General features: G+C 38.0%; 3 protein-coding genes across 3 annotated transcripts; 1 reads left to right on the forward strand and 2 right to left on the reverse strand.

The window, feature by feature from the left end:
- Positions 1 to 1,507: 1,507 nt before the first annotated feature.
- LOC139473292 (arylsulfatase B-like) lies at positions 1,508 to 10,732 on the reverse strand. Its single transcript, XM_071255825.1, has 14 exons — positions 10,606 to 10,732; positions 10,339 to 10,450; positions 9,183 to 9,234; positions 5,794 to 5,897; positions 5,534 to 5,640; positions 5,338 to 5,402; positions 5,064 to 5,165; positions 4,716 to 4,779; positions 4,224 to 4,321; positions 3,609 to 3,745; positions 2,937 to 2,995; positions 2,627 to 2,750; positions 2,128 to 2,270; positions 1,508 to 1,726 (listed from the first exon to the last, which is right to left on the reverse strand). Exons 1-14 carry the CDS (start codon positions 10,700 to 10,702, stop codon positions 1,554 to 1,556), a joined length of 1,437 nt encoding a protein of 478 aa, XP_071111926.1. The 5' UTR covers positions 10,703 to 10,732; the 3' UTR covers positions 1,508 to 1,553.
- Positions 10,733 to 14,776: 4,044 nt separating this feature from the next.
- LOC139473293 (arylsulfatase B-like) lies at positions 14,777 to 23,645 on the reverse strand. Its single transcript, XM_071255826.1, has 14 exons — positions 23,519 to 23,645; positions 23,252 to 23,363; positions 22,211 to 22,262; positions 18,841 to 18,944; positions 18,581 to 18,687; positions 18,385 to 18,449; positions 18,111 to 18,212; positions 17,816 to 17,879; positions 17,324 to 17,421; positions 16,713 to 16,849; positions 16,035 to 16,093; positions 15,725 to 15,848; positions 15,261 to 15,403; positions 14,777 to 14,995 (listed from the first exon to the last, which is right to left on the reverse strand). The coding sequence occupies exons 1-14, from the start codon at positions 23,613 to 23,615 to the stop codon at positions 14,823 to 14,825; spliced, it is 1,437 nt and encodes a 478-aa protein (XP_071111927.1). The 5' UTR covers positions 23,616 to 23,645; the 3' UTR covers positions 14,777 to 14,822.
- Positions 23,646 to 25,795: 2,150 nt separating this feature from the next.
- LOC139473215 (arylsulfatase B-like) lies at positions 25,796 to 32,274 on the forward strand. The gene is made up of 11 exons (XM_071255737.1): positions 25,796 to 25,846; positions 27,407 to 27,510; positions 27,759 to 27,954; positions 28,130 to 28,231; positions 28,575 to 28,638; positions 28,961 to 29,058; positions 30,461 to 30,597; positions 30,973 to 31,031; positions 31,220 to 31,343; positions 31,573 to 31,715; positions 32,102 to 32,274. The coding sequence occupies exons 1-11, from the start codon at positions 25,811 to 25,813 to the stop codon at positions 32,272 to 32,274; spliced, it is 1,236 nt and encodes a 411-aa protein (XP_071111838.1). The 5' UTR covers positions 25,796 to 25,810.
- Positions 32,275 to 72,089: the final 39,815 nt, after the last annotated feature.

Consider the following 72,089-nt stretch of genomic DNA (forward strand, 5'->3'; position numbering starts at 1 on the left):
CAAAGCCTTGTTGTATCTGATGTGACAACATGTCCATGACCTATACACTGCAGGCGAAAGGCAGGTGCAATGATGCGATCAGATGTGAAACTTAATGAAGCGACGATATGCGAAACATAATTAGAGACAAGTTGAAAAAATGAAATATTTCATGTCCGTGAGATTAGCTTAAACCTGGACTTTCTCTGAACTATCAGAATAATTGGAATTAGACTGTCACATATTATCGTTAATATTGTCAACAAGGTCTGGCATCTAAGGTTTGGGGGGCACAGGTGGCCCAGTCGTCGAAGGCGCCGCGATTCGCTGTGCAAAGTTGCGTCCCTTGGGCACGCCAGAAACCTATGATTGTGGGTTCGAATCCCGGTTCGCCCCGATTGTGTTTCTAGGTTTGTCAGCACCATATCCGTGCTCGTGGGTTTCACCGAAGTGGTAAACGTCTGAGACCTGCATCACTTTGGGCTTTATTCCCACATTAAGCTGACACGCCGTGATGTAACTGGAATACTGTTGAAAGGGGTGTTAAACCCAACTCACTCACTCACTCCAAGGTTTGAATAGTAGTCTCCCTTAACGTCTTAACGTCAACATACGGTTGTAAGTGTCAAGTTTATATGGATACCAGGGAGTGTAAACTTTTCGGCATAATAAATTCGTTATGATATCTCTTGTTGCCGTATACGGGATTATATTAAGTCAGCAGAAAAAGCCTCGCCCAATATTTTTCTGCTAACGTAATATAACACCGTCAACGGCAACTAAAGACACCATAACTAATAATATCCGCTGAAACAGATTCCTTTTGGAGGCAAAATAGCTGTTAAAATTATTTAAATGCACCACTAAAAATCAGTAATTCCAATTCCATTAACATAATAAAATGAGTGAGTGAGTGAGTTGGGTTTAACGTCGCTTTTAACAGTATTCCAGTTACATCACGGCGTTACCATAATCAAAAGAATCTACCAAATGCAGAGTCCACTCTACGACCATATCACGAGCATATGCCCAGGAATCGCTCTCAAATAGTGATGGAGCCAGGTGTTCGCGAAAGGGTGAGAGTAGACGTCACATCCAGTGGTACCCGTCACAAATAGAAGCAGAGGCAAGTCAACTGCTCACCACAAAACAACACGTGAACACAATTTAAGTCCGTGTCATCGTTATACATGAATATATGCGAAACTTTGTGTTGGGATCTTTGTGCCATTAAATTAAAACATATTGGATGCATAATATTTTCCAAATATACAATTTAATAGAATTTATACCAATGTGTGATTCGGCTCGATTTTATAGTCTTGGCCGACATGATAGAGTTGGAGCTATACTGCTCATGTAAAGGCTTTAATCAGTCATTGCTTAACTACTCACGCACATCGATGTCTCAATGAGTTATTGATTTGTTAAACACACTTTACGCAGATATGCATTGCTAAATCACTTTGTCATGCAGTACAAAGGACTCCTGGTTTTCATTTTGTATGTACATACAATAAAACACACATTATGGAATGGTCAGCATGTAGATGTATTGACACAAGTACATATGATTAGCACCACCCGGGGCTCCAAACGTCTCCATACTTTCTGGGGTTAGATGCAGGATCCGTTTTGGGGAAATTGGCTGGCACCATCGTCTTCTTGTAGTCCTCAAACCGGGATCGCAACTTCGCCACCATGTCCGGCATCTGCTGTGCAAGGTCGTTGTGCTCAGTAGGATCCTCTAGATGGGTATCAGAATATTTGTAAATAAGCTTTTACCTTAACAAACGATATGTGTTCATCTTGATGCAGCACTTGTTTTGCAAACATTGAGTGCTATTGGGCTGGGATTGATTATCAACAGTATTCAGTGTGCGGATGATGATGTTGCTGCAGTCATGTAGCAGTGGTCAGTTTTTGTCGTTTGTTGAATACCTGATGTGACCCAGGTCTTTGAAAACCACAGGCATAGGTAGGTACTGCTAACTATTGTAATCACGAGATATATTGGCAGTTATACCCACAGCTGACCATTGAAGCAGTAGATATCCGTGCTTAAAGGTATTGTGTTCTGTACATTGAGATTTGGGAAGGTCATGAACGCTAATTCAAGTTCAGACAAACATGTGTGACAATGTGTACCTCGAATGTTGAAGAGGTGGATTGGTTCATCTCCTTTGGTGTAAACTGTCTGTTCATACTTGTCATCCTGGGTTCTGTTCATGGGTTGGTGCCAGCCATCAGGACCTCCAGGGTACCCCAGGATCAGCTTGTAGTCGCCTACTCTGAATATAGATACTGCAAATGGGTATTTCGTTGCTTTTCAGATCATGAATGTATTAATGCAGAGGTATGTGATATTGCGTCTGAAATAGGTCATTGATGTAAATATGCAAATCGCAAATTACAAAATATAGACAAGAATGCAAACACAGTTGTTATTGTGTAATCAGTGATATTCCAAATAGGGCATGTGAATTACATCTGAGGTAGGTCGTTATATGAATATGCAAATCGCCTTACGATAGCAACTCAAACGTAAATTCACTCACCATATGCTGCTCAAGAAAACTCACTGGCAATGTCCTTTTAAGTTTCCTAGTACATGCAATCTGATTTGTTGACGATATGTTAATAGTACCTTATTCCAGCATGCCCTTCGACTGGAACTTCAAAGTCGTCAATGTTGTAAATGAACTCTGTCCTTTTAGACGGAAGACCGTTTCGAATAGAATCCCAGTGACTCATTCCATCTATGGTAGTTTCTACGACCAACATACAATAATAGATGGTAAAAAATTCCTATGTACCTTGCCGATGATGTTTCGAAGCAGTTTATTAATATAATTAAACATTCGAACTGACTGATTCTGTCGATCAGTTGCAAATAAATCTTTCTTGATTATAATATAGACCAACACCAGGGAAAATATAAATGAGAATCCCCTTGCCTGGCATTCCACCAGCAGCAGAGACTAAAGTTGGTTTCCAGTCGACAGCGTGGATCATCCTGTTCAGGGATTCACATATATAGGTTTAAATCCATCAAATATTGAATTCAGCATTTAAAATGGTTTGAGTATTTGGTTTTATGTACTTAAAAATCAATGACGGGAAGAAAAAGTAGGTCATAAAGGTCAATTTGTATAAACTATTATGCCAACACATTACTATAGTGATATAAAGGTTTCGTAACAACTTGAACATTGTTCTGGAAAGAACGAACGCTGATATACTGCATATGATATTTTCCTGTATTAAATGTTTTGATTTGTTTTGGAGTTGTTTAACTCAAGAACAATATTCCAGCTATATAAATACGATCTGTAAATATTCGTGTCTGAAAATCCAGCGATGACATGCATCAACCAAGACAGCGAGTCTGAACACCCGATCCTGTAAGCCGCCTCTTACGACAAGCATGGCTTGCTGAAGACCTATTCTCATCCAGATCTTCAAGGGTATCCTGAATTCAAGTTCTGATACGGACTTTCACAGAGCCCTTAATCATTTATTGACTAACCATCTGTCTAAAATCTTACTTTATTGTGAGACATCATCACTGGAACACTTTTCTCAAATAGGTTCATTGTGTTTAATCTGATCATGTTCCAATGAGTCACCCATCGTATGTCGTCCTTGTCTTCTGGAGCCCAACACCATACATGAAGGATGTCCCCCTCGTACCCCCTTCCCAGATCGTGTGCTTCCCACCTCTGAGGGGCCAGTTGTTGGCAAAAACTTCGATAGGGCCTCCATTCTGAATGAAGAAACTTTCATGTTTTTTATTACAAGGGAGAATGGCATGACAACACTGTGCTTGCACGAATTCTAACAATCAAAATATACATGAACACACTGTATGGAAAATGTTTGGTCGTTGCCCTGTATATATATTTGAAACAATCATGCACATAGGTAACGGATATTGTTCTTACACATTTTTCATGGGAAAAGTATAATGTGCCTAACATATTGAAGTGTATCTTTGTACAACAATTTGACAAAAAGATATTCCACAGTCAAAAGCATGTTGTTACTTTGAGCGATATTTTTGAATTAAATGCGACACATTTAAAACAAGACCATGGGTTATGGAAAGCTATATTGAATGTTCAATTCCTTAAGAGTCATAATGTAAGTATACACTACGTTAAAATAAACCTTAAGCATATTTCCACCGATTGCGTGAAGTGGAGAATTGTTTTAAGATTCTCCCCACTGTTGCAACTACTTACATCTGCGGTAAAAAGAATCAGAGTATTTTCAAACAAGCCCCGATCCTTCAGGGCCTTGGTAACATTTCCAACTGCCTCATCCAAGGCGGACACCATTCCTGTTGGTAATGATAGTATCAGTGCTCTGACAAGGATTTAACCTTAATAAATGCACGACAAAAGTTCACATTGATACTGTCAGTAGATGCTTCAGTGAAACTCACATATATGAGCATCGTGCAGACAAACAAAGGATCATAATCAGAATGAACCAGGGACTAGAATCCTGATCAAAGGAAAATGGACACATCTCTTCACAGAGATTTCTGGTGCCTTAGACACCTGCGTGACCAATGTCCCCGGGTTAGAAAAGTAAATTGATATCAAACTCCTTGTATCATAAGAATGATTATTAAATTATTCAAACAGTGCTTTCGGAAACACAAAATATACGGGAAACGATAAACGAATTAATTAAAGCAAGAGATAAATAATACAGTCATAAGTGCTTACCACTGTACTTTCTTCGCCCTTCGTTGATCACATTCGGATACATATCCTCATACTTTTTGGGCACCTGTGATGTCAAATATTGATATACATACATTACCAAATGGATCATCATACTAATATTATGTATCTAGGATTTGAAACTAATAAATATCCTCAACAATCCTCTAAATAATAAATCCTTGAAATAAATCCCTCATTGTCAAAAGTATCAATCACACGTTCTTATATGTATCGCCCTTGTTCCCATGATATTGTTATGTGACGTCATTGTTCTGTGATGTGATGACGTTGAAATAGGTAGGTGAAATTTAACTGGTTCACGTTCTCAATACTATTGTTTTAATGTACCTCAATAGGACCATGCACATTCTGATACGGGAGGTACATGAACAGAGGCTGTGATACATCATGACGATTGATGATGTCAACGGCTCTCTGGGCGAATGTGAACTGAAATGATAACATGAATGCATGCAATATTCAAACCAATAAACGACTCGTCTAGGATTTACATATATCTAAAAAAGTATACATTTTGTCAAACGATCGTGATTTATATGAAAATTATCAACTGATATTTGTGACAAATCATTTTCAATGTCAGTCGACATGGCACACTTACAGCAGAATATTCTCCAGAATAGTTTCTTGCAGGAAGCTGATTGTCCCTGTAGTCCAAATATTGTCCTGGTGAAATATGAAATATTTAGACTATTATACATCTTCTTTCGTGTACATGATTGCAACTGAAACGTTAATACACGAAAGCAAATCTAAAACGAGCCTCATTACAACCCGACTGGCAGAATAATGCGCACCAACATTGTGATGGAAGTAGTCTTCAGCCGCGTTATAATAACCAAAGAAAGTATCGAAGCCTCGGTACGTCGGTGTGCACTCCCACTTGCAGAAACCCAGGTGCCATCTGAAATGACAGTGGACAAAATGAATGTCCGTACCGTTGTGTATCATCTACAATAACAGATGTAGATATACGTTTTGCTCTACATTCTTAAATACATTTACAGTTGTTCTAAGTATATCTTATCAATTTTCTTCATTGAAACATTATACCTACTTTCCGATCATGTGCGTAGCATAGCCGAGGCTCTTTAGTTCCTGGGGCAGGAAGGTATAGTTGAGGGGTACACACACTGCTTGGCCAGGGCCCAGTACCAGATGCTGAGTATTCATACGTTTTAGTAAGATAACGTTATATAGTCAAGAAATAAGAAAGAACCTCCCCATTTACGTGCATTCATTTTATCCACACAAAAATACTCTATGGCAATAATGACATTGAACAGAGAAAGGCCTACCTTAGTTGCGATTCAACGTCAAATAGAACTGAGATAAGGCCCACATGCCGCACTCAGCAATACTCCAGCTTTCTGAAGGCAATCCGTATATAATCAAGTATGGACTTTTCAATCTGCATGTGCGTAGCTTATGAAAAAAACTTGACTATGCTGACTTTACTGATCTTATTAAGTAGTATGGCATTATTGGTTTACAACCAGGACTGACATCTGTGATGGTCTAAGATTAGATGGATATGAATTTCAGGTCTGGGTCGTTAAGAAAATAGGGTGGTATTGCCACCAGAAATACTTTGTCTATTGGATTGAGATAACAAAGTCAGTGTTTCACATTGATCAGGATATGTATATTGGTATTGTATATCTCCCACCTTGAGGTTCTAAGTATGAGAACAGTAATGCATTTAATGAGATTGAACAATACGTATTACACTATCTGTCAGTCAGTGATCATGGGGGATGTTAATACTGTGTGATTACCTTTTACTCGATAAACATATTGTTGCCGAATTTGAGATTGATCTACCAGAAATGGAAAATGATATTAACTCTTTGCATGTGTTAGATCAAATTAGTATCAAAGGTACACACAAGTTGAAGCTAGGGCTAACAATTTTGGGTTTCAATTAATAGAACTGTGTAAAGATTTAAATCTATTTCAATCTATTTGAATCTGTAATGGTAGTCTTGACTCAGACAACACAATAGGCAAAGCAACAAATGTCAACAAAGCAAATGTCTTTATGTTGATTTTGAAATAATTGATAACTCGCCACTGCTGTTTTCAATTTTTATCAATTATATTGAGCCCTTTCTACTGAAACGAGGAATTAAAGGTGTTAATTTAGATTACCAAAGCAAAACCGATTTAATACTTTGCCTGATTATTGTTTTGTTATATGAAGACCCTGTAGACCTACAACAATCACCTGACAACTTCCGTAGATCTTGTTTCTGAATGGAAATTAAATGCTAACTTGTCCAAAACCAGAATCATACTTTTTGGAAGCGGTGCTAAGAACAGCAATATGAAAAGCTCATTCGCTTTAGGCAATCAAACTAAAGAAAATGTTGACTAAAGTAGCACAGAAACGGGAGATTTGTAGAAGCCATCACAATTTGAACAGAAAATGCAACAAAAGCCATGTTTTCAGTACTAAAAAAAGGCATGTAATATTAATTTGCCCTTGGATTGTTTTATATCCGCATTTACACTTTGATATGCTTTAAAGTGCAACTCCACAACTGCGTGTATATGATTTATGATAAACTCGGAAGGGAACCCCTCTATATCAAAATGTACCAAACGTTTATTCTATTCTGGCATAAAATGAAAATTTGTAATGAAACTCCAAAATTAACAAATATTATTAATAAATGTATCACTCATAACTATGCTAGCATCTCTGAAAAAGCTTCCATGGAGAACATTCGTTTAGGAAATATTTAACAACCGAGGAAACAACTGGGTGAAATATTTGACAACACGTCAATGTGTTCTTCATAATGCCTCGCATTAAATATTGAAGAAATATTGAAAGACCAGATTGAAGGAAATTATCCAGACTTACAGGAAAAGCTATGAAAAACTTGTCTAAATTCATCACAATACCATCTTTAGAAATGTTGAAGCTGTTACAAAACGTGTTTGAGATTCGTGTTACTTTAATTTTGTCATATTTCATTGAAACTTTCCATCTCAAAATGTATTAGCAGAAAACCCCAATAATTGATTTTATTATTATATATGAATGATCATCATACTTTGTTTCGCATGTACCACTGTAGGTGTTTTTTTCTCTGAGAATAAACTGAACTGAACTGAACCAAACAATCCAGTAATAGACATCATGAGCGTCGACCAACACAATGGATACGATGCCATCCAAATACGCCAGGTCACGGGTCCATTTAGGAACCTCTTACGACAGGGATATGTTGCAGCGGACCTCTATTCTTTACAAGAATCCCAGTGCGCTAATAAAACACTGATAATGAAAACTGTGTCTCCTCCCATGGAGAACAAAGGCTCACACTATACCAACAACCACATCGTTGATAAATTACATTCTGTGATTGTCTGACCAAAACATTTGTTAATTACGTTATTTCAGAAGGACATGAGAATGTATCAAAATAATTTGATAGAAATCAGTTTCATCAGAAATGTGAATTGTGAAAGGACAGAAATAAATGTATCTTTTAGTATAGACAGTATAAATATGGGTTATTTCAAGAGGTATACTTGAAAATTGTATTTTGCAGTAAATAAACCATGCTATAACGAAACAGAATAAAGTTAAGAATAAGAAGAGAATCTCAAAATAATGATTCTTAGATAACCTCTCCATAAGAATAGCCATGGCAACAGCACAGAATATCTTCTGGGAAATATTCAAACCTCACAAACCGTTGAGTGTAGTGAGATAGTGTGTCAACAACAAATACCGAATGGAACGTGTGGGGATGAAAATTCCTAGAGTAAGCGCCAATACCAATTTCAACGACTTCCTACTCAAGATCAATAGTTTGAATATATTGTTCATGGCTTATTTGGCATGTCATGATGCATATGAACACTCCTTTAAATTCAGTAATATGTTCACAAACTTTCACGTATGTTCTCCCATCTATCCTTGAATATAACAGAAGCATGTTTCACACGATCTCACGTGATTCTACGGCGTCTTATGTTATCTTAATGTATCTCAATACGATCATGAAAATAATTCAAAGTGAGCTACATTAACAGACAAATTCGACATGCCGACAGTTTAACTGATTAGTTGATGAAACATTTGCAAGATCATGCCACTTATATAGTAGCAGATGAATGCTAAACATCTTTATTCATTACCACAATATGTACCCTTCAGGTAGAAGAGGTCCCTATAAGTTGATGTTTAATAAGACGGTCTTTGCATTGTGATCGCACAATAGTTTTAATTACAAATCTGCTACTTCTAATTTTTCGGTCTATCGTTCACAGTAATCAATTACATTTTCCAGTCGCAATATGGCTGAAACATTGCCTAGCTGACTTAATATTTAACTCACACACTTGAACACTTGAACTCATTTGGAATTTAACCATGCAGTTCATGGATGACTTGCATTAACCATGTTTGCTAAACAAGGACATAATTACCTGCATGCCTACATGGAATGGAAACATTCCACTCATAAAGGCTGTACGGGATCTGAAACAATGAGTGTACTGATGATTTTGTAATATTGTAATGAATAGTCTGTTTTCAACACCCCAAAGACATCGCTGCAGCCATGGCCAAAAGAAAGGACGAAGACCAGTTTATACCATTGATGTAAGCAGTCTAACTAACATTGGGAGTTCAGCAATTTACCACTTTACCCAATGTATACTTGTTATCTTTTCCCCAGCTGTGCTTTTTAATAATAGCGACAGAACCATTTACATATTCATATGAAATCTCTGTCAAAAGCAGAGTCGATTGTACGATTCCGATTATATCATGTATATTATGAATCACTATTTAATAGTGATGATACCAGTTGTTCGCGAAATGGTGAGTGTATCCTCCCCCATATGTGGAACAGGTCAGGGAAAGTTGACTATTGGAAAGTTGAAGGCATCTTTCTTGTCATACATTCTTGTGGAGAGAGTTTTGTCACTCTGAGTGAGTGAGTGAGTGAGTGAGTGAGTATGGTTTTACACCGCTTTTAGCAATATTCCAGCAAAATCACGGCGGGGGACACCAGAAATGGGCTTGACACATTGTACCCATGTCGGGAATCGAACCCGGGTCTTCGGCATGACGAGTGAACGCTTTAACCACTAGGCTACCCGACTGCCCCTTTGTCACCCTGAATCTTTATGCTTCATAGATCTAAATAGATCTATAGATCTAAATATGAAACAGACGAGGTGGTCTCACTGGTCTCCCTTATTTCTAGTTCAGGTGGGTTGATCAGTGGTGTGATTATGGTTTTAGCCACATTCCATCAATATCATGACACCAGGAATGGGCTTCCCACATTATACCCATGTCGGGAATCGAGCCCGGGTCTTTAGCGTGTTAATCAGTGGCTACTTGATGGTTATTGAACGATATCAGATCACTGATATACCTGATGATTTGATTTGATTATTTGATTTGATTGTCAATTAGAAATTGCAAAATATATATTACAGTTTACATGCACAATGTGGTTATGTCTTCTCTAAGTGATCAAAGTTTTGTTTGTGTCATATTTAGTTTCATTTCAATCGATGTTTTGTCATGGGTTTTCGTTAAATTGAGGACGAACAAATATGGCATATTTACGGGCTGCACAGAGGCTGGACATATGCATTTTCGAAGATGATCCCCTCTGTGGCCAGTTTGTCGATATTTGGGGTTATCATGTCAGGATTCCGGAAACCAACATCATTCCAACCTGTAAAAAGACATAGTCTCCCCTGAATACACGCCTATGCAGACAATATACCACTGGAAATATCTCTACTTGAAGGCATAGTTGGAGTGACATATTGCTTCAGTAGGTATTTCATATTGACTCACTTGGTAGCTGCCTGCAATAAATGCACTCACCTAAGTCATCTGCCACAATAAAGACGATGTTTGGGCGCTGAGCTGAAGACAATGATAAGAAAAACAGGAACAGACCAAGTAGCTGTTGAACCTCCATTGCGTTTGCTTGTTTAGCAGCAATGTTTTCTACTTTCTGCCTATATATAGACATTCCATGTCGTGATAAAGACAGCTATCTATATGTTGACCTACACGTTCAGGTACACGTGTTCTGATATAAGCACATATGTTAAAACTTATCTAATATAGTAGGAACATTTAAACGAATTTAATGAGATTGATGGAATATCGAATAGCTTCATGTCAATATACATGTATAATGACAACGCCTGCAAGACACTACTTAGAACAGTTTAAGACATGAGCTTTCTGACTCTAAATCATAGAATGGTAACAACGACCTTGGAATACATTCAGGTCAGATTACAGTGTTATTGTAGACATTTGCACTCTTTCACAATGGTAGAATATGACATGTGTTTATCCTTCCTTTATTCTCATATTATATAATTCACCTAACAATATGCACTATGAACTCTACGGTTGGAGTTGTGAGTTGTGAAGATACATGCCATTCTGGATTAAGGTTAGCCTCAAGAAACGAAACGAGTATAGTGTAATTATGTGCCCTAATTAAAGTAGCGGATGTTCACCTACAACTGTAATGCAAGATGCTTGTATATACTACTTTGTAACAGGTATTCACTTTCAATTCTCGAAACTTCTTCCTTGGCATGAAAGGCATTGGTCTACAAACAGAGAAAGCCCACCGCATCGACTCGAAAGTATAGTAACTGTTCCTGATATGCTTTGAACCGAATGGCAGAACCAGACTCCACTCAATCAGAAAGTCTGAATTTGAAATTTACAAACAAGGGAACTAATTCTCAAATTAGATCATGCAACTTTCAAAACATATTCATGGAGACATCTCGATTTGCAATTTGCACGTGCATGTTAATGAAAGGAGCACACTTTGGATCTCTGCATACGCATTGTACCCATGCACGCCACTTGCAAATATTATAAACTCATATACATATACAAAGAGGAATAGGACCAATTACCAAGTGGAACCATTTTCACTGATTGGTTTAAGGTTCCCGTTTGATGTGTCACTTTAGTTGGATCTTAAACACTGTCTATATCTGTGAATATACGTCTGATTATAACTAATTGCTTGGTCATAATACATTGTATGGGTTATGTTTCTGTGAACTAACCCACTCTCCTATTTATGTATTACGAACATGTATGTAATTCACGAATGTCTTAAAACGTTTGCTACAGCTGCATACAATAATTTGATAACAAATGGAGAACAGATGTAATATATAGGCAGATTTTGTGGATATCGGTGTTTGTTGATATATTTCGAGGTGCCTATTTAGACTACCGAGATGACAAACGTCCCGCTTGGGATTACAAGGGAAAGTATTCAGCTGTGAGTAACTTGCAAAAAGTGACTAAATCATATTGATATTGGACGATAGCTTTGATAAGGATTGAAAACTGTTTCACACCCTAGTAATGCACTGCGTATCTGTGTTAACTGGATACATATTCAGTGTCCAACGTTTTGTTTTTTTAACACCATTGCTCAAAATCGGGAACGACTGTTCGACCAATTACACAAACGCTGTTTCATTAGCTGTATTATTAGTTAAGTAAGCTTGTCCACAATTGCATGGCATGTGGTACACTGCTCCTGATGGTTCTCGCTTGTGGCTGGATGGTGGTTTCCCTGTGGCTTTAATTTGTGTTCTGAATAGTATGACTTCTTTTGAAGACTACATCAGTGTTGGCCTGTTTCTTTAAGAGTCTCTGGATTTTGTGGCTAACTATTCCAAAGTAGGGGAGGCTGATCACAAAGGGTGCAGACTGTTGACGAGGGGATTTCTGAGATTTCTGAGCCTCCAACTATCCACCTCAAGTCAAGAAAGGAATTGTGTCAACCCTCACAACATCTGTTCCACGAAGCAACATCTAACTTCTGAACTAAGCCACCTCAAACAAGTATTTACACAGCATAACCACTATCCTGAGCAACTAGTACAACAGGCGATAAAGAACATCACCATGTAATAAAGAAGTTGTTCATCCATAAATTCTTATCCTTACTTAGTACTCCAACTTCTAAATGCCTATCAAAGAAGTTGTTTTATTAGTCTTGAAAACGCACAGTAGAGAATCTACCGGTGTGGCTCATCTGGTCCCGTAATAAGATGCGGTATCTCGCTTCGGTTACCGTCTTCTCATTCTGCAACTAAATCTCGTACATTGGGAAGCCGAGATTCTCTGATACATCTCCACAATCCACATATCACACCCCTTCCTCCCCCGCAACTTTTCACTTGGTCACCAACTTTCGGAGATTGAAACATCGTCACTACGGTAATGTTTTGACAGCTGAGGATTTCCTGTACCTCGGGAATCCCCGATCCGAAAATAGCACCGTCAATTATTTTTAGCCAGCCAATCCAAACGGGATGACACAGCTCTCCACTCTCGGCCAATCAATCAGATTGCGGGCGATTGGAGATCAAGCCCTGTAATGGGAGAGAGTGAGATGTATCTTCTACTATTACGTATAACAATGGGTTAGAAAGATATCCAACGCTACATTCACGTCTTCAGTTGTGACTAATTGGATTAGGAGGTCCGACTTTGGTGAATGCTTGTCATTGAATTCTGAAGATGTTGTCATCTTAACCAATAACTTCCCTGTCAAAGATCCCAATCTTTACAAGTGGTCATGTTTAATTATTGCCATTGTCCTACGGCATCGTAGTTCATTGCTCGAAAAACCGTCACATTTGTGTATGGTCCAGACTAGACTATTTACAGAGCTCTGGCATATAGCATTGTTTGAAGGCTCACTGGAGACCTTGGCCAGGGTGGCATTCTGAACTATGTATTATATTAAGAGCTTTATAATGTTCTACACTTGACAAAGTTTGCAAATATTTCACATGAAAAGTCTGGTACCGAAATTCGTTATTTGTGTTTTACTCTCATTAATTGTGATGTGCAAGGACATTAATCTGTGTTTTAGATCAAAGATTATCGTTGTCAGCACCATACCCGTGCTCGTTTGTTTCACCGAAGTGGTAAACGTCTGAGACCTGCTTCACTCCGGGCTTTCCTCCCACATTAAGCTGACACGCCGTGATGTTACTGGAATACTGTTAAAAGCGGCGTTAAACCCAACTCACTCACTCACTCCAAGGTTTGAATAGTAGTGTCCCTTTGACTCTTAACGTCAACGAACGGTTGTAAGTGTCAATTTTATATGGATACCAGAGAGTGTAAACTTTTCGGCATGATAAATTCGTTATGTTGTCTCTAGTTGCCGTATTCGGTCAGCAGAAAAAGCCTCGCCCAATATTTTTCTGCTAACCTAACATAACACCGTATACGGCAACTAAAGACACCATAACTAATAATATCCGCTGAAACAGATTCAATTTGGAGGCAAAATAGCTGTTAAAATTATTTAAATACACCACTAAAAATCAGTAGTGACACCAATTCCATTAACATAATCAAATGAGTGAGTAAGTGAGTTGGTTTTAACGTCGCAGTATTCCAGTTACATCACGGCGTTAACATAATCAAAAGAAATATCTACCAAATGCAGAGTCCACTCAACAGTTACGACCATATCACGAGCATATGCCCATGAATCACTCTCAAATAGTGATGGAACCAGGCGTTCGCGAAAGGGTGAGAGTCCAGTCATACCCATCACAAATAGACGCAGAGGCAAGTCATCTGTTCACCACAAAACAACACGTTAACACAATTTAAGTCCTCGTCATCGGTATACATGAATATATACGAACTTTTATGTTGAGGATCTTTGCGCCATTAAATAAAAACATATTTGAGGCATAATAGTTTCCAAATATACAATTTAATAGAATTTATACCAATGCGTGATTGGGCGTTTTTTATAGTCATGGCCGACATGATAGAGTTGGAGCTATATTGGATGCTCATGTAAAGGCTTTTATCAGTCATTGCTTAATTACTCAAGCACATCGATGTCTCAATGAGTTATTGATTTGTTAAACGCACTTTACGCAGATATACATTGCCAAATCACTCTGTCATGCAGTACAAAGGACTGCTGGTTTTCATTTTGTATGTACATACAACAAAACACACATTATGGAATGGTCAGCATGTAGATGTATTGACACAAGTACATATGATTAGCACCACCCGGGGCTCCAAGCGTCTCCAAACTTTCTGGGGTTAGATGCAGGATCCTGGTTGGGGAAATTGGCTGGCACCATCGTCTTCTTGTAGTCCTCAAACCGGGATCGCAACTTCGCCACCATGTCCGGCATCTGCTGTGCAAGGTCGTTGTGCTCAGTCGGATCCTCTAGATGGGTATCAGAATATTTGTAAATAAGCTTTCATCTTAACAAACAATATGTGTTCATCTTGATGCAGCAATTGTTTTTCAAACATTGAGTGCTATTGGGGTATTATTCATAATCAACAGTATTCAGTGTGTGGATGATGATTTGCTGCAGTCATGTAGCAGTGGTCAGTTTTTGTCGTTGGTATTGTGTACTGTACATTGAAATTTGGGAAGGTCATGAACGCTAATTCAAGTTCAGACAAACATGTGTGACAATGTGTACCTCGAATGTTGAAGAGGTGGATTGGTTCATCTCCTTTGGTGTAAACTGTCTGTTCATACTTGTCATCTTGGGTTCTGTTCATGGGTTGGTGCCAGCCATCAGGACCTCCAGGGTACCCCAGGATCAGCTTGTAGTCTCCTACTCTGAATGTAGATACTGCAAATGGGCATTTCTTGGCTTTTCAGATCATGAACGTATATGTCCAGATGTATGGGATATTGTGATGATAGACAAGTATAGACAAGAATGCAGACACAGTTGTTATTGTGTGATCAGTGTTATTCCAAATAGGGCATGTGAATTACATCTGAGGTAGGTCGTTATATGAATATGCAAATCGCCTTAGGATAGCAAATCAAACGCAAATTCACTTACTATATGCAGCTCAAGAAAACTATTTGGCAATGTCCTTTTAAGTTTCCTAGTACATGCAATCTGATTGGTTGGCGATATGTTAATAGTACTTTATTCCAGCATGCCCTTCGACTGGAACTTCAAAGTCGTCAATGTTGTAAATGAACTCTGTCCTTTTAGACGGTAGGCCGTTTCGAATAGAATCCCAGTGACTCATTCCATCAATGGAAGTTTCTACGACCAAAATACAATAATAGATGGTAAAAAAATCCTATGTACCTTGCCGATGATGTTTCGAAGCAGGTTATTAATATAATTACACATTCAAACTGACTGATTCTGTCAATCAGTTGCAAATAAATCTTTCTTGATTATAATTCAGACCAACACCAGGGAAAATATAAATGAGAATCCCCTTGCCTGGCGTTCCACCAGCAGCAGAGACTAAAGTTGGTTTCCAGTCGACAGCGTGGATCATCCTGTTCAGGGATTCACATTTATAGGATTAAATCCAACAAATATTGAATTCAGCATTTAAAATGGTTTGAGTATTTGGTTTTATGTACATAAAAATCAATGAGGGGAAGAAAAGGAAGGTCATTAAGGTCACTTTGTATAAACTATTATGCCAACACATTACTATAGTGATATAAAAGTTTCGTAACAACTTGAACATTGTTCTGGAAACACGAACGCTGATATACATGTACTGCATATGATATTTTCCTGTATTAAATGTTTTGATTTGTTTTGGAGTTGTTTAACTCCAGAACAATATTCCAGCTATATGACGACGGTCTGTAAATATTCGAGTCTGAAAATCCAGCGATGACATGCATCAACCAAGACAGCGAGTCTGAACACCCGATCCTGTAAGCCGCCTCTTACGACAAGCATGGCTTGCTGAAGACTTATTCTCATCCAGATCTTCAAGGGTATCCTGAATTCAAGTTCTGATACGGACTTTCACGGAGCCCTAAATCATTTATTGACTAACCATCTGTCTAAAATCATACTTTATTGTGAGAGATCATCACAAGGAACACTTTTCACAAATAGGTTCATTGTGTTTAATCTGATTATGTTCTAATGAGTCACCCATCGTATGTCGTCCTTGTCTTCTGGAGCCCAACACCATACATGAAGGATGTCCCCCTCGTACCCCCTTCCCAGATCGTGTGCTTCCCACCTCTGAGGGGCCAGTTGTTGGCAAAAACTTCGATAGGGCCTCCATTCTGAATGAAGAAACTTTCATGTTTTTATTACAAGGGAGAATGGCATGACAACACTGCGCTTGCACGAATTCTAACAATCAAAATATACATGAACACACTGTATGGAAAATGTTTGGTCGTTGCCCTGTATATATATTTGAAACAATCATGCACATAGGTAACGGATATTGTTCTTACACATTTTTCATGGGAAAAGTATAATGTGCCTAACATTGAAGTGTATCTTTGTATAACGATTTGACAAAAAGATATTTCACAGTCAAAAGCATGTTGTTACTTTGAGCGATATTTTTGAATTAAATGCGACACATTTAAAACAAGACCATGGGATACGGAAAGCTATATTGAATGTTCAATTGCTTATGAGTTATAATGTAAGTATACACTACGTTAAAATATACTTTAAACATATTTCCACCGATTGCGTGAAGTGGAAAACTGTTTTAAGATTCACCCACTGTTGCAACTACTTACATCTGCGGTAAAAAGAATCAGAGTATTTTCAAACAAGCCCCGATCCTTCAGGGCCTTGGTAACATTTCCCACTGCCTCATCCAAGGCGGACACCATTCCTGTTGGTAATGATAGTATCAGTGCTCTGACAAGGATTTAACCTTAATAAATGCACGACAAAAGTTCACATTGATACTGTCAGTAGATGCTTCAGTGAAACTCACATATATGAGCATTGTGCAGACAAACAAAGGATCATAATCAGTATGAACCAGGGACTAGAATCCTGATCAAAGGAAAATGGACACAACTCTTCACAGAGATTTCCGGTGCCTTAGACACCTGCGTGACCTATGTCCTCGGGTTAGAAAAGTAAATTGATATCATACTCCCTGGAACATAAGAATGGTTATTGAATTATTAAAACAGTGCTTTCGGAAACACAAAATATACGGGAAACGATAAACAAATTAATTTAAGCAAGAAATAAATAATACAGTCATAAGTGCTTACCACTGTACTTTCTTCGCCCTTCGTTGATCACATTCGGATACATATCCTCATACTTCTTGGGCACCTGTGATGTCAAATATTGATATACATACATTACCAAATGGATCATCATACTAATAAATTATGTATCTTGGATTTAAAACTAATAAATATCCTCAACATTCCTCTAAATAATGAATCCTTGAAATAAATCCCTCATTGTTATTTTACGTCATTGTTGTGTGATGTGATGACGTTAAAATAGGTAGGTGAAATTTAACTGGTTCACGTTCTCAATACTATTGTTTTAATGTACCTCAATAGGACCATGCACATTCTGATACGGGAGGTACATGAACAGTGGCTGTGAAACATCATGACGATTGATGATATCAACGGCTCTCTGGGCGAATGTGAACTGAAATGATAACAGGAATGCATGCAATATTCAAACCAATAAACGACTCGTCTAGGATTTACATATATCTAAAAACGTATACATTTTGTCAAACGATCGTGATTTGTATGAAAATTATCAACTGATATTGGTGACAAATCATTTTCAACGTCAGTCGATATGGCATACTTACAGCAGAATATTCTCCAGAATAGTTTCTTGCAGGAAGCTGATTGTCCCTGTAGTCCAAATATTGTGCTGGTGAAATATGAAATATTTAGACTATTATACATCTTCTTTCGTGTACATGATTGCAACTGAAACGTAAATACACGAAAGCAAATCTAAAACGAGCCTCATTACAACCCGACTGGCAGAATAATGCGCACCAACATTGTGATGGAAGTAGTCTTCAGCCCCGTTATAATAACCAAAGAAAGTATCGAAGCCTCGGTACGTCGGTGTGCACTCCCACTTGCAGAAACCCAGGTGCCATCTGAAATGTCAGTGGAAAAAATGAATGTCCGTACCGTTGTGTATCATCTACAATAACAGATGTAGTTCTACTTTTTGCTCTACATTCTTAAATACATTTACAGTTGTTCTAAGTATATCTTATCAATTTTCTTCATTGAAACATTATACCTACTTTCCGATCATGTGCGTAGCATAGCCGAGGTTCTTTAGTTCCTGGGGCAGGAAGGTATAGTTGAGGGGTACACACACTGCTTGGCCAGGGAGCAGTACCAGATGCTGAGCATTGATTCGTTTTAGTAAGATAACGTTATATAGTCAAGAAATAAGAAAGAACCTCCCCATTTACGTGCATTCATTTAATCCACACAAAAATACTCTATGGCAATAATGACATTAAACAGAGAATGGCCTACCTTAGTTGCGATTCAACGTCAAATAGAACTGAGATTAGGCCCACATGCCGCACTCAGCAATACTCCAGCTTTCTGAAGGCAATCCGTATATAATCGAGTATGGACTTTTCAATCTGCATGTGCGTAGCTTAAGAAAAAAACTTTTCTATGCTGACTTTACTGATCTTATTAAGTAGTATGGCATTATTGGTTTGCAACCAGGACTGACATCTGTGATGGTCTATGATTAGATGGATATGAATTTCAGGTCTGGGTCGTTAAGAAAATAGGGTGGTATTGCCACCAGAAATACTTTGTCTATTGGATTGAGATATCAAAGTCAGTGTTTCACATTGATCAGGATATGTATATTGGTATTGTATATCTCCCACCTTGAGGTTCTAAGTATGAGAACAGTAATGCATTTAATGAGGTTGAACAATACGTATTACACTATCTGTCAGTCAGTGATCATGGGGGATGTTAATACTGTGTGATTACCTTTTACTCGATAAGGATATTGTTGCCGAATTTGAGATGGATCTACCAGAATTGGAAAATGATATTAACTCTTTGCATGTGTTAGATCAAATTAGTATCAAAGGTGCACACAAGTTGAAGCTAGGGCGAACAATTTTGGGTTTCAATTAATAGAACTGTGTAAAGATTTAAATCTATTTCAATCTATTTGAATCTGTAATGGTAGTCTTGACTCAGACAACACAATAGGCAAAGCAACAAATGTCAACAAAGCTAATGTCTTTATGTTGATTTTGAAATAATTGATAACTCGCCACTGCTGTTTTCAATTTTTATCAATTATATTGAGCCCTTTCTACTGAAACGAGGAATTAAAGGTGTTAATTTAGATTACCAAAGCAAAACCGATTTAATACTTTGCCTGCAGATTATTGTTTTGTTATATGAAGACCCTGTAGGCCTACAACAATCACCTGACAATTTTCGTAGATCTTGGAAATTAAATGCAAACTTGTCCAAAACCAGAATCATAGTTTTTGGAAGCGTCGCTAAGAACAGCAATATGAAAAGCTCATTCGCTTTAGGAATCAAACTAAAGAAAATGTTGACTAAAGTAGCACAGAAACGGGAGATTTGTAGAAGCCATCACAATTTGAACAGAAAATGCAACAAAAGCCATGTTTTCACTACTAAAAAAAGGCATGTAATATTAATTTGCCCTTGGATTGTTTTATATCCGCATTTACACTTTGATGTGCTTCACAGTGCATTTCCACAACTGCATGTATATGATTTATGAAGAACTCGGAAGGGAACCCCTCTATATCAAAATGTACCAAACGTTTATTCTATTCTGGCATAAAATGAAAATTTGTAATGAAACTCCAAAATTAACAAATATTATTAATAAATGTATCACTCATAACTACGCTAGCATCTCTGAAAAAGCTTCCATGGAGAACATTCGTTTAGGAAATATTTAACAACTGAGGAAACAACTGGGTGAAATATTTGACAACCCGTTAATGTGTTCTTCATAATGCCTCGCATTAAATATTGAAGAAATATTGAAAGACCAGATTGAAGGAAATTATCCACACTTACAGGAAAAGCTATGAAAAACTTGTCTAAATTCATCACAATACCATCTTTAGAAATGTTGAAGCTGTTACAAAACGTGTTTGAGATTCGTGTTACTTTAATTTTGTCATATTTCATTGAAACTTTCCATCTCAAAATGTATTAGCACAAAACCCCAATAATTGATTTTATTATTATATATGAATGATCATCATACTTTGTTTCGCATGTACCACTGTAGGTGTTTTTTTCTCTGAGAATAAACTGAACTGAACTGAACCAAACAATCCAGTAATAGACGAAATGAGCGTCGACCAACACAATGGATATAATGCCATCCAAATACACCAAGTCAAGGGTCCATTTAGGAACCTCCTACGACAGGGATATGTTGCAGCGGACCTCTATTCTTTACAAGAATCCCAGTGCGCTAATAAAACACTGATAATGAAAACTGTGTCTCCTCCCATGGAGAACAAAGGCTCACAACTATACCAACAACCACATCGCTGATAAATTACATTCTGTGATTGTCTGACCAAAGCATTTGTTAATTACGTTATTTCAGAAGGACATGGAAATGTATCAAAATAATTTGATAGAAATCAGTTTCATCAGAAATGTGAATTGTGAAAGGACAGAAATAAATGTATCTTTTAGTATAGACAGTATAAATATGGGTTATTTCAAGAGGTATATTTGAAAATTGTATTTTGCAGTAAATAAACCATGCTATAACGAAACAGAATAAAGTTAAGAATAAGAAGAGAATCTCAAAATAATGATTCTTAGATAACCTCTCCATAAGAATAGCCATGGCAACAGCACAGAATATCTTCTGGGAAATATTCAAACCTCACAAACCGTTGAGTGTAGTGAGATAGTGTGTCAACAACAAATACCGAATGGAACGTGTGGGGATGAAAATTCCTAGAGTAAGCGCCAATACCAATTTCAACGACTTCCTACTCAAGATCAATAGTTTGAATATATTGTTCATGGCTTATTTGGCATGTCATGATGCATATGAACACTCCTTTAAATTCAGTAATATGTTCACAAACTTTCACGTATGTTCTCCCATCTATCCTTGAATATAACAGAAGCATGTTTCACACGATCTCACGTGATTCTACGGCGTCTATGTTTTCTTAATGTATCTCAATACGATCATGAAAATAATTTAGAGTGAGCTACATAAACAGACAAATTCGACATGCCGACAGTTTAACTGATTGGTTGATTAATCATTTGCAATATCATGCCACTTATATAGTAGCAGATACATGCTAAACATCTTTATTCATTACCACAACTTGTACCTTTCAGGCAGAAGAGGTCCCTATAAGTTGATGTTTAATAAGACGGTCTTTGCATTGTGATCGCACAATAGTTTTAATTACTTCTAATTTTTCTGTCTATCCTTCACAGTAATCAATTACATTTTCCAGTCGCAATTTGGCTGAAACATTGCCTAGCTGACTTAATATTTAACTCACACACTTGAACACTTGAACTCATTTGGAATTTAACCATGCAGTTCATGGATGACCTGCATTAACCACGTTTGCTAAACGAGGACATAATTACCTGCATGCCTACATGGAATGGAAACATTCCACTCATAAAGGCTGTACGGGATCTGAAACAATGAGTGTACTGATGATTTTGTAATATTGTAATGAATAGTCTGTTTTCAACACCCCAAAGACATCGCTGCAGCCATGGCCAAAAGAAAGGACGAAGACCAGTTTATACCATTGACGTAAGCAGTCCAACTAACATAGGGAGTTCAGCAATTTACCACTTTACCCAATGTATTCTTGTTATCTTTTCCGCAGCTGTGCAGCTGTCTTGTGGAGAGTGTTTTGTCACTCTGAGTTAGTGAGTGAGTGAATATGGTTTTACGCCGCTTTTAGCAATATTCCAGCAACATCACGGCGGGGGACACCAGAAATGGGCTTGACACATTGTACCCATGTCGGGAATCGAACCCGGGTCTTCGGCATGACGAGCGAACGCTTTAACCACTAAGCTACCCCACCGCCCCTTTGTCACCCTGAATCTTTATGCTTAATAGATCTAAATAGATCTATAGATCTAAATATGAAACAGACGAGGTGGTCTCACTGGTCTCCCTTATTTCTAGTTCAGGTGGGTTGTTTGTGATTGTGGGAGTGATTATGGTTTTACGCCGCTTTAAGCCACCTTCCATCAAAATCATGACACCAGAAATGGGCTTCACACATTATACCCATGTCGGGAATCGAGCCCGGGTCTTTAGCTTGTTAATCAGTGGCTACTTGATGGTTATTGAACGATATCAGATCACTGATATACCTGATGATTTGATTTCATTATTTGATTTGATTGTCAATTAGAAATTTTTGAAATAAATATTACAGTTTATAAGCACAATGTTTACATTCACAACGTATTTCAAATTCTGTAACACAATAACAAGAAGTATTGTGCAAACGTATATACGGTCAACTTTCTAAATCATTGTTATGTGGTTATGTCTTCTCTAAGTGATCAAAGTTTTGTTTTTGTCATATTTACTTTCATTTCAATCGATGTTTTGTCATGGGTTTTCGTTAAATTGAGGACGAACAAATATGGCATATTTACGGGCTGCACAGAGGCTGGACATATGCATTTTCGAAGATGATTCCCTCTGTGGCCAGTTTGTCGATATTTGGGGTTATCATGTCAGGATTCCGGAAACCAACATCATTCCAACCTGTAAAAAGACATAGTCTCCCCTGAATACACGCCTATGCAGACAATATACCACTGGAAATATCTATACTTTGAAGCATAGTTGGAGTGACATATTGCTTCAGTAGGTATTTCATATTGACTCACTTGGTAGCTGCCTGCAATAAATGCACTCACCTAAGTCATCTGCCACAATAAAGACGATGTTTGGGCGCTGAGCTGAAGACAATGATAAGAAAAACAGGAACAGACCAAGTAGCTGTTGAACCTCCATTGCGTTTGCTTGTTTAGCAGCAATGTTTTCTACTTTCTGCCTATATATAGACATTCCATGTCGTGATAAAGACAGCTATCTATATGTTGACCTACACGTTCAGGTACACGTGTTCTGATATAAGCACATATGTTAAAACTTATCTAATATAGTAGGAACATTTAAACGAATTTAATGAGATTGATGGAATATCGAATAGCTTCATGTCAATATACATGTATAATGACAACGCCTGCAAGACACTACTTAGAACAGTTTAAGACATGAGCTTTCTGACTCTAAATCATAGAATGGTAACAACGACCTTGGAATACATTCAGGTCAGATTACAGTGTTATTGTAGACATTTGCACTCTTTCACAATGGTAGAATATGACATGTGTTTATCCTTCCTTTATTCTCATATTATATAATTCACCTAACAATATGCACTATGAACTCTACGGTTGGAGTTGTGAGTTGTGAAGATACATGCCATTCTGGATTAAGGTTAGCCTCAAGAAACGAAACGAGTATAGTGTAATTATGTGCCCTAATTAAAGTAGCGGATGTTCACCTACAACTGTAATGCAAGATGCTTGTATATACTACTTTGTAACAGGTATTCACTTTCAATTCTCGAAACTTCTTCCTTGGCATGAAAGGCATTGGTCTACAAACAGAGAAAGCCCACCGCATCGACTCGAAAGTATAGTAACTGTTCATGATATGCTTTGAACCGAATGGCAGAACCAGACTCCACTCAATCAGAAAGTCTGAATTTGAAATTTACAAACAAGGGAACCAATACTTTAAACTTAATTATCAGTCAAAAATCAGTTTCCCTTTCCGACCTAATGGTCATATAAAGCACTAAGGAAACAGAGTAACTATGGTTCATTATAAAATGAAATAAAAATATATTTATTCTAAAATTAGATCATGCAACTTTCAAAACATATTCATGGAGACATCTCGATTCGCAATTTGCACGTGCATGTTAATGAAAGGAGCACACTTTTGATCTCTGCATACGCATTGTACCCACGCACGCCACTTGCAAATATTATAAACTCATATACATATACAAACAGGAATAGGACCAATTACCAAGTGGAACCATTTTCACTGATTGGTTTAAGGTTCCCGTTTGATGTGTCACTTTAGTTGGATCTTAAACACTGTCTATAACTGTGAATATACGTCTGATTATAACTAATTGCTTGGTCATAATACATTGTATGGGTTATGTTTCTGTGAACTAACCCACTCTCCTATTTATGTATTACGAACATGTATGTGATTCACGAATGTCTTAAAACGTTTGCTACAGCTGCATGCAATAATTTGATAACAAATGGAGAACAGATGTAATATATAGGCAGATTTTGTGGATATCGGTGTTTGTTGATATATTTCGAGGTGCCTATTAGGCTACCGAGATAACAAACGTCCCGCTTGGGATTACAAGGGAAAGTATTCAGCTGTGACTAAATCATATCGATATTTCACACCCTAGTAATACACTGCATATCTGTGTTAATTGGATACATTTTCAGTGTCCAACGTTGTGTTTTTTAACACCTTTTCTAAAAATTCAAAATCGGAAACGACTGTTCGACCAAATACACAAACGCTGTTTCAGCAGCTGTTTTATTAGTCCTGAAAATGCTCAGGAGAGAATCTACCGGAGTTGCTCACCTGGTCCCGTCATACGATGCGGTATCTCGCTTCTGTTACCATCTTCTCATTCTGCAACTGAATCTCGCAACTGAGAGAGAGAGAGAGAGAGAGAGAGAGAGAGAGAGAGAGAGAGAGAGAGTAGTCTTCTACTATTACGTATACAATGGGTTATAAAAATCACCAACGCTACATTCACGTCTTCAGTTGTGGATAATTGGATTAGGAGGTCCGACTTTAATTTGGTGATTCCTTGTCATTGAATTCTAATGACGCGGTCATCTTAACCACTAACTGCCCTGCCAAAGATCCCTGCGACAATCGCGGATAATATTGGAGAGTGAACTGGGTAATGTGGTGAATTGCCTTAATGCCTAAGTTAGAAAGATCAACCGCGTCAAAGGTATCATTTGGTTGTCATCTTTTCTTTGACCATGTCCACAGTGACATCCTTAAAATGCCGGAAACAGACAATGCATTTAAATTGTACACAAGTATCACATTACACACATTGTTTCAGATCCCGTACCGCCTTTATGAGTGGAATGTATCCATTCCACGCAGGCATGCAGGTAAGTATGTCGTGGTTTTAACAAAAAAGCCAGTGCACAGTATTCTATGAATTGCCTAGTTAAATTCCAAATTAAACGTTTTGCTTAAGTGAGAGAGAATGTTTTGATACATTGGCAATAATTCAGCCATATTGTGACTAAGAAAGATAATTCCTATATATGTTCAAAGACCTGTCAACAGTTAGCTGTGAAATAACTAAAAGCACATAGCTGATTTTTATTTAACACGAATGTGAAATCACAATTCTGAGATGTCCAGGTCACTGAACAATAACGTAATGTGAATATTCCTAGTCACCATGGGGACCATGATATCTCTTCTACATGCAAGGTACCCATAGTGTTAAGGAATATACAAACATTCACATGCTGTGGTATATGTTAAAATAACCTTGCAAATGCTTGGCAAACCGATCAGGTAATCTCTTGGCAAGACGAATGTATGTACTTCAATCTTTGTACATGTTCGTAGTAAGTTATATAAAGATAATCCCGATGCCGTTGACCATCGAGAGATCGTGTGCAATAAATTTTACAAAAAGAATCCATAAATATTAGGATGTACAAAAAGGCAGAGAGCAATATATTCAATGGATAGATCATGATTCCAGTAGGACATCGCTGCAAGTTGTATTGACGTATAAACCTTCAATGTTCACCTCCACACGCAGCATTTGACTGGCTGTTTACACAAACTACGACAATACACTCTATGGTTTGTCAGATTGTAATGTTTCCAAGAAGTATTCTACTCTGTTCGCATGATTATTCTAATTAGAGGTTATTCAGGGATACTTAAATTAAACTTTTCTACATATACTTATCTTATTTTCCGTTTCGTTATAACATGTTCCTGTTATGGTAAAATAATTTTTTCAAGTGTGATAATGTTCCTCATGAAAATGCCCATCTTTGCACTTTGAAAGGTAGTAAGTGAATGTCTCTGTTTGGTTGCACTAACCAACAAAGACACTCACTTATTACCTTTCAAAATTCTCTTTCCTGATTAAAACGGTTTTCTATAAAATCTCTTTTTATATCTTCTCATTATAGTGATATCCTTCTGACATTTATGAAACAAACGTCAGTAACGAGTACTTGTTCGGACAAACACAGAATGTAATATATCCACGCATGTAGTTGTTTTTGTTTTAGTTGTTGGGTTTTTTTTCCTCATGAGAAAGAGATATCTTGATATGGATGAGCACCAAAACATGCTTGTCGTAAGAGGCGACCAAACGATCTTGTTTATTTTGATGTCATCGTGATCCAGTTGCATTGATCGGAGCTCATAATTTCAATCACTGGATTGTCTGGTCCAGAATCAATTATTAACGCCGTCATATAGTTGAAATATTGCTGAGTGCCGCATATGAGCGCTTAACCAGTGAGTGAGTAATGTGAATAAGGGGAGGACGTTCCCTATTTTGTGTACTTATTGTAATAACGTATGTTTGTATGACATTAAAGGTATGCACATTTTACAGGAAGTAGATGGGAGTGTTCTTTTGTTCACGCTGCGTAGCTGCGTGTATCTCACAATGAGGCATTATTATTCAGCATAGGACAGTGTTCCCTCAGCAGGCGGTGTGTGTGCCCCTCAACTATACATTCCTCCCCCAGGAATTAAAGAATCTCGGCTATGCTACGCACATGATCGGAAAGTGGGTATTATGTTACACTAAAGAAACCAGACAAATATATACACGTAATGAATATTATATATACTGCAATAATAAAGCAATATTTGAACTTGTAGACCAACCGTTGTCATTCTTCGATACATCAATGTATATAACATTCATCATATTGTTTATTCAGTTGTCATTGTTATATAGAGCAAAGTGCATATGTGATTATGATTAAGTTGCTTTCAGAAACTGTACACCCGTTATGTGCGCTATCGTTTCAGGTGGCACCTGGGTTTCTGCAAGTGGGAATGCACACCAACGTACCGAGGTTTCGATACTTACTTTGGTTTTTATAATGCGCATGAAGACTACTTCAATCACACTGCTAGTTCGTATGGGGGGCTTACATCTGGGACGTACTTAGACTACAGGGACAATAAGCTTCCTGCAAGAAACTATTCTGGAGAATATTCTGCTGTAAGTATGTAAAGCCGATTGACATGGAAAATATATGGTCCTTAACTTCAGGTGTTAATTTTCAGACCATTCTTGATTAATTCACAAAATGCACACTTTCTGTGATATACTAGCATCTAAATCCTCGGGAAGCTTTGAGCTGTCTCCATTGTGTACATTCATATTATCTTTCCAGTTCACATTCGCCAAGAGAGCCGTTGACATCATCAATCGTCATGATGTTTCACAGCCGTTGTTTATGTACCTCCCGTATCAGAATGTACATGCTCCTATTGAGGTACATTAAAACAACAGTGAAGAGAACGTGAACATGTTAAATTCCACCCACCTCTATCAGAGGCTGACTAAGAGGTCAATCAAGAGATAGGGAAATATAACCTATTTCCAACGAACCTAATCAGGATATATATTTAAAGCATTCCCGTGCATAACATAACAGAACAATGACGTCACGTAACAATGTCAAGGGAACAAGGGAACTAACCATTGAAATGACTGATTTATGACGATGATATATTATTCAGAGGATTACAACGTATATTTATTTGCTCACAATCCAAGATGCAGATTAGTATGATGATCCTTTGTTAATGTGTGTACATCAATATTTGACATTGCAGGTGCCCAAGAAGTATGAGGATATGTATCCGAATGTGATCAACGAAGGACGAAGAAAGTTCAGTGGTATGCAATTGTATGTGTGCATTTGTTTTTCTTGATTTATTTTTTTCTGGTGTTGACGTTTTACATCATATTTAAACAACTGTCTCGGAAACCCTCATGTTCTGCTCCTCAGAAAACATGTTTATCATTAATTCAATCAATTGTGTTTTGGGTTGTGAGTCGTATTAGAGAGTTGTGCCCCTTATGCGGGTTAGGATCCTCTGATCGGGCGTCCGAGTCCCAAATTCATACTGATGAAACGCCTGTTCTCTGTAGACTCGTTGACGCGCATAAAGGTCACACACAATGACACATCTCAAAGCACTACTTTCATTCCCAACAGGAATGGTGTCTGCCCTGGATGAGGCAGTGGGTAATGTTACTCAGGCCCTGAAGGATCGGGGCTTGTTTGAAAATACTCTGATTCTTTTCACTGCTGATGTAAGTACTTGTTATATCAACATCGAGCAGAAATTTCAATAAACTTTGTGGAGAATAATATTCGTATCTTGCACTCGGAAGGCATATTTGTGTATTAAGATTAATCAGCTGGGAGTTCTCGCGATTTTTAACATTAAATATAGCTTAGCCTAAAATCAATGACAATAATTCTTAATGTCATTTTGCAGTGGGTGGCGGGACGATATCTTTAGTTTCTTGTAAATATATATCCATTCATGAATGAAATTGCAATTGGCATGGCGAAAAATTGAAACATTCACAAGCCACTAATCAGTTCAGTTCGTTTTCCCTTAAATGTCAGAATTTAGAAACTTTGGCAGACACCTTATTCATCTGTAAAATATCCATGAATAACATAGGATCCATGGCTTAGACCTGTGTCTTCCTCAAATTCAGTAATGGTAATACATCTATCTGACAGTATAGGTTTTTCTATCTCCTTAATTTAATCTTCATTGATGGAAGTTGAGGGACGTCCAGACCTAGGGTCATCATCAAGGCTTGTTCTCCCAGCCTTAAACACAGCTGCCTAACGTTTAACAGTGGAATAACTATGGCACTTACCCCCATACACTTGTGACATGCGGTCATAAATTTCGCGGGGAGTTCTCTAAATTAACAATAGTGCTCTGAAAGCACAACATCCCCCGCATGAATTTTTTTTAACGAGTCAAATGAAGCACCGTAATACAGGCGCAGTTACTCTGTCAAAATTAGTCGAAAGGAAACAGGACTGCGATATGCGTATCATTAACATGTCAACATCTTGTGTGTAGAGTGTCAGGGACATTCTTTGGAAACTGTAGGAGGAATTGATTTCACAAGCTTAGTTCCCTCTCTCACAATTGGGCAAATGAAGCTCCGTAAAACAGGGGCAGTAACTCTGTCAAAATTAGTCGAAACGTAACGGGACTGCGATATGCGTATCATCAACATGTCGACATCTTGTGTGTAGAGTTTCAGGGATATTCTCTGGAAACTGTAGGAGAAGTTGATTTCACAAGCTTAGTACCCTCTGTGGGACGGACAGACGGACGGACGGACGGACTGCGCCACGACATAATCCCCCTTCGGCCATTCTGGCCCGGCGGGGGATAAAAAGCTTGATGACTGCTCGGTACTCGTTCTTTTCGATTTCTGTGTCCATTTGGACCTCTATCACGCTCAACTGGCTGTGACTGATATACAAACAGCATCAACAGACCAAATATACTTGCAATGAACTACTTAAACAATGGACTACATTGACAAGTTGAAAGTTATATATAACTTATAACTTTTAGACCAGCCCTCGTCCATATTCTTCTTTATCTGGACACTTACGTATTATCACACTGATAATCATGTCATTCTCCCTTGAAATAAAACATTGAACATTTAGAACGGAGGGCCCATTGAATGGTATGCCAATAACTGGCCCCTGAGAGGAGGGAAGCACACGATCTGGGAGGGTGGCACGAGGGGGACATCCTTCATGTATGGTGCTGGGCTCCAGAAAACAAGGACGACATACGATGGGTAACACCTGAGAATAGAATTTGAGCAAACTCAATAATACAATTTTAGAAACGTGTTCCTGTGACGATGTTTAAAAGAAAAATAACTTATGGTAGTTAGTATTTTGACAGACAGGTGTTTCGCCAGTAAAACGCTGAGGTTCTATATAATTCCGAAACGGAACACGAAGGCAGAAAAACCTATTGTTACACAACTGTTATCTGACCATAGTAATTCCATCACGTAATCGTGTATGAATAATTCTCCCTCAATGAAATACTCATTATCAATTATTTAGTACATAAATTTAAGCTAATTGAAATGGTGTTGGCAATGTTTGCCGGCTTTAAACATGTGACTTGTTTGTAAGTGTGAATCGCTTCTACCTCTAAATAGGATGATCCACGCTGTCGACTGGAAACCCACGTTAGTTTCTGCTGCTGGTGGAACTCCAGGTAGGGAGATTATCTTTCATATTTCCCTGATCATTGTCACACTTGCAATCATGAAAGATTATTTTGTAACTAAAAACAATCAGTCAGATGAATTTGAACGTGTCGTCAGTTTCATAAACTGTTTCGGGAAGTCAATGGCAAGGTACTACAAAACCTGTTCACTGCCTCATATTTTATTTGGGGTACAGAAACTACCATAGATGGAATGAGTCACTGGGATTCTATTTCAAACGGTCTCCCGTCTAAAAGGACAGAGTTCATTTACAACATTGATGACTTTGAAGTTCCAGACGAAGGACATGCTGGAATAAGGTATTTGAAACATGTTGTCGACGGATTAGGAAAGTTAAAAGGACATGGTTCATGAGCTTTCATGAACATGTTATCTGAATAGACGTTTGGTTTGCTATCAAAGGGCTATGTACGTATTCCTACTTCAGTTGCGATGCCACATGCCAAGTTTATGATAGCACTGATTTAGTCGTGATCATTAAAACAAAAACATACCACTTGTAACTGTGTGTCTATTCTTGTTTACCAGAGTAGGCGACTACAAGCTGATCCTGGGGTTCCCTGGAGGTCCTGATGGCTGGCACAGACCCATGAATAGAACCCAGGATGACATATATGAAGAGACAGTTTACACCACAGGAGATGAACCAGTGCATCTCTTCAACATTCGAGGTACACACTGACATACAAGTATGTCTGCACTTGAAGAAGCGTTCATTATCTTCCTAAATCACCTTAGTGTACAATACACAGTATCTTTAAGCACGAATATACAGCTGCAGTGGCCAGCTGTGAGTTTAACCAATATTCCTTGTGATTATAATAGTGCGTAGTACGTGCCATAATGGACCACTTTAGGTCTTCAACCCACAATAAGACCTGACCAATGTTACATGACTCCAGCAACATCATCACCCATAGAATACTGTTAATAATTAATTCAAACCCAGCGCACTCAGTGTTTGCAAAATTAACACAGCATCAAGATTAACGTGTAATGTTTGAAAAGCAACAAAACTCTCTCCGAAATACTTACAAATATTCTGATACACATTCAGAGGATCCCACTGAGCACAACGACCTTGCACTACAGATGCCGGACATGGTGGCGTCTTTGCGTGTCCGGTTTGAGGACTACAAAAAGACGATGGTGCCAGCTAATTTCCCCAACCCGGATCCTGCATCTGATCCGAGAAAGTTTGGAAACGCTTGGAGTCCCGGATGGTGCTAGTCAGATGTAGTTCTGGCAATATATCTACATGTTGTTCAGGCCATAATATGTGCTATATTCCGTACCTACATGAAACATAAAAAATCAGCTTTCCTTTTGCATTTGTTTAAATAATTTTACATAGATGATATTGCCCATCGAACATTTTTGCGTTTCTTTTGGAGTTGAGCATATCTACAAATTGATTATTGATTATGTGTTTTATTCTATACGTACATACAAAATCAGCATTGGTTTTACTCCATAATTGTTTAGGTAAAGTATATCTACGGATTGCGCTTTTAACTAATCTAAAACTGATTGAGACATTTATCTGCGCCCCCTCGAGCGCTATTCAGTCCATCACGTCGCTTGAGGAGTTTAATGGAAATAAATTAATAATGAAAAGACAAAGGAATACTCTAATGGACAGTCTCACGTGCTCGAATTCTCACGATCTCCAATTAGGAAACAAGTTACATATGCAAAAAGTACGAGAATGCGGAATCGCAAGATTTGGGCGTAATCGCGATCTCGCATTTCTTATAAACAATACTTTTTTGTCAAGAATGCGATGTTTGGACATGATGTAAAAATCTCACGTTCTCGCACTCTCACGTTTTTTATGACGCTGCGTAATAACATGAGACCAAGTGCATGCGCTCTTTATAAGACCCATGGACATGCTTGATGATGACGCGGAAGTCACCAAGAGAACATGAACTGAAAGAAATCGTTGGAATCAATGCCGCAAACTGCATTGAACTGATTGCTCAAGTCATCGTCTGTCCTGTGTAGAATCTAGTTTAGATGTATTAGACCATAAACATTACATTATCGTGACCCTGCTTCAGACAATATAATTATTCGTTAAAACTAGTTTAGGTCCAATACGTAAAGTAGCTCAGATGAAAGAGGGTGAGATTTACACTACTGGCATAATGAAATTATTCAATGTTAAGTCATGTCAAGTAATTTCTAAATATGTTTTCATGTTATTAATTTACAAATATATATTGTATTATTGAAATAGAAGCGATAAACATTTTTCATTATCAACAGAACTATCGGCTCAAAGCAAGGCTCGTTGTAATATTCCGACTTTATCATAAGCCTGTGTTTATATATCACTATCAGTATTATCACCACTATTACTGTTCGTGATTAACTGTACTGCCTTTTGTCTGGGTACATACAGTGTGTGACCGACCCGTGAAGATTCCGGGGTAGAATAGGTCTTCTGCAACCCATGCTTGCCGTAAAAGGCGACTGTGCTTGTCGTAAGAGGCGACTAACGGGATCGGGTGGTCAGACTCGCTGACTTGGTTGATGCATGTCATCGATCCCAATTGCTTGGATCGATGATCATAGTGTCAATCACTGGATTGTCTGGTCCAGACACGATTATTTACAGATCGCCGTCATATAGCTAGAGTGCAGCGTTAAACAACAAACAAACAAACAACATACAGTCAGTGTGTATGTCATAACCATGTCACATCAGAGATAACAAGGTGTCTAGAGTAAGGTTGAGGTAACACCGCATATTAGACTCCTATCTGAGGTGATGAAATGAGTACTGTGTACAGTGTAAATACGCATCAGTTAAAATTGTGAAGTTGAAGTTCAGTTATAAAATTCCAAGATACGGGTCTTTATAACCTTTTTACTCTTCATCTCATAACAAAGCCCCGGTTTCAGAACCAAAGAGCAGTAACTGGAGGTGCACAGAAATCAACTTAGCAGCAAGTTTCTGAATACTCAAATCAAAAAGGATCTTGCCATGTGCCAAATTGAAACAACAAAATACTTTCCATATTCATAAGAAATTTCGTCGGTTATATGCTGAGTATGTGTTTATGAATCAAATAGGGATGATACCAGGTGTTCGCGAAAAGGCGAGCGCATGCTGCCCCACCCTGGCATCCGTCACAATCACAATCTTTAACATCATTCGTTGAATTATAGGTATCAGTTTGAAATGATATGGCATTTCTACGCATTAAACCTGGAGCGCTGAATCTGGGATAGTCGAAAAGGCAACAAAGAAAGAAAACACGAAAATCCTTTGACTGAATGCAATAAAATTTAGAACGATGACAGTCATAGTGAAGCCTTGACTATGATAATATTAATGCTTTATAAATCAATAACACTAAGGATTTATCACACACACTTCGTTTTGACAATGCACCTCAATAAATTTATAACCTTAATACATTTCTCAACAACATGAGATAAACGAGAACCCAAAAAGCCAATAAATTCGTGTTCTTTTTATAAAGGTTTAGTTCTATACTTGTTAATATATTTTCAGCCTTTTTATCATCAGGGGGCACGGGTGGCCCAGTCGTCTAAGGCGCCGCGATTCGCTGTGCAGAGTTGCGTCCCTTGGACACGACAGAAACCTATGATTGTGGGTTCGAATCCCGGTTCGCGCGATTATGTTTCTAGGTTTGAAATTTCCAAACATCAACAAAATGGTTCATCAGCAGCAAACTGCGCTGTCTGCTTTTAATCGTAAATCTGTTAAAAAGTCATTTTCATGATAAAGCCTTGCACAGAGCTTTTAACACTACCTTGTGGGGTGCCAGTGTCGTACAAATGCATACCAGAAAGTCCTGTTGGATGTGAATAGAACCGTCAAATAGAAACAAGCGAATTTATCTGAACATGCTATCTTGTCTTCACAGATTGTGTAATTTGAAAATAAGTCTTTGTTTCTACATGCATTCCCAATATCAAGGAAGATATATAACACGTACGCTTGATTTACTTTTGCACCGCGATAGCACGTAGCCAAACTGTTGACAGTTGTGACACGTAATTCCTGGTGGTATATAAGGCCGAAATGAAGTGATTGAACATAAATATTTATTCAAGGGCACGGGTGTCCCTGTCGTCTAAAGCGAAGCGATTCGCTGTGCAGAGTTGCGTCCCCTGGGCAGGTCACAAACCTATATTTGTGGGTTCGAATCCCAGTTCGTCCCGATTATGTTTCTAGGTTGGTCAGCACCATACCCGTGCTCGTGGGTTTCACCGAAGTGGTAAATGTCTGAGACCTGCATCATGCCGGATCACTTCGGGCTTTCCTCCCACATTAAGCTGTCACGCCGCGATATAGCTGGAATACTGTTAAAAGCGGCGTTAAACCCAACTCAATCACATATTTATGCACTCAGGAAGATTAGGAGTGTCAACTGTCTACAAAATAGAAATAGTGATTTCTTGTTCTTTCCCCTTCAAAAAACGCATAGCATGTATGATGTTTTTACTTTATATCGATCAACTATTTCATATATATCCATATCACAGTCAACGTTATAAATCACCCCTTTGCTTTGAACATAAGCCCTGAAATACGTCCAGAGCCAATTTCAATTGATCAAAGGGGCGGTTGGGTAGCCTAGTGGTTAAAGCGTTCGCTTGTCACGCCGAAGACCCGGGTACAATGTGTGAAGCCAATTTTTGGTGTTCACCGCCGAGATATTGCTGGAATATTGCTAAAAGCGGCTTATAACCATACTCACTCACTCACTCAATTGATCAAAGGGGCGGTCGGGTAGCCTTTTTCGTTAAAGCGTTCGCTCGTCAAGCCGAAAACCCGGGTTCTGTTTCCGACACGGGTACAATGTGTGAAGCACATTTCTGGTGTCCCCCGCCGTGATAGTGCTGGAATATTTCTCAAAGCGGCGTAAAACCATACTCACTCACTCATTTCACCAAGCTAAGTGACGTTTTGCTTCATAACTTACTTCTACACTATAGTCATGGCAACTTGATATAGAATCACTAAATATCGCAATTATTTATCAACGAAGACAGCTACATGTGTGCGAATATTTATAAAGTAAAAAACCAACCTTTCCGGCTATAAGGAATATTACTCTCGGTAATGACAATCATTTGCAAAGGGTGTTTTTATTAAATATCCATTTTGCTGTCGTGGTTACAAACCGGATGACTGCATGCGGTAATATTTAGCAGTGCGTGCATCTCGAACTAGGTCAATGGCGCTTTAAGGTCATCTGCACATTTTTTCTTTATGATCACTTGCTGTTAAATATAGTCGGATCCTGAAGGAAAGTATGTTATGTATGACCTGAAGAGACGCGTTGAAGCTTTAAGCGCTCGTCTATAAATGGATTCATTCATTCTTATGTTATTTAAAATATCTGTATACTGTCTAAGAGCTGAAATTTAAAAAGCTTTGTGTGTACAGCTAAATGCGGAAGGTTATACTTTCTCCACTACTCGGAACATTCTGACCAGCAAAATACACCTCTATATCTACTGACCACGTTCTTCACAGAGAAAGTCCAGCATAGCATGGCTTTCTCAGAATGGAGCCCACATGACCACGGACAGTTGCAATGTGTAACCCATGTCCAGGCACCTAGGTCGTCTGGGTATAACCTACAGTTTTAGAAGGACGTGTTTACATTCAGTCAAAGTCACCGTTACTACAGAAACTATATCGAGTTAAAGTAGCGCCGAGTTTAAACCATAATATTGAAAACATGATTCTGTCAGGAATATTTAATCTGCTTCGTCAAAGTGACGCGTCTCAAACTGGATCTAAATCATAAAAAAACCTCATTATAGTAGGAAGTTGCCCGTCTCAACTGGAACTCAAATATTAAATGACCAACAAATGATAATAATAATAGGACTTTGCGCATCTCAACTGGATCTGAAACATTAGAGAGCATCCGATAAACTAGGAGGTGGTGCATCTCAACTGGAACTAAAATATTAGAGAACAATGCATTGCGGCTGGAGACATCTAAACTGGAGCTAAACATGAGAGAACATCACATAATAACAGACGTCACAAATGGAGCTGAAAAATTAGAGAACAACTCATAATATGAAGTTGCCTGTCACAACAGGAGCTGAAACATTAGAGACCAACTCACTATATGAAGTGGCGCATCACAACTGGAGCTGAAACATGAGAGACCAACTGATTATATGAAGTGGTGCGTCACAACTGGAGCTGAAACATTAGAGACCAACTTGTTATATGAAGTGGTGCGTCACAACGGGATCTGAAACATTAAGACTAATTCCTCATACTAAGTGGCGCATCTCAATGGGATCTGAAACATTAAGACTAACTCCTCATAGAAGTGACGAGTCTCACTGGGATCTGAAACATTAAAGACCATCTCTTATATTAGTAGCGCCTCTCACCCAGAAGCTTAGAGTTTTAATAACTCTCAGTGTAAATGCAATAGGGATCAGACTTCCAGACGACCTCAGCTGACACTACAACTGCCTTTCTACGGTAACTGGGGTATCATTGGGTGTGGACAGCACCCGCAACTCATTCTTACACTTCACTATGAATGCGGAAGGTTATACTTTCTCCACTACTCGGAACATTCTGACCAGCAAAATACACCCCTATATCTACTGACCACGTTCTTCACAGAGAAAGTCCAGCATAGCATGGCTTTCTCAGAATGGAGCCCACATGACCACGGACAGTTGCAATGTGTAACCCATGTCCAGGCACCTAGGTCGTCTGGGTATAACCTACAGTTTTAGAAGGACGTGTTTACATTCAGTCAAAGTCACCGTTACTACAGAAACTATATCGAGTTAAAGTAGCGCCGAGTTTAAACCATTATATTGAAAACATGATTCTGTCAGGAATATTTAATCTGCTTCGTCAAAGTGACGTGTCTCAAACTGGATCTGAATCATGAAAAAAACCTCATTATAGTAGGAAGTTGCACGTCTCAACTGGAACTCAATATTAAATGACCAACAAATGATAATAATAATAGGACTTTGCGCATCTCAACTGGATCTGAAACATTAGAGAGCATCCGATAAACTAGGAGGTGGTGCATCTCAACTGGAACTAAAATATTAGAGAACAATGCATTGCGGCTGGAGACATCTAAACTGGAGCTAAACATGAGAGAACATCACATAATAACAGACGTCACAAATGGAGCTGAAAAATTAGAGAACAACTCATAATATGAAGTTGCCTGTCACAACAGGAGCTGAAACATTAGAGACCAACTCACTATATGAAGTGGTGCGTAACAACAGGAGCTGAAACATTAGAGACCAACTGATAATATGAAGTGGTGCGTCACAACTGGAGCTTAAACATTAGAAACCAACTTGTTATATGAAGTGGTGCGTCACAACTGGAGCTGAAAAACGAGAGACAAACTCACTATATGAAATGGCGCATCACAACAGGAGCTGAAACATGAGAGACCAACTGATTATATGAAGTGGTGCGTCACAACTGGAGCTAAAACATGAGAGACCAACTGATTATATGAAGTGGTGCGTCACAACTGGAGCTGAAACATTAGAGACCAACTTGTTATATGAAGTGGTGCGTCACAACTGGTGCTGAAACACGAGAGACAAACTCACTATATGAAATGGCGCATCACAACAGGAGCTGAAACATGAGAGACCAACTGATTATATGAAGTGGTGCATCACAACTGGAGCTAAAACATGAGAGACCAACTGATTATATGAAGTGGTGCGTCACAACTGGAGCTGAAACATTAGAGACCAACTTGTTATATGAAGTGGTGCGTCACAACGGGATCTGAAACATTAAGACTAATTCCTCATAGAAGTGGGGCATCTCAATGGGATCTGAAACATTAAGACTAACTCCTCATAGAAGTGACGAGTCTCACTGGGATCTGAAACATTAAAGACCACCTCCTTATATTAGTAGCGCCTCTCACCCAGAAGCTTAGAGTTTTAATAACTTTCAGTGTAAATGCAATAGGGATCAGACTTCCAGACGACCTCAGCTGACACTACAACTGCCTTTCTACGGTAACTGGGGTATCATTGGGTGTGGACAGCACCCGCAACTCATTCTTACACTTCACTATGAATGCGGAAGGTTATACTTTCTCCACTACTCGGAACATTCTGACCAGCAAAATACACCCCTATATCTACTGACCACGTTCTTCACAGAGAAAGTCCAGCATAGCATGGCTTTCTCAGAATGGAGCCCACATGACCACGGACAGTTGCAATGTGTAACCCATGTCCAGGCACCTAGGTCGTCTGGGTATAACCTACAGTTTTAGAAGGACGTGTTTACATTCAGTCAAAGTCACCGTTACAACAGAAACTATATCGAGTTAAAGTAGCGCCGAGTTTAAACCATTATATTGAAAACATGATTCTGTCAGGAATATTTAATCTGCTTCGTCAAAGTGACGCGTCTCAAACTGGATCTAAATCATAAAAAAACCTCATTATAGTAGGAAGTTGCCCGTCTCAACTGGAACTCAAATATTAAATGACCAACAAATGATAATAATAATAGGACTTTGCGCATCTCAACTGGATCTGAAACATTAGAGAGCATCCGATAAACTAGGAGGTGGTGCATCTCAACTGGAACTAAAATATTAGAGAACAATGCATTGCGGCTGGAGACATCTAAACTGGAGCTAAACATGAGAGAACATCACATAATAACAGACGTCACAAATGGAGCTGAAAAATTAGAGAACAACTCATAATATGAAGTTGCCTGTCACAACAGGAGCTGAAACATTAGAGATCAACTCACTATATGAAGTGGCGCATCACAACAGGAGCTGAAACATGAGAGACCAACTGATTATATGAAGTGGTGCGTCACAACTGGAGCTGAAACATTAGAGACCAACTTGTTATATGAAGTGGTGCGTCACAACGGGATCTGAAACATTAAGACTAATTCCTCATACTAAGTGGCGCATCTCAATGGGATCTGAAACATTAAGACTAACTCCTCATAGAAGTGACGAGTCTCACTGGGATCTGAAACATTAAAGACCATCTCTTATATTAGTAGCGCCTCTCACCCAGAAGCTTAGAGTTTTAATAACTCTCAGTGTAAATGCAATAGGGATCAGACTTCCAGACGACCTCAGCTGACACTACAACTGCCTTTCTACGGTAACTGGGGTATCATTGGGTGTGGACAGCACCCGCAACTCATTCTTACACTTCACTATGAATGCGGAAGGTTATACTTTCTCCACTACTCGGAACATTCTGACCAGCAAAATACACCCCTATATCTACTGACCACGTTCTTCACAGAGAAAGTCCAGCATAGCATGGCTTTCTCAGAATGGAGCCCACATGACCACGGACAGTTGCAATGTGTAACCCATGTCCAGGCACCTAGGTCGTCTGGGTATAACCTACAGTTTTAGAAGGACGTGTTTACATTCAGTCAAAGTCACCGTTACTACAGAAACTATATCGAGTTAAAGTAGCGCCGAGTTTAAACCATTATATTGAAAACATGATTCTGTCAGGAATATTTAATCTGCTTCGTCAAAGTGACGTGTCTCAAACTGGATCTGAATCATAAAAAAAACCTCATTATAGTAGGAAGTTGCACGTCTCAACTGGAACTCAATATTAAATGACCAACAAATGATAATAATAATAGGACTTGGCGCATCTCAACTGGATCTGAAACATTAGAGAGCATCACATTAAACTAGGAGGTGATGCATCTCAACTGGAGTTAAAATATTAGAGAACAATGCATTGCAGATGGAGATATCTAAACTGGAGCTAAACATAAGAGAACATCACATAATAACAGACGTCACAAATGGAGCTGAAAAATTAGAGAACAACTCACTAAATGAAGTGGCGCATGACAACCGGATCTGAAACATTAGAGACCAACTCACTACATGAAGTGAAGTGTTACAACTGCAGCTGACACATTAGAGAGCAACTGATTAGATGAAGTGTCGCGTCTCAATGGGATCTGAAACATTAAAGACTAACTCCTTATAGAAGTTGCGCATCTAAACGGGATCTAAAACATTTAAAGACTAACTCCTTATAGAATTGGCGCGTCTCAAAAGGGGCTAAAACATTAGAGACCAAGTCACTGTATGAAGTGGTGCGTCACAACTGGAGCTGAAACATTACAGACCAACTGATTAGATGAAGTGTCGCGTCTCAATGGGATCTGAAACATTAAAGACTAACTCCTTATAGAAGTTGCGCATCTAAACGGGATCTAAAACATTTAAAGACTAACTCCTTATAGAATTGGCGCGTCTCAAAAGGGGCTGAAACATTAGAGACCAAGTCACTGTATGAAGTGGTGCGTCACAACTGGAGCTGAAACATTAAAGACCTACTCATCATATAAAGTAGAGCATCACAACTGATGTCGAAACATCAGAGACCAACTCAGCATATTAAGTGAAGAGTCACAACTGGAGCTGAAACATTTTAGACCAACTCTTTATTATAGAAAGTATTGCGTCTTAGCTGGAACTACAAAAATAAAGATAGAAAAAGAATAAGAAATGGGGCGCCTCAAGGGGTACCGACACATTTAAAGACCAACTCAGGTTGGTATATAACGTATCCTGCAGGCAGGTAGATATTATTTGGTTCTCGTCCTGCGATGTCTTAACTTGCCCTTATATTTGTTTTGAAAGTTTCATGTTCTCGATTATTATTAATTTTCTGCAATTAACCTTTATAAAGTACAAATTCACAAAAATATTCAGCTGTTTTACATAATATTGTGCTGACTGAAGTTAATTCATAACTTTTTCATTATCACAGCATTGAACATATTCCTACTTTTCCCTTGAAAGTTTAATTTTGAATTTCTGAACTTATTGTTCAACCCAATCACCAGTCAAGAATTTGGATCTGATAGTTGAGGATATTTACGAGGGGTGTTCATTAAAGATTTCCCCTTAACCACTCAGGGTTATCATATTTTCACATGTGTAATGATACATGTATCTATGGGTTATGTCTGAATTTGCAGCACCGAACTATTAATCTAACCACTTTTACAGGTGTTATGATCGAGTAGGGTGTGACAATGGAGCCAGTAGAATACCGAGCAGTGATTAGGTTTTTATATTTGAAAGGTCGCACACACAAAAGAAATTTTCGATGAAATGAAAGAACTTATGGGGAAGATGCCCCATCATATGACGTTGTTAAACACTGGCATCGCCAGTTCAAGTGTGGTCGGACATCTGTCGAAACAGCTACCATTCCTGGTCACCCCCATTCAGATGTCAAGATCAGTGTAGGGTCTGTGGAAAAAATCATCCATGACAATTTGAACATGAATAAGGTGTCTGGATTCCCAGGTTGCTCACACCTTTCCAAAAGCAGGTACGAGTCAATTGCTCAAAGGATGAAACATGGGTCCATGCAATGGAAGCATGTGGAGTCACCACCCCCGAAGAAGGCACGTGTCCAACCCTGTGCAGGCAAGGTCATGCTCACGGTGTTTTGGGACCAGCACGGAGTAGTGATGATTAATTTCTTGGCAAAGAGTACCACAATTACAGGAGCTTATTATGCTTCACTGCTGCTATCAAGCTTAAGAGGCGTGGCATGCTGACCAAGGGTGTCCGTCTCCTGCAAAGACAATGCTCCAGTACACAACTCTCATGTTGCCCAGACAGAAGCGCGGTCCTGTGGCTATGAAATCCTTCCACACCCCCCTTACTCTCCTTACCTTACTCTCCTTACCTTGCATCTGACTTCCACCTCTTTCCAACCATGATGTCATTTTTGAAGGGGAAAACGTTTCACAGATGATGAAACACTGATTTCTGAAGTCAAGTACTGGTTTGAGACGCAAAATGAGGGCTTTTACGAGCGAGGTCCCAGTTGCATAAAACGATGTGAGAAGTGTGTAACTCTTGGTGGTTCCTATGTGGAGAAAGACCAATACCTATGCCAAGTTTCATTCCACTAGGTCAATCGGAAGTGGGTCAGGGGAAATCTTTAATGAACACCCCTCGTAAGACAGACAGTACAAGATAATGCATAGTCCCCGCCATCCAGTCACCTTCGGCAATTCGCTTACAACAGAAATAATGAATATAATTAAATGCCTTTAAAAGATCTGTTTATTTCTTTAACAGGCAGTTGCCAAGTGTGCCGTCTATTAATGATACGAGTGACGTGTTCATCGTTATTATTTCTAAGAACGCGCGAGAGATAAAATATATTTTAGGTTAGAAATTCTCTTGCATACATTGTTTCTAGTCTGCACACTTTTTAAAAAAACCCACACAGCTGTCTAGAGAGTGGTGCGCAATATGAAATACACGCCACATATTTTGTGATGTGTTTTTCCCCAATGCCAAAACATTACGATGATCACGTAACACTGGAAATACCATGTCAAGAAATTCGTACTGAAGTACGCAAATTAATTATGTAATTACAATGTCTGGTAATAAAATTGTTCATTGTATATCTGGATTTAATTAATTGTAGGGGGCAGTCATCTAACGCGCCGCGATTCGCTGTGTAGAGTTGCGTCCCTTGGGTATGCCAGAAACCTATGATTGTGGGTTCGAATCCCCGTTCGCCCCGATTATGGTTTCTAGGTTTGTCAGCACCTTACCTGTGCTCGTGGGTTTCACCGAAGTGGTAAATGTCTGAGAATTACATCACTTCGGGCTTTCCTCCCACATTAAGCTGACACGCCGTGATATAACTGGAATACTGTTAAAAGCGGCGTTTAACCCAACTCACTCATTAATTGTATTCAAAATTTAATTCACTTTTGTTTACATTAATTGACTATTATATGTCAACATAAAGTTTTCTCGATCAGAAGGGCGGGAGCCTCGACGGTGACTTGTCAAATTATTCCACACGTAAAGATATGCGGCAATAGCGATCAACTTATCAGCCTGGTTCCCTGGGTGTGCTGTGCTGGCCCTACACTGACCAAGGCAATGACTGCACAATGGCCGCCTCTCACTTGACCAACAAACATAGCGGACACGCCATGTATGTACTGGAGAAAAACTCTAGAACGGGTGGTTAAATTTTTTCTTAGCATTTTCATGAATGCTCTTGCAATGTTTATGTCACGAGAATAACGTCCATTATTACTTTTAGTGAAGGAAAACATTTAAGCTGTTTCGAGACTCTAAAGTGGTCATTACATCGGGGAAATGTAAACAATGACACATACCCCATTTTCAACAGTGATAAGTGTGTTAATATTTCGTGTCAGCTCACTATTGACACGAAATCGAAAACATAATACATGGAATTAAACGACCACGTCAATGAAATACCGTTGACATCTTTATTTTAGCAAATTTGATGAAGCAAATGTCGCCGATCTTGCCCCGTTTTCTCCCATTGTAAAGTGGTGGGTTTAGCGGAGTTCGCGCCCAGTATAATAAACTAGAAAAAACAAACACTTTTGATCCGTAATAATGGTATTTAATTACAGGGTCTGTCATTGGTTCTGATATTTGGCCTCTGAATTGTATTCACATGAAAAACCATTTATTTGGCATTTGTTTTCTTATTACACAATGAAATTAATCATAAATAGATCTAATAATTTTAGAAAAATAATTGATTAATTCCAATCTAGTGTTTCTTAACTATGTGTGTGCTTGTAACAATGTCGGGTGTGAATGGCATAATAATAAAGAATATGTTCATTATTTTGAATTAATTTGGTACAGTGGCGTAAACATCCATGTGTATTCTCTTTTTGACAGGATGCAAAAAAATAGAATATAACAGTTGTCATGGTGTGGCAATTAATCAACTGAAGACACTTAAACATGAGGTTATAAACAACTTTATTATAAATTACACTATTGGCAGGTTTTCTAGTTGATATGGAAAATCACAATGCCATGAAATTCTACAAGATACCAATGCCATGTTTGAGATCCAGACACCCACACAGTTTGTCCTGAAAGAGGCCACTAATTTTGTCAAGAAAACCACAGGAAACTATGTGTGAAACAGGCACTTTCAAGAGCTGTAGTTTTTCAAAGACTTATTTGGTAAAAAGCTAAGCAGTTGTTAAAATTTAATAATGTTCCCATCTGTCTATTGTCATTGGGGTGGAGAGTGGGGGTTGTCACCAAGTTATGATGATACATATTATTTATTATCAAAATTCAAATAATGCATTCTAAGGAACACACATGCAAGTAACAAATAACCATAACTTTCAAGCAAATTAAAAATGATTGTAATTTAACATGTATCTACTAACCAATCTCCAAAGTTTTCAACAATCATACATCTGAGAAAATTCCATCTTGTTATTTTTTACTACAAATTGAACAACCTAAAAACATGCAAAGCTGATAAACATGATGTCTTAGATAAATGCAAAAACAAAAATTAACATAATCTGTTTTGGAACTTGTTTGTATGTAATTTACAATGCAAAATTGGTCAACAAGTTCAGTATAAATTCTCCTGAATTCAAAGCAAAATCACTGATTGTGTGTTGATCCAGGTATGGCAGCAGTACTGTTAAAGCATAAGAGTGTGAAGCAATGAATCATTTTATCCACTGGCTGAATAAATGACGACATCATATCATATGTATGTGATTAATTACTTCTGTCAGATCTACATGATTATAATGCTCTGAATGATGTCAGTATATGCTTTGAAACTGGCTTCAAGCCCCCAAAACTATGGTAATCTTAGTCAATACATGTTCTATTGGTACCAGTAATCATTACCCCCAGTTTAACAGTTCACAAATTTATAGTGGAAAGTACACGTCTCCAGCTTTCATCCACAAATATTACAATTTCTGTGTACTTTTATTGTTATGTATTACCATCATGATCATACTGTTGTTTTTTCCTTTCCTTTGCTTGAACAATCATGTAACTTTACTGCTTTTATTGAGTAGTTTATTTGTAGATAATTTTGTACTCAGATATTTCATCTAACATATATATTATAATCATAACTATTTTTCAATAATAATGGTATGCACACTTCTTTATGTTGTTCTGTACAGGATTCCCCAGTGTCTATATTGCAGCATTAATAATACTCATGGATGCGTATGCCACTGTACCAAATTAATTATGATCATATTCTTATTATTATTATCCCATTCAGACCCGACATTTTAACAAGCACACACAAAGATCTAGTTCAGAAACACAAGATTGAAATTAATCCAAGGTTTTCAAAATTACAAGTTATATTTATGATTAGTTTCATTGTGTAAGAAGAAAACAAATGCAAAATAAATGGCTCAGAGTTTTTCGACTTTTTCAACTCGTGTTGATATATTTGATATCAAAAGACACTCGGGTGAGATTCTCTATTTAAATTTTGTCTGTTGGATAATTGTTTTCTTTAAAAACAGGTGATTAATGGCATAGCTGTATTCCATTAAATGTATCAATGTATTGAAATTTTGACTGTAAAAGTTAAGCACAGATTTTCGTATCGTATTTCCAAATATGGCCATTTGAAAAATCAAATTAAAATAATGGTGCCCATGCTCGTTTCGGTTTAAAATGTCCAAAGGTAGCATATTCTGAACATTGTCCAAAATTCACTTTCCAATATATTTTCGCAGGAAACGTTTACTGAATGAAATGTACTGATCAATATAAAATAGACATTTCATCATCACAATCTTTGAATTTTGCATTCAATGGACCAATTTTAAAAAAACCAATTGAGGTTGGTATTTTTTTACATTTAAGTATACATTTACCCGTTTCATATTTAAAAAATTAAGATACTGGAGACCATTCAGACAATAAATCATTCTAAAGGATAGGGTCACCGGACAAGTGCTAGCAAAACAAGCCAAACGTTATCGAACTAGGTTCGGGAATATTTGATTGTTTGTTGTGTGCGTCAATGAGGCGTCTTAAAAGGGCACGAACAATCGGAATTGCTCTACATACAAAGCATGTTTCCCACCATGGAATGCAAGTAGTGTAATGTTGTTTTCTTCTTTGAAGGTGATAAAAGAACATCTATTTCCTGAGTAAGGGACACAACCTTCCTTGTCCATCGGTATGCTAATTTGCGGTTTAAGTGTGTCGATTTTGATACCCAGGAAAGTCATGTTTGTTGTAGGTAGCACCGTTTTGTTTCTTTTGTAATAACTCCAGGGATCACTCAAGAGTTTGTTGACGCTTATTGGGGCTTGTGCTGCCAATGCAAACAATCCAAATAATGTATGTTTTCATTTTTGGTGTATTTCCGGAGTACCCACTGCAAAAATGTGCTATTTTTTCAAATGTTGCACATGATATGGAATAACCAAATGGAAGACATTTGTCAAAGTAGAAATTATGTTTGAATTGTGTGCAGAGAAATTTAAAGTCATCTGGTATGAGGCGAAACGCTGACTTTATGTCAAATTTTGCCACGTATGCACCCTTGCCTATTCCTTGTATCATGGTTAGCTGCACCTGGTCAAAGCTAATGTAATTGACTATTGTCACGTCGTGTGATATGTAGTCGTTTACAGACTCTCCCTCAGGGTACGAGTAAGTGAGTGAGTGAGTGAGTATGGTTTTACGCCGCTTTTAGCAATATTCCAGCAATATCACGGCGAGCGAGCAAACGAATGCTTTAACCACTAGGCTACCCGACCGCCCCCCTCAGGGTACGACAGATGGTGAATAATTCTGAACTTTTGCTGAACTTGTTTTGATTTATTGACTTCTTCGGAACGAAACCGATGGGGAAACTATCATATCGTAAAATGGTGGTGCTGTAAAAGGACCTGCAATTCTAGGACCCGGTGGGCCCGTATGCTGGGAAACCTTGAGAAAAACCTTCCCATTAAAAAAACATAGCTTCTGCTGCGTGGTAAGGAGTGTAGCTACTGAGCCAATGTGACAATACAAGCATACTAATGCATGATGTTGCTGGGCCTTGAGTCGGCATTGTTTGCGTTGAGTTTTGTTTGAGTAGGGGGGTTGGAACGAAACCATGTTGACGAAACCATGTGTGTGCGCCGTGTGCTTAGTTTGGTTTCTGAGTTGTTTAACGCGGCACTCAGCAATATTTTCAGCTATATGACAGCGGTCTGTAAATATTCAAGTTTGGACCAGACAATCCAGTGATTGATATCATGAGCATCTATCCACGCATCAACTAAATCAGCGAGCCTGACCTGACCCCCCGATTCCATTAGTCACCTTTTACGACAAGCAAGGCCACCTTTTACGGCAAGCATGGGTTGCTTAAGACCTTTTCTACCCGGATCTTCACGGGGCCGCGGCCATACAACTAAAATTCTGATGATATTGATATACAGAAAGATGATACCTAACGACTCACCAGGTCCCCATTATACATACATACAAACGATTTACGAACAATTCCTCTCGTTTTGTATTTTAAAATCAATGGGTTCACCCTCTTATAAATTTTGTGATCACGGGATTTTGAACTGTTTACTTTATTTCTCCAAGAAATAAAAGTATAAATCGAAGTTTAAAAAATATTAACCGTGTCATGTACCCCGTTAGTCGAGCCTTCTAGTTCTACGACTATCCTGATAATTACATACCAAAGGAACTTTCTTCGCATCTTTAATTGTCAGATTCTGAGGCGAGTTGAAGTAAAAAAAAATCACATAAAAATGCAAAAATATATATGTCCAATATTGAACATATTTTTTGTTGTTTTGAAATATTCTTTTGGGTATTTGATTACGTAAAATTGATACAAAACAGGTGCATGTCTTGTCCAATATTAAGATACACGGTAAACTTTCTTATTGTTTATATATTCAAGGCATAATTTCGATTGTAAAAGCAGTCATCTTATGGTGTGTCGAAAAAGCGTCAAATTCTGTTTTACACATCGAGATTTTCCACAACATGACCAAATTTGGGGAGATATATATTAATCAAAATACCAGTGTCCTCCTTCGCCGACTTTTTCAATGCCATATATAAATGCCATGACCTCAATTAGAATGGTGTCATTTTTTAAAATAATTCTTGACATTTGATGAAAAGGCTAGTGCTCCATTAATAATGGTGCAACATTAGTCAAATTACACTTACACGACAGCTCGAATTTCCAACTTTCTGCCATGGATATTAGATCTAATTAATATTAGGTTTACAAATTATTGATGTACACTGTACTCTCGATTAACGTCAGCAATGAGAAAACTTTTTCGTTACAATCTGCAATTTAATTCGAATAGGCTTATAGACGGTCGGTGATTTCCCGCCGCTGTGAATTTGACGTCTGGACAGGTGCGCGTGATTTGACCTCGCGTGTTGTGACGAGGATGACGTCACATGAAACAGCTGATCTAATGTTGTGGTGGTCTAATGGATACACGTGGTTTCATTTTCCGGATAACAATATTTTCTGTGACTGAACTAGAAAGTATATCTAGTTTTACAGTGACAAAGCTGTCAAAATGGATCCAATATTAAACAACCTAGATTTTTAATATTTTAGCTTCATCTATTAGAATTTCGAATGGTTCAATTTATAACATCAACAGTGAAAGTTTTTGTTTTGTTTGCCGCACTCAGCAATATTCCAGCTATATGACGGCGGTCTGTAAATAATAGAGTCTGGACCAGACAATCGTCACTATCAATCCACGCAATTGGGATACGATGACATGCATCAACACGAAATATATAGAATCTGATAATCGATTCCTGAAAGACAAAATGTTTTCAGTGTAAATGTGATGTTTTATATAGTTTGTATATATTTGTTTTTTTCACTCTGCATTGTCTAAATCATGTATGTATGTATGTATGTATGTATGTATGTATGTATGTATGTATGTATGTACGTACGTACATTTTAATTTGTTTATCTTCCCTCCAAGCTGTAGTTTAGCTAGACCAAAAGAAAAAATGAAAGACACAATAACTGAAAACCATTTATATTAAAGATTTTGCTGGTCAAATGTTCGAAGTTCAATACCAAGAATATATTTTTCCTTTTATGACAAATAATTCCATTACTATCATTGACCTACGATAATTATCTATTTCAAACTTTTCCTTAAATAGAATGGGATGGAATGGGAAACTGCTGGAAATAAACTATCACGTATGTCCTAAATGTACATATGTACATACCTAGATGTAAATATACACTTCTAAAGTCATATTTATAAAACAATATGAACGAATTGCCATGCAGGTATATTTTGGGCAAAGGTCTAAGTAAGGCAGCCAAGTGCAAAATACTAGCTGTGACGAACATATATGTTTTCTGGTGGTCATAGTGAAACAAATTTGAGTTTTGAGCACATGAACTGTATATACACTGAACGCTACTTTAATCGAAGTAATTAATATTTTCGTAATTTTCTCTTTCACTTAATCTAGATATCATTTATAATTGTACAGTAAAACAGTAATATTGCCTTCTTTCACCTGTACTGTGCAAGTTATCGTTTCCTTGTTTCAAATATGGCCTACTCTACTCTCCTTCAGCTTTCAAATTCAAGTATTAAAATTTTCCAATTACATCTCGTTTCAAATTTTTTTCATAAGTTAGAATTAAACCATTAACAACACATCATGACACCCGAAATATCAAAAAGCGGCCGGTTTAATTGTACAACTAAGCGATGACATATGGCCCAAGAGTTGCCAGTCATCGTTTTGTTAAATAGATTTGCCTCCCACGAAAACGTTTCAACGATTTTAATTGAAGCTACATGTACTTACTCTTGGGTAGTATTATGTTAGTATAATCTTGTTAATTATTAAGAAATAATAATGGTGTCCGATATTGAGCCATGTCAATTTGAGTATTGTTAGGGCTGTTTAACGATCTTTCACATTTTGTCCTTTGTAAATGTCCGATGTCAATTACCCCGAAGTTGTTTTTATCAATAATTAAAGAGCACGGTCACTGAAACATACATGGACGTAACCGGGATTTCTTCAAGCTATACATTCCAAACTGTCATTCGTATTTTGACATAATCTTTGAAACAGTCTGCGTATGAACTAATCACACTACTTCCGTTAATTTTGTCTTGACGTCAAAAACACAGACAGTTTCATCGGGATTTTTTTAGCGGTAAATATAACTCGAGGGAAAACTGTCAGTGAATGTGTATATTTCTCCCATAACAGGGCTTGATCTCCAATCGCCAGCAGTTCGTAGTGGTTTATTTTTATTTAAACAATCTGAGCTGTGCACGTGTCATCGCGTTTTGATTGGCTGTCTAAAAATAATTGATGGCACTTTTTTCGGATCGGTGATACCCGAGGTCGCCTCAGTACAGGAAATCCCCAGCTGTCAAAACATTACCGTAGTGACGATGTTTCCATCTCCGAAAGATGGTGACCAAAAGAAAATTTGTGGGGGAGGAAGGGGTGTGATATGTGGAGATGTATCAGAGAATTTCGGCTTCCCAGTGTACCAGATTCAGTTCCAGAATGAGAAGACGGTAACCGAAGCGAGATTCCGCTTCGATATTACGGGACCAGGTGAGCCACTCCGGCAGATTCTTTACTGGGCTTTTTCAAGAGTAATAAAACAACTAATGAAACAGTTAATTAATTCTTGTAAAAATACTGATAAAATAGCGAAACATACAATATTGTTTTTGGTATTTTTAAAAAATAACCATCAACCACATAAGAAATGTCACGTTGTTTCGAAGTGTTGATCTAGAGCCGATCGTCAAAAACATATTTTATAGTTATATTAAAATAATCGAGGCTTATATTTCATATTTTTTTTAAATAAACACTGAATTTTAATGGATTAAATGATTAGCCTTTGCAGGACCGAACATCTCACGACCAAGATGTTTTACAACCACCGCAGTTGTTTCCCCTTTCAACAGTTGGAGTTTATCCAGATCAATATAATTAATTCATTTTCGCCTGTAATTATTTGTTTGTTTGTTTTTGAAACTTGAAGACTTCAATTAATTAAACATACTATTTCAGACCAATTAAGAAACTCATTTTTATAACAAAACAAAAACATTACTACATTTAAACTTGAATGTATTTAGTTTAAGTACCTAGATCTATGCATTTATATTTTTTCTTAGCTATTTTGATTTCTGATAGGGAGCAGACAAAATGAAGATAAAGATGGTGGGCACCAATCAATATTCTTTTTTTTCAATAATGATTTACATTTGTACATCTAAAAATATATTTGGTATTTTTGATAGGATGAAATCATCTAAAAATTAATTTCATATTATCATTTTTAGGTAGAAACTCACTATCACAGTTAATTATTTTCAGAATTAACAGACAATACAAAGTATTAAAGAAATATAGAATTATATTTGTCTCATGTATTTTCTTTAAACCAAACCTTTTATATATTATTATTTACTATGTTTACTGAAAAAACAACATTTATTTTATAATGAAACTGTTATATTATCATAGTATGCATAGCTAGCTTAATTTTAAAGATAATTATTCATCATTTCTTTGGATGATAAACTGGACATATGAATAAAATAAGAAATTCCATTTTTCTGTATTATTTTCCCATTACAAGGTTTACAGTGGTTTATTTTTTTCGCACAATCTTTCTTATTGGCTGCCTGAGAGTGGAAAGCTCTGTTGCTATTTTAACCAGAGATTATTTTATTGTGATATGTGTAATTTTTCAGAACTTGGTAAGTAAAGAAAAACTCAAATTTATGGATGATGAAGAAATGACCAACAAGGGGTCATCTTATAACATTTACCTTTAACCTCATTTCTCAACATAAGCAATGTCTAATTTTAATTTTAATACTTTTTACAAACAATTCACATATGATCAGGTCACTGAAATACATATTTATTATTAGTCTTGTTGATAAAAAGAAGCACATCATGTTAAATATTAATTACCTATGATCAGTAATTCTAAATTTCAAATCTGATAAAATAGAAAAAAGGCTTGAATGTAACTGTAGCAGTAAAATAACAACGTAATATTACAAGGGTATTAAAATAATGTAAATATTTGTATAACTATTGAAATGATAATTTATTGTTTACATATATTCTATGTATTTATATTTCACACACAATAAAGTATTGTGCTTGTCAAATTCACATTGTGTCAGTCACAGATATGGGAAAATTAGATAACTCATTTAGTAACTTTTTTTGGTGTTATGATGTTAAATATCATGGTTAAAAGAAAAAATGTTCACTGAGTTGGTAAATATTTTCTTTTTTTAATAATAGAAACACATGTGCTCACCATGTTCAGGAACAAAACAATTTTTTTTTTAAAAAGATGACATGAAATAATCAGCATTTTATATATTAAATTATTCACTGTAAAGTTCATTTTAAAGACGAAGATTCTTTTAAAAATATTACATTTCATTGGTGGTGTTGAGAAGATTTACCTAGCAGTAATCAGCTGATCAGCTGCCTGAGTTGGTATTTATAGAATTTGATCAATCTTGCTGACAGTTCCTATGGCCCTTGATTTTCGTTAACAATATATGTTACAAAAAAAGACAATATTTAATTTCCTCATATTTGGGTTTATTACATTAGTTTCCAACGGACGTCGACAAATAAACGAATAATGTGTTTACATACACTAAAAATGTGGGCCTGTTTAGTGTTGCGCATTGAGAATGATAATCACGGCGAGACGAATGCAAATAAAGTTATGGGCCGAGTAATCCAAAGTCATCAACAATCAACATCACTGACACTAAATTTACAGCGGATCAAACGACTACCCTCGTCGGAGTAAGACTGCTGAATCGGCGGAGCTTAACTCGTTTTTATTACAATTAATACTAAGTTATATTGACAGTAAACCAACAGACTGCAGGTTTCACAAAGAAAACAACATGTATTGATGTTATTACACCTGTCATAGCGGAGCTGGACATGATGGAGCTTCAGTGAATGGTTAAAAGGGTCATTTATGTTCTAACACCTCTGTCGTTGGTGTTTTCAACTTAACCAATTACACAATTATAATTATATTTCAGGCGCATTACGACGGGAAGACCAAGGAAGGGTATCACACATTTGTCGTTTGTTTTTTTGTAACGCCGCACACAATATTCCAGCTATATGACGGCGGTCTGCAAATAATCGAGTCTGGACCACACAATCCAGTGATTGACATTATAAGCATCGATCCACGTAATTTGGATACGATGACATGTATCAACAAAGTCTGCAAGCCTGACCACCCGATCCCGTTAAACGCTTCTTACGACAAGCATAATCGCCTTTTACGCAAGCATGGGTTGCTGAAGACCTATTCAACCCCGCATTTTCACGGGTCGTTCCACACATTCACCCACATGGGGTACGGGACCTGGATTTTCGTTTCGTCACATGTTTTTTATATACAACACCAGTGATGTAAACAACAGGAAACATTTTCGTTGCGGTCATGACGGCTTCTTCAACATTATTATGCAATGTTAATATACCATTTCTAAAATATACCCGTATGAACAAGTGCATGTAGTATATCCATTTATCAGTTTCTTTAAGGTACATGTAAAGTCAATATATTGAAAATTTTAGTTTCGGATACATTTTATTTCGCATTTTTTATCATTAGTGATAGCATAACAAATACGGAACTAGGGTGTCTGTTGAACTAATAGTGGCTGTAACTGTCTTGTATATCCCATAAGATAAAAATAACAACAGTTTTCACAAGGACCGTCGGAGTAGCACTACACATACACGCGCTCGCGCTCACACGCACATACACCCACCGAATTATTCCTTTCAACAAATTCTCACAAGGAGAATATTGTCCAACTCTCCTGCACATTTAGGAGATAAACCTACTGTGTTTTGAAAATTGATGTAGTCCCACTGTAGAATATAGATACAGTGGGACTAGGTCAAATTTCAAAATACATTAGGTTTATCTCCATTCTACCATGACGGCAACAACGCTTTGAAAACGGCGCTCTTTTGCAACGCGTAATAAGACAGGTGTACAGGTCCGCAATATCTTTGAATATTCCGAAAAATGGTCACAGGTAGTTATATATGCAACAATTATTACTAAAGTTCAAGATTAAAAAACACCATAGTCGTGAGTAGTTCATAATAAGTGTTCAAAACACATAGTTTTTCAAAAGAAGTTGACAAATGACACTCCTAACTTAATCCAAAGAGATGTTTTAAATTCTATCAAACTGTTGCACACTGTTATACACTGTAGAATGCATGGCTGTCGTTTCTCGGAAATTTGTGAGAGAGGTCATTTCTTGGAAATCGAACATGCCATCATTTCTATTGTAGGGGTGACGGGTAATAGAAAAAGGTTTTAAAATGCTAAACGAATATATTTCTAGAGCAAACGTTATGAATTAACATTCTTATATACATTTAACATGTCTAAGAGTTATTAGATAGATAGCAATTACCCCCAGTAAACAATAATAACATCAGTTCAAAGTAAATGCCTCTCCACCCCGAACTTGGATGTGGCAGAACTTGACCTAAATCACGGTTACTCACACCTCACAGCTGTCAATGGCTGACAATCATGTGTTTACATTAATTAGATCTAGTTAAAAGAAGCAAGATGACAACCCCGATCTATGATGTGGTTCAACATTTACCTGTAGATTTACTGGGATTGATCGAGCCTGCGGGTACATCCATATGATTACTAATGGAACTGAGTATGACTGAACAGCCGCTGTTTAGATCTAGGCTGCAGACGAGCCGGATATTTTGAAACGAGGAATCTGCATGGCGTGACCTATCAATTTCAAGATTTCACGGATCCAAAGCCAAATAGTGACAGAATTTAGACAGTTCTGGTCCAGAAATAGTAGGTCGTGTATGATTTTTATAATTATGCGTGTTCTGAAACGAATTTCATCAAGTTTAATAAGCTGTCACTTCAGTTGGGACATTGTTTTCGTGGACTTTTGTGAAGGGGAGTGTTTTCTGATGAACTTTCAAATCCCCTCCTGCCAAATTCTAACGGTGGTGGTTGACGGAGGTGGCAATGTGTATCGATCAGAAAAAGGTTTGTAAACACTATGTTGTCATGAATAAAATGTCTTCAAACACATTTTATTAGATATTTCACTTTCATTGTCGGTTGTTTCAATAATGAAATTACCTGTTCGTGGCTTTCAGAAAAAGTTACCCAAAAAAATGAACAATTATTATTTTCTCAACAACATTTATTAGATATCACTCTTTCACTTATTTTGAATGTGTGAATCTTTGAATTATATCTCCCCACCCCGAATTGAGAACCGTCCTAACGTGTCCCGGTTGTCACTATATATCTGCACTGCACTCTCAGTTATTGCTGCCAAAGAAATTGTTGACAGTAACAGTGCTGATAAAGAATTGCAGGAAACAAGAAGACAACCCAGTACTGTGCGTGTGATGCTGTTCAACATTAACATGTTGACTAACTAGATCTATCCCTGCTGGTGTGATGTTGTTTTTTCAAATAATTTTACTTTCACTGTCGGTTGTTTCAATGAGGAAATAGCTTAAATTGTTCCGATTCTGGTCACCATAGAACATTTCTCTAAGTTTCATAAACATTTCATTTGTATGCAAAAGATATGCCGTTAAATCTTTTAATGTCATCATCGAAGCAGTCAGGGTTGCGGCCTAAAACGCCCCAAAACATCCGATATCAAACTACCGTATTTCCTCTTTAATTGACAATACGCCGTCTATTAATTTCGTGAGAGCCCTTGACTCGGCGTTTATTAGAGACCTGGCTGGTATTAGAGACCCAGCGTGTATTAGAGGAAATACAGATATATTTTACAGTTCATATGGGGGGTGATCGATCGGCAGCCATTTTCTGTGAATCGATATGTAGGCTATCTATGTGTACCTACGCACGTTTTTTGTGAAAAGGCTTAATTAAATATACTTGAAACCTCTTTTTAATCAGAATCAAGCATTCATCAATGTCATGGTAGAATAGCCAACATCTGCATACATACATGCTGTAAGCTTACATTTAATAATATGCTTTAAATTCATCGAGGGCATGGGATAATACTCCGCGACGCCCCCCCCCCCCCCCCATCCACACACACGATTCCATACGCAACCCGAATTTTTCCTTTCAAGAGATTTTCACAAGCAGACTATTGCCCAACTCCACTCAATTTAATGCCCCCCCCCCCCCCCCCCCCCCCCACACACACACACACACATACACAAGCGCAAGAACGCACACAGACGAACACAGTGACACACAAACACACAGTGACTGAGAGACGCTCCAACGGGCATGGTGCCCATGCATGGCATGTGCTGTTTTGTATCGAATATAACATCACATTATCTGTGAATTGTTACAGCCACGGCGATTATACTTTTACATAATTATATATTCACCAACAGATTGTTTAATTACATATTGCTGCACTTACCTTGTCGTTTTGTTCAACGTCCTCTCCAAAGTGAAAACATACGACAGGGCAGGAAAGTCTTCATGAATGCACATGACATACCAAAGTTTAAAAAACAGCGTTCACTGTCGCACGTGAATAATATAAACATGAAAAATTACCCATTGTAATCTCGATTTTAAATGAATTTTAAACAGCTTGTTGAAATTAATTTAACATTCACCGGTACATTTGATAAAGTAAGTGTCGTCTGCTTCGATCCAAGGAGTCTCGTGCAACGGAAGTGTTCCCCGATTGGCTAAACTCGTAACCTTGACATCACATGACTATTCTGGTGAACACCTGCTTGAAATATACAACGCGTCTGAGCTGATTTGATATTTGTTTACATAAATCGTCTTTGCCGACAAAGCCATTGGCAGTGGGACTTGTCCAGCGAGGTTAAAGCGTTGACTCGTCACCATGTAGAGCCGATTTTGACGCCCCTCTCCGGACTATTTTGTTTGTTTATTTGTTGATTAACGCCGCATGCATTCATATGGCTTGGATTTTGTTGGTTCCAAATTTCGTACATGCTTTTTAAATAATAAATGGTAATTTTTAGCGGTATTCATCATAACAGAATGGGGATATGATACAGTGGATAGTCGAGCATGAGTTGCCAAGCGCCTTAACAATTCAATGCATTTTAATAATTGTGATGATTATGAATAAAAAATAATAAGGAATTATGAAGAATATGTATAAAGTACAACACGAGCAAAAAAGATATTAACTGAGGGTCACAAGGAAAAATACCGTGGTTTTTTTTATATAATGGAAAATTGAAACAACTGTTGTTAAATTTGATAATGTATAATATTTAACCATTACGCATTCCAGTTTGCGAAATATATGCTGTGGCTGGGTAATCTGAATAAAAAAAATAATTAGTTCAATGCAGAATGGGGTAGGAAATGAACTTGCAACCACATGACCCCTAACATGTTTGAAATGTTATAAATTTATGCCGAAAAGAGCAAATTTATAGATTTTCAAGATATCTTTGATACCAATCAACAGTTGCGTACTATGCGAATTTATTATTTTAATTTGTAAAAGTTCTAAATCAAATCATATTTAAAAAAATAAAAATAAAACCATGTTGGGGTATTTTGGGTGTACTGACAAAAATCAAGAATTTTTTTTAAATTATTTTGTGTGTGTGTGTGTGTGTGTGTGTGTGTGTGTGGTGATATCGCTTACTTGAGGTATTTTTAATTGAAAATCAAAGATATGAAAATATCCACAGAAATGTACAGTTTCCTTTGCTCCTCGTGATATTTGGAGACACCTGATGATACGGGGTAGAATAGATTTTCAGCAACCCATGCTTGCCGTAAAAGTTGACTATGCTTGTCGTAAGAGGCGCCTAATGGGATCGGGTGGTCAGGCTGGCTGACTTAGTTGATGTATGTCATCGATCCCAAATGCGTGGATCGATGCTCATAATATCAATCACTGTATTGTCTGGTCCAGTCTCTATTATTCACAGACTGCCGTCATACAGCTGGAATATTGCTTAGTGCAGCGTTAAACAACAAATAACAAACAATATATTTTGAATACAACACAGCGGTGTAGCTAAGCTACTACGTGGCACAGCAAGCGTTTACACTTTAACCCGTGTTACTGGTTGGTTGGTTGTTTAACGCCGCACTCAGCAATATTCCAGCGTTGTGTTTGCTTGTTGCTTTAAATTAGTTTTGAGGATATATATCACTTTGTGTGCCCTTGGTGTAGTTGATAACGGATGGCTTTCCATCTGTTATTGGACCCCCAGTCTTAAAGTTCTCGAGCATAACGTCCGAACCGACCTGGGAAGGACAGTACAACGATATACTCCATCGTGGGAACTTTCTTCAGCTTTTCTGCCGCACGTATCATACCCTTCATCGTCCTCTATTTCCTCTGAGGGCGGTCAGAGCATTCTTCTCCATGCGCTTGACGTCTTCAGTAACTACTTTCACACCCGGCTTGACACATGAGTGATTGAGTGAGTGAGTACGGGTTTACGCCGCTTTTAGCAATATTCCAGCAATGTTACGGCGAGGGACACCAGAAATGGGCTTCACACATTGTACCCATGTCGGGAATCGAACCCGGGTCTTCGGTGATGATCTAAAATTGTAATTATCAAATTTTGAGTGGTTGAAATGAATAAGGAGGTTGTGAAGGGATGTGAAATACGCGGACCAGAGCTTCCGGAATCATTTATATCTTATTATTCCATGTAGTTAATGGATAGGATATGTTATATTCTATATGTGAAATATCATGTTATATAATCGAGCTTTATCAATTTGAAATGTACGAATATCGACAGATCGGGGTCCATATGAGCGGGATGCACCCGACTGCTTCCGTACAGGATTTCCCATACATTCAATTAATGCGAATAAAAAAACAACATATTTGAGCTTATATTAATATTCACGCGCAATCTGGGGATATGGGATCTTCACATACCATTTGGCGAGGTGAGGTGAGGTGAAATGGGGTTTAACGTCGCGTCCAAGATTATTGCACTAATAAAGCGACGTGTATGTGTGTGTGTGTGTGTGTGTGTGGCTGCTTGTACTAGTCCGGACTGATGCCGATTTATAGTGCTAGGTCACTGAGATACCATGCCGCAGTTTAACATGGATACCCCTCACAGACACAGAATACTGACTCCTAGCCGACCAGTCCTTGTTTTAGCCCAGACAGGGTAACAACAAGTACCATCTTTTAACGTCTTTTCGTATGACGCGGCCGGGGATCGAACCCCGGACCTTCCGCTCTCCAGGCGGACGCTCTACCACTAGACCACGCAGGCGGTCCTCACATACCATGTGAGAAATCCGGGCGTGACCAAGGTGACGAGCGAAAGCATTGACCAGTTAAAAACGTTAATGTACAATAAACTAATATATACACGCGTACATGTGATAAAAATAAATGTTATTGATATGAACAAATTGACAGACATCTTGAATATGAAAACGAAGCTTTATTTACCATATATTTATTACATACAGCTGGAACAAACCCGAACAAAATATTGTATGATTTTAGTCATCCAGTAGGGCATGTATCTCAGTGTAAATAGTAAGATATGTCTCCTTCTTCTGCCCCCTATAGCCTTACGTCTCTGGTCGAAGGCCGCACGATCTGAGTGGGTCAGACGAGGCATCAATGGGCGATCTTTTTCAATTTATCTTCCCTTCACTAACCCGCTAGGTGCGCTGACCCGGACGGTCCAACCTTAAACTGACGGCGCATGTGGTATGCGCGATACGAGCACTACATGTTACTATGACGCCTATAGACAGTTAACTAGTATAACCTTCACCTCTGTCGGCATCAGTCACGCTTATGTGTGGACAGTATATCTTTTCGCCTAAAAAATGATTTATCTATTGCCATGTCCGGAAACAAATGTTCTTTGATTTAATGATACATCAGGGATGACCACGACTGATTATATTGTATAGTTAACCCCTAGATAGGCGTTCGAAGCGATGCGGTGAGATCAGCTGATCGTTCATCCCAGGTCGCTTTGTTGACGTTTTGCAATCGGTACTAAAGTGTTGCCCTTGATGTATGAATATCACACTTTTAAAAATTAAGTAGATTTGTATACGTTCCTCCTATATTTATGTTGTAGCATCGCCGAGCAGGCTACATCATATGCATGCATTTCAGTAAGTACAGCGGTGAAGCGATACGGTACGCGAAATGTGAAGGTTTCATGCAACGTTGCCTCAATGTTGTGAATATTGACAGCAACACATGTAAGGATTTGTCAGATATGTAACAGAGAGCAATGAGAAATGTTCTCAAGAAATTGTAAGAGTAACAGGCACTGTAAAATTACGTCATCAACTAGATATCATGATACAATGTTCAAAATAAAAGAAATGGAAATAACTGAAATCTGTTTTGATATTTAAGGGTTAATTGGTGCATGTTGTAGAAAAGGATTTTATGTATGAACGGTGGCTGTTTGTTGCCAAATACTACCATGATCATATTTCAAAATGATCAATGAAATATATGTATTATTTTGGCCTTTTTTGAATTTTACAAAGTAGAAAGAAAAATTTCAGACACAGAGGACCCTATATATTTCAGTTAAAATACATATTCAAGAGTATTTGTACCAACTACAATTTTTATAAAATAAAACAATATATTCATACTAATTGTCAATCTCTATAATGTTGATTGTATTAACAATGCAGTGTCTACATCCAGTTTGCATTGACAATAATCATATGATTGTGACACAGTTAAAACTGATTCTTAACTTCATTAGGCCTTTCTTTTTATGTTTCCTTGTTCTAATCTGATGTTTCAAATTCCAACATAAACAAATTATTAATGTTATTCTTTTTTCTCTTCACACCAAAAGATATCTGCATTGCACAATGACTCTTATTCTATTTAATATCTTGGCACACTTGTGCATGTGTACTAGTATTTGATTACACATGCATGACTTTTTAGCAGTCATCTGTTTCTGAACTGAATATTATGCCAGTAAAGATAAGTAACATAAAAAAGGGACTCTGGTATTCTTTCAGGTTTGGAGAATCAATCAATTCATTGTGAAAACATTTTTAATTTCTTAAATAAGTTACTTTGATCTTGATAAGATCAAAATAGATCCAAATTAAATTGAGGAGATTAAATTATGCAGTCTAATTCATTTCAGCCAGTCTGTCTAAAATCCGGTCCTATTTTTCAGGCAATAATAAATTAATGAAAATTTAAGAAAGAATATATACCTTGCTTGAGTGAATCAGTCAATATGCATATTGGCTGAAATTTTTAGTCAAAATACATATTGGGCCTGATTATAGACACTGACTGTAACATATGTAAGTATAATCTGTTATATTAAAAAACAAATAACACAAATAAATCCATTTATCTACGTGGAATGACTGTGGGGTTAAATTTGCATTTATTTAACCATCAGAAGATTTGATGATAAACTTTCTAAATTCATATTTGCTAGATGATAATAATATCTACAAAATATACTTAATACTACAGGTGTCTTGAAGTACTGTTGAATGAAAATCAGGATACATAGATACAGCAGGGTAGTGTGTGGGTTTGTATGGGAAATAATTTGTCAACATTAAAATAAATATTATGTTACTAAAACAAGAAGATAAAACTATGATTTAGATCTATTTATACATCATACACATTTTGTGGGGTAGCTAGTATGATTTGTTGTTTGTTGGGACAAATCTCTGTAATTTACTACTATTTTAAGAGCATGAGTATCAGAATTCTGTAAGAAATGATGGATGAATGAATTAACACCTGTGATGACTCAAAGCGCTTAATAGTGAGACACGTGTTATAGGGGCAGAATAATATGGGTAAATCTCTTATTTCAAAGTATGATGAGTGGTATGTATATTGCAACTGAGTAACTGAGTGCTTAAAAGATGCATGATAGATGTTCAATTGGCCTATTTCTAAAAAAATAAAATAAATTTAAATATTCAGATGCAACTTTAATTTTGATATAAAAAGTAACATTTAAAATCAGTTGTCTTATTATATTGAACGTTATTTCTTCTGAAATTATTTGTAAAGGCACGGATGTAAACTTACTATATAGATCATTGGTAAAGGCCTGTCAAAGATGTCTGCGTGCTGCAAATGTTGGCGTATCACTAATTTTAATAAATTGAAGTCCATGGTAGTATTTGTTGTGATTTAAATGCATGAATTGTTGTGGGAAATAACACAAAGGCTGATAAATAAAATGAGTTTGCATTATTTCATCGATGCAATATGTAAGCCCAGACTGACAGAATGCCTCGCTGTTTTCTGACGTAGAAAATACCGTGGCAATATACCATTTTTAATGACGTTTTTCCCGCTATATTCCAGAGTGACAATTCGTCTTGTAGTTGAAGACTCAAAGAATGTTGATATTATAAACTATTAATCACTACAAAATATGTGCTAGTTAAAAATATTCAGTTGTAAACGACCGTTTTTGAACGAAGGTGCAACAGGACAACTCTTTAGCTTGGCTCCGTCTCTACATGTCAGTAGTTGTCGCAGCGCGCATTGATCCGGGAACCAGACCGGAAGCGACAGTTTGGACCGTCGCTTATATCATTTCAAAAGGAGAGTTATTGCCCTTTGGAACAAAAAGATCGCCCATTGCTTCATGTCTCTCTGAAAATCCCGTACTGTCAATGATTCTGGCTCGGAGTGGAAAACCCTCTCATCGCCAGTGATAAATACTGGCTGTCTGAGCTGAGGCAGTATATCTTCGTATTCCCCTAATACCTTACCTTAATGAAGTACTGCCGCCTCAGGTTTGCTTGGTGAATAAAGTCGACCAAGTAGGGATCGAGGGCACAGCCAGTTATGCTTGTGTGCACCTCAGTGCCCTCAATATACTGGCTTTGACGGAGACGTAGACACAATGGCGTCCTATAAATTGAGCGGTCTCAGCCGAGAGCCAGTTTTGGACATTCCCAGCTCCGCCAGCGTCTTGTCGCGAATCTCGGTCAGTAGAGCCTCATTGCCAAACCTCACCAGTTTGCATGCACTTTGGAATAAGATCCTTAACTCTTCTGTTTTTATCTTCTAAAACGAAATCAAAACACTCCCCCTAAGATGGATGGCCGCTGGTTGTGATGGAGCTAAACTTGTCAAACAAATCTTTCACTTCCAGGGGCATGTGCATGTATTGTACTCCATCAAACACTTCAATGTCACTATATTTTGGGTGGTTCCTACCATGGAATATTTCTTCAGTCATAAGTTTGGCGCTTTGAAGAAAGGTTGCCATTCGAAAGTTGATTATATCCCTTGTGGATATCTAAAAACTTGGTCCAAAAGAGAGCTCGCATTTGGTGAGTGAGTGAGTGAGTTGGATTTAACACCGCTTTTAACAGTATTCCAGTTATATCAAGGCGTGTCATCTTAATATGGGAGGAAAGCCCGAAGTGATGCAGGTCTCAGACGTTTACCACTTCGGTGAAACCCAGGAGCACGGGTATGCTGCTGACAAACCTACAAACATAATCGGGGCGAACCGGGATTCGAACCCACAATCATAGGTTTCTGGCGTGCCAAAGGGACGCAACTCTGCACAGCGTATCGCGGCGCCTTAGACGACTGGGCCACCCGTGCCCCCAGCTCGCATTTGGGAAAGTGTATTCAGACTTTGCATAATTTAGGAAACCTACGGCCGAATGCGATGCGGATTCAGAAGTAACATAGGGGTGACGAGCACCGGGAGAGTGCCGAGACGGAATGCAAGTATAACAGAGCCCAACTGAAGTGATGGTCGTTTGCGTTTTTGGTTGTTTCTTTGGCTACCTCAGTTTCCAACCCCATTATTTCACTGATATACTCCAGAAATGGTGTCCAATTTAACTCGAAAAAAGACTTGATTAGATTCATCTCATAGTGGCCAGAGAAGATTCCGGGTTAGAATAGGTCTTCAGCACCCATACTTGCCGTAAAAGGTGACTATGCTTGTCGTAAAAGGCGACTAACGGGATCGGGTGGTCAGGCTCGCTGATGCGTGTCATCGTATCCCAATTGCGTGGATCAATGCTCATGATGTCAATCACTGGATTGTCTGGCCCAGACTCGATTATTTACCGACCGCCGTCATATAGCTGGAATGTTGCTGAGTGCGACGTTAAACAACAAACAAACAAACAAACGTAGTGCCCAGGACCGATTTTCAGTTACACCCAGTCAAATTCTAATTTTGAGAATGCGTTTGCTCAGGCTGTTTTGTGCGTTTCGAGAGACTTTTGTTTAAGAAACTCCTGTGGCAGGCCTGGCACACGCAAGCTTCATCCTTCAATTTCTTTATGATAGAAAAGGGCAAACCATCACAGCATACTACAGTCCAATGCCTCATTGAACTAAATTGTTTTCCCTACCGATTTGCTGTCAAAAACTGTCAAATGTATAACCTGTATCGGAGATGAAATATTGCTGAAGTTGTTAACTCGGTTCAATGAAACCGGTGACCTCAGCACGTGGGTTTCGCAACGGTGCGAAATCTGCACGTGCGTCTCGCAATGGCTCGAAATCTGCACGTGCGTCTCGTAGACTGTTCGTACGTTTTGTTCTTTCAAGGGTTTACAATGATTGTAAGCCCTCCTGTGAGGTGTTACAATCGTTGTAATACCTCCTACGAGGTGTTACCACAATTTCAAAAACTCCATATCGAGTGACACAAACAGCCAGTAGGTTTATACAAATAGTTTGATGGGGCCTTCGAGTTTTTGAAAGTTTCGTTCCCCCTTCGTCCCCCTACACATTTCTGTTTTCTTAAAGAATTTCGAACCCCGCAATTTCGAATTCACTCACAAACGACCTGTTTCTCTGGTAAAAGCTTGTCTAACGTTAGGTCTATAAAATACCCATTACTCCTGTGTTCCTCTTTAACGACATTTATTATTTATAAACAATGATAAATGAAATTGAAGTTGTTCCCTGTGTAAAACCTCGTATTCCCTGTTTAGCGGATTGGGTGAGGAGGCAATGTCATTGACGGAATCGCAAATGCGTTTGTGAGCATCGGGTTCCAAACTGGGATGGGACGGGTTGACTGTCTGAGGCTTCAAAGTTGGGTCATACTGAATAGTTGAGGTGGCATCCAGTAAGACATAACACTTGCTGGTGATTATAGATAGTGGAGTGGCCTGATAAGGGGCGATCCTATCCCCCCCCCCCCCCCCCGCCCGATAAGTTGCTAATTGTCAAAAACATTAATAACGGCACCAGCTGGATACCCGGTCCATGCTCTTTGTGCCACTGTTGCACCATCTGGACGACCAGGGGGCATTGGTGGCCCAGTCGTCTAAGGCGCCGCGATTCGCTGTGCAGAGTTGCGTCCCTTGGGCACGCCAGAAACCTATGATTGTGGGTTCGAATCCCGGTTCGCTCCGATTATGTTTCTAGGTTTGTCAGCACCGTACCCGTGCTCGTGGGTTTCACCGAAGTGGTAAACGTCTGAGACCTGCATCACTTCGGGCTTTCCTCCCACATTAAGCTGACACGCCGTGATATAACTGGAATAATGTTAAAAGCGGCGTTAAACCCAACTCACTCACTCACTCTGGACGACCATGTGGTGAATGGTTCCCCGTACATGCCGGACAATCTTCGTGCGTGTCATGGGGTTGAAAATCGAAAAGTTTTGTCGAAGTCCGATACGGTTTTGCTGCTTGTGTTGCTCTGGTGAAGAGAAGTTTATGTGCCTTACATACCAAGTTGAGATGGATATCGGGGTGGTCATCTGCCAATGTAATTCCAAAACGTTCTTTGAACAAACAACAAGCCAACCAAACAACCACACAGCGATATGATGGCAGTCTGTAAATAATCGAGTCTGGACCACACAATCCAGTGACTGACATCGTCCACGCAATTGGGATACGATGACATGCAACAACATGTCAGCAAGCCTGACCACCCGATCCCGTTAGTCGCCCCTTACGACAAGCATAGTCGCCTATTACGACAAGCATGGATGTCTGAAGACCTATTCTACCCCGGATATTCACGGTTCTGGCCTGGTGATGAACTGAAGACTTAACTGAAACAAAGGGTGAATCATGTTTGATATTATGATGAGTTATGTAAGTTTAATGATATGACATACTAAAAAGATTCCTGATGCAACAATGTTACAGGTGTACTTGTGGTTGCTGTGTTGACATGCAGTCTGTGGTAGTGGAGCTGTGTTGTCTGGATGCTGCTCCTGTCAGGAATATGCGTGATGCTGCATCACTGCTCACCCTGGCCTCCTTGAAGCATCACTCGGCAAGTACAGTATGGAGGCGTACTACGAGTTCATTGACCCCAGTGGTCTGATAGGAGATGATGAACCAGTACCCAGGTATGATACATTCTAATCATTTTTAAAATAAGTGTTTGCTTTATAAAGAGAAGATTACATATTGTAGACTAATTTGAATCCACAAAAACTGAAATAAGAAATTTAATTTCCATAATCTCATATTTCCAGGGATGAGAGTTTTCCTCAGATTTCGTTACGTCAAGGGACAAAGGGTTTTGTTACTAAAACCATCATTTAAGTTTTTTTAATGTATGTAGCTTCAGGAAACATAAAGACCTGAAACACATTTTAGAAAATTATACCTGATTTATTTTCATCAATGATTGAAATCTCCTATTGTTCATTGTAGACTACGAGTCAGCTTTTTAAAACAAATTTTCAACTTGTTTTTAAATGTATATATAGTATTTGAAGATATGTCATGTAAAACAAACAAATATGACGAGTGAAATCAAATAATTCTCCAATGCATTAAACAATGTTAAATGTTTATTTCTCGGACAAGTTGTGTAATCATATTAAAATCAATAGTATTAAACATACCATGCCAACACGATCAAATGCATTAGTCATTACTGAATTATTGACAAGGCAACATTACAATTATTTCACGGAAATTGTCATACCTATATCTCATTTATCATTACCGTATTCGACGTAATAAGCGCCCGGGGCGCTCTCAAAATTAGAAATAGGGGACTCTTATTAAAATATAATTTTGGTGAGAAAAAAAACAGAGTTGAAAGATTGTAAATTTCGTATTTTATGCTGACAGCCTGAAATGATACAAAAGAAAAGTATGTGCGTATCCTACACGAGAAATATATTTTCCAGAATTTTAATTGCCCATAATTAAGGTGCATATAACACACGAGTGCGTATTATACACGAACAAATAAGTCTTGTGTACATGGATCAATCGGAAGGGTGCTAATTGGGATTGTTCACTAGCCAATATATTAGCAAATATCGCCGTGGGCGTTTATGAGAGCGGAGCGCTTATTACGTCGAATACGGTATATGATTTTATTGGAACAGTTGACTCAGCTTTTTTTGACATTTGTGAATTCATCATGCGCCTGTGAATTGACCATCAAGATGCTATGTTTGTCAAGAAAGGTTGTCAAATTCGAAGTCTGCATTATACAGCCAAGTCACTACTATCGAGTAACACCACCTACGTTGGCTAGACATGAACAAATTCTTTCAAGCATGTTTCTGATGAGTTGACCAATGTTATCTTGACACATTGAGAATCTCATCCGAGTGTCTTTTGATATCAAATATATCAACACGAGTTGATCAAAGTGGAAATATTCCGAGGCTTGTCGAGGATTTTTGCCACTTTTATCAGCGAGTGTTGATATATTTGATATGAAAAGATACAAGGGTGAGATTTTATTTATCATCCAACATCATTCTTCCAGCTTTTTCAATTTGTAGACAGTAATTAGCAGTGTGTTCAGATTAAAAAGTACTGCTAACAGCTTCAGTAGCAGAGCCATTAGTGATGTCATTTGATTGTGACGTCATGGTAACCAGTGGCGTCACAATGGTCTGCAAAGCATTGTGATGTAATTTCACTGCAGCGATATCTACAGTGTAGATACAGTGTAGATATCGCTTGATCTCATCCAAGCGATATCTCCTGTGTGAGCCGATTTTGGGTGATAAATGTAGTTTGACTAGCCTAAATATCTACACCCAACAACTGTTATTTTCCCGTAACAGCCACCCCAAAGTGTTTATTTGGATAAAAGGTCTGCACAGGACGTTCAGAAATCTTTCTTTGGCATTGTATTAATAATGTAACAATGGTATTGATAAAATAAAAAATAGAAATATTGCGCATTTGATGTCTGTGCCTTTGGGAGACTGGGGCGGTCGGATAGCCTCTAGCGTTTGCTCATCGGCCGAAGACACGGGTTCGATTCCCGACATGGGCACAATGTGTGAAGCCCATTTCTGGTGTCCCCCGTCGTGATATTGCTGGAATAGTGCTAAAAGCGACGTAAAGACATACTCACTCACTTTAAGTGACATGGGGTTTTCTACAATATTCTCGAACACCTGGATATATGTTCTGTGGTAACAAATTGATAAATTCTGTTACAGGTATATCTAATTAGTTTTTGTTCAGTTCTTCCTAATATACATCTCAGAACACGTTCTCCCTAACACCTGTGTTTCGCTCTCTCGACTTTGGCAGATCTTCTCCGAGACGGCCTGTGTGCACAAAAATGTGAAAATGCAAAGTCGAATTTAGCACTTGCTAATAATTCACCAATGTATGTAGGTATTGTTGAAGTTGACATATAATATCCCATAATAATATTTTAGTCAAAATAAGACTGTAAAGATACAACAACAAAAATTTAATGGACAAGTCGATAGGCCCATTCACGTTTTGTGCCATTTCGGAACTTGACATTTTGTATTTACCGTTTCGCCCAGTAGCTGCCTTCGGAAATGTAACATGGCAGCACAAAGTTATGGGAAACGCATGGTTTGTATCGTGATTGGTCTCTCCGTTTGTAAATTAATTATTGTATTAACAATGATGCTTGTCTCATAACGTGCCCCAAGACACGCATTATTTAAAGATTTCTTACACGAACGAGACCCGTGAAGATCCGGGGTAGAATAGGTCTTCAGCAACCCATGCTTTCTGTAAAAGGCGACTAACGGGATCCCAATTGCAGGGATCGATGCCTATGATGTCAGTCACTGGATTGTCTGCTCCAGACTCGATTATTTACAGACCGCCGTCATATAGCTGGAATATTGCTGAGTGCGGCATGAAACAACAAACAAAACATGAACGACATAGTTGGCTTATAGTCCGGGTAGATCTAGTCATGTGGGTACCCGTGTCATACTCATGACCCACCCACCCAAGTTGCCCATCCCACCCCTAGTTATCATGTGAGTTAGAAATGTGTATATTTATTATTTACTTCAACATATTTAAAGCAGTCAAATATTTCATGGTGTTTTCATAGACCATGTTGACAGACTTTGTTCTTGCAGACACACCTAGACATGTTATTGGTTGGCCAATAGGCAAACATGAACCCTTATCTCCATGCAGGGATATATTATGGGCCTATAAAACTGTAATTTTGTTCAAATTGGGTTTTCTTACATTCCTTTCTTTCTTAAATTCATTCGAAAGAAAAATGCAAACACTAAGCATTAAAAGGGGCACCAATCTGACTGACACTGCCTGGTAGCCGTTATCAATGCAGATTTCTGAACATGGATTTGATACCTGTGATCTATGAAGATTCTGATAGTACAAAGGGCACATGTTCATTAAGTTCAGCAACCCATACTTGCCTTAAAAGGTGACTATGCTTCTCGTAAAAGCGACTAATGGGCCGGGATCAGGTGGTCAGGCTCGCTGACTTGGTTGATACATGTCATCGATCCCAATTGCGTGGATCGATGCTCATGTTGTCAATCACTGGATTGTCTGGTCCAGATTCAATTATTTTATAGGCCGCCGTCATATAGCTGGAATATTGCTGAGTGCGGCATTAAACAACAAACAAATAAACAAAACATTAATTTCTTCAACCAAAACAAACCAACAAAAAGAATGGTTGTTGCTCATAAGAAGTTGTATGGAAATACCCTTCATGGTTTTAGTTAACAAAAACTGTATCCCTGCAGTGAAAGAATTTTTGGATTTTGGATTGTGTGAAATACAATTGTTACTCCCTTGTTGTCATCCATGTTTTCTGGTATAACCCTACACTTGTGTATTTTTCGTCATTAGCATGAATGTAGCAGATTCTGCTATGTTCTGATGATGTCAGCAAAAGAAGGCAAACAACAGACCACTACTCAATTTTGTATTGTTACTGGTTTTGAGGTTAAAAGATTTGATCTATGCAGCCTCAACCATGTATGGGATTGACCCTTGACCCCCTTCTTTTATTAAATATGAATTTGCTCCCATGGTCAGTGTATGAAGGTAGAAACTTCTTTATTAATACAGAAATACATTTTTTAGAACATTGATGAAGTGTACATCATTAAACTCTTACAACTCTTTCGGTGGATCAAAACTATGTATTCTGGTGCTATACAGACATGTCCTGATATTGAAGTTTAATCCAATTTCCATTTATTTCTGAGTGAGTGAGTGAGTGAGTGAGTGAGTATGGTTTTACGCCGCTTTTAGCAGTATTCCAGCAATATCACGGCGTTGGACACCAGAAATGGGATTCACTCATTGTACCCATGTCGGGAATCGAACCCGGGTCCTCGGCGTGACGAGCCAACACATTAACCGCTAGGCTGGCCGACCGCCCCATTTATTTCTGAGAAGCTACATATATATACAATACATAAATCACAGGATTGCCGAGTAAGGATGTTTTCTGATTTGTCAACAAGCCCATAAGTTATTGGAGAGAAATACTCTTTTAAGCTGGTATTGCCAAATACTGTTAATTGTGAATAAAAATAACAACTTTTGTGTCTGGATAACCTGTATACTTCCTAATTAATATGGAATTTTTCAAACTCTCCTTCCAACTGGCAAATAATTGAAATTGGCATGTTAAGCAACCTAACAATATTAAACAGAAAGTGTTTTAGATTTTCTGGGAGTATTAAAAAGTCTCATGTAAATGAATCATTAAACTTTCTTAACTTGTAACTTTCTTTCATGTTGTGGTTTTAAAGCGTTTTCTTTTACTTGAGGGGGTTACTTCCCTTTATCGACTGTGATAAACAGTATGGTAACAATCCACCCCTTTACTTCCTACT

The sequence above is a fragment of the Haliotis cracherodii genome, unplaced genomic scaffold (genome assembly GCF_022045235.1).
Source record: "Haliotis cracherodii isolate W230 unplaced genomic scaffold, xgHalCrac1.p SCAF_27, whole genome shotgun sequence".
NCBI lineage: Eukaryota > Metazoa > Mollusca > Gastropoda > Lepetellida > Haliotidae > Haliotis > Haliotis cracherodii.

Excerpts from the sequence above, each read along its gene's own strand:
- LOC139473292 (XM_071255825.1), bottom strand. The coding sequence starts at position 10,702 with ATGGAGGTTCAACAGCTACTTGGTCTGTTCCTGTTTTTCTTATCATTG. Across the intron at positions 4,780-5,063 it reads ATGTGCATGGTCCTATTGAG|GTGCCCAAAAAGTATGAGGA; the intron begins GTACATTAAAAC and ends TTGACATCACAG. Across the intron at positions 4,322-4,715 it reads AGGGCGAAGAAAGTACAGTG|GAATGGTGTCCGCCTTGGAT; the intron begins GTAAGCACTTAT and ends CATTACCAACAG.
- LOC139473293 (XM_071255826.1), bottom strand. The coding sequence starts at position 23,615 with ATGGAGGTTCAACAGCTACTTGGTCTGTTCCTGTTTTTCTTATCATTG. Across the intron at positions 18,945-22,210 it reads CATTCCATGTAGGCATGCAG|CATCTGGTACTGCTCCCTGG; the intron begins GTAATTATGTCC and ends ATCAATGCTCAG. Across the intron at positions 16,094-16,712 it reads ACAAGGACGACATACGATGG|GATGATCCACGCTGTCGACT; the intron begins GTGACTCATTAG and ends ATCCCTGAACAG.
- LOC139473215 (XM_071255737.1), top strand. The coding sequence starts at position 25,811 with ATGAGTGGAATGTATCCATTCCACGCAGGCATGCAG. Across the intron at positions 28,232-28,574 it reads ATGTACATGCTCCTATTGAG|GTGCCCAAGAAGTATGAGGA; the intron begins GTACATTAAAAC and ends TTGACATTGCAG. Across the intron at positions 29,059-30,460 it reads TGATTCTTTTCACTGCTGAT|AACGGAGGGCCCATTGAATG; the intron begins GTAAGTACTTGT and ends TTGAACATTTAG.